Consider the following 72,089-nt stretch of genomic DNA (forward strand, 5'->3'; position numbering starts at 1 on the left):
ATAAAACGCAAATCAGGCAAAACAGGATCAATTTGTGATTTGGGTCACTTTCCTTTCAAAGTTGAAAAAATGGTGAGACTAGAGTTGATAAAAAATGATGAGAATTTACCAAAATTTTCTAAAAAACAAAGAATCTGTTGGGAACCATAATCACAAATAACCAGTGCAATAAATCCCAAATTCTCTATTGATATAATTTGGTACACCAGCCTGGATTAGGAAATATACCCCGACTTTTGATAAAAAATACAGAGTTTGACTCTCATTTTCTATATAGCTTATCATGGTGTAACTCTACACTTTTTACAATAGTGATATTGATGTATCATTATTTCAGTTTGTTAATTGATGATATCTCTCAAATGATGAGACCTATCACTTCTGTTTGTAAGTTACTATATTTAGTAATTCTGTTTGTAAGTTCTGTGAGTTATAGTCAAGGGTTATGAAAGCCACAAAAGGCAAGAAGATGTGGGTGTATACATTTGTATTTGTGTAACAGTATGATCCATGGTGGGAGTAGAACACTACTGTCGATTGGATATCTACTGTGTTCTAGGCACTGTTCATTCTTTTATTCTCTGGATGCTTCTCATTAATTACATTTGAAAGGTTAATCTATCCAAATACATCAATATTATGTCACACACACACACACACACACACACACACAAAACCACTCTGTTTTGGTCCACTTAGTGGTTTCAAAAGCAATTCACATTTCATCTTTTGACAATGCCTTTAGTTTTTTTTTTTTTTTTTTTAATTTTTTTTTCAACGTTTTTTATTTATTTTTGGGACAGAGAGAGACAGAGCATGAACGGGGGAGGGGCAGAGAGAGAGGGAGACACAGAATCGGAAACAGGCTCCAGGCTCCGAGCCATCGGCCCAGAGCCTGACGCGGGGCTCGAACTCACGGACCGCGAGATCGTGACCTGGCTGAAGTCGGACGCTTAACCGACTGCGCCACCCAGGCGCCCCTGCCTTTAGTTTTTGAAGTCAGTATAAGTAAGTATAAATGCTGCTTAACTAGAAACGAATCTTTTAAGTCCCAGAGGGAGACTGAAATTAGCGTATCCAGTAAACAGCCTTAGTAAAAACAAACAAACAAACAATTCTTTGTTTTAGGTTTCTAAATTAAAATGTGACTGTGTATACATGTATTATCACAGAATGTTAAAATTGGTACCTAGTAGGATTTCGAATGTAGTGTGCAGAGGTGTGCTAGTCTGCTGCCATAACAAAATATTATAGCCTGGGAGATTAAACAACAGAAATTTATTTTCTTACAGTTCTGGAAGTCTAGATAAAGGTACCAGCTGACTCCGTTTCTAGTGAGGGCTCTCTGTCTGGTTTGCAAAAGCTGCTTCTTGGCTCTGTCCTCATATGGCTTTGCCACTTTGTGCATGTGGAGAAAAAGATCTCTTGGGAATCTCTTCCTCTTCTTACAAGGACCAACACTACTAGATTAGGCCCCCACCCCTATGACCTCGTTTTACTTTGTTGAGCTCCTGAAGACCCTGTCTTTAAATACAATCACATGTTAGTGCTTTAAGAGCTGTAGAACTCTCAGCACATAACATCTCTTCCCAAACCTCTGCACTAAGACACTTGACCAAACTCTAGCATGGCTGCTAGTGACATAAGCCATGTCCCTAGCATAATCCCAGGGCCCCTCTTAAAAAAAGTCTGCCTGAGAAAACTCGGTGCTGCCTGGAGAATTCACTGTTTGTAGCAGCCAACACTGGAGGATAGGACCCAAACTTCTTAGAGCATTTACTAAACAGGGCTTACCAGTGTGAATAGGTATCTCTTACCACATGTGATTTCCTCAAAGACCTGAGAGCTACGCCTTTGAAATGAGTCATCTGGAAGGATAGGACCAATGTCTTCCAGTGTTTGTAAGGAGGATAGAATCCTGTCAGCTTGCAAACACAGCTGACGGAATCACATTCACACTGGCCAATGGTTTGTGATTTTTCACTTCTCTGACTCTACTAAGCCTCTGCTTTCCTTCCTGTTTCCTTCCTTTGAAGAACCCAATCACGAATCTGCGCAAATCAGAATGGAACTCTCAGTTCTTTCTTTCACCGTCAGTACCTACTGGGTAAAATCTGTTTTCACTGCTTTAACGATTGTTAATCATGTTTATCTTTGATGGCTTCAACATATGAATTTGGTGGGGAGGGGACACAGTTCAGTCCATTACAAGGGGGTAACATTAGAGTTACCAATAAGTGAGACCAGGTCTATCAAACGTGAATACAAGACACTTTGTGCTATAAGGAAAGAAAATTGTCAATTATTTCCTGCCCCCATATCCTTGCTTAGAGTGAATTTCTGCCAGTGTTTGCAACCCTTCAGCTCAACATTCTACTTACCTTCTTGAGGGATAACTTCCCTTCATTTAGTGTAGGCCAAATAGTCTAGGTAACTAGGTGTTACAGAAGCATCTAATTGCTTAGAAACCAAAAGAGCAAAACCCTTTTCTCACTATCCCAGGTCACCTGATTGTGGCCATGCCGCTTGGGTGCTGGAGGAAGCTGACTGTGAAGAGTATGATTGCCATGCAGGAGGTTGAGTAGGGAATATTCTTGGAAGGAAAGGAAAGCAAGCAGGTTTGGACAGAAGGAGAAATTGGGCTACAACATAGTCTCAGTGCAGAGGTCAGCTAATACCACAGCAAGTTCTGAGCAACAATGACCCTTTGGCGTTGTGCTGAGTTGGGACCAGGGGAAAGCCCCATGCCCATTGTTGTATCCAGACCACCCCAGTTAGGGAGAGTGCAGTTTTCTTTAATCAGCACCCTCCATGGGGGTGTTGGCTAGGGCTTTCAATCACAGTATTCTAAGCAACTGGGACGAGAAGTCCTTCATTTCTGAAGGGTCATGTCCGTGGCACATTACACATCCACCACCTTGCCAAGTAAAAGGTTTCTCTGTGGGAAATTAAATATTGAGCTAATAACACAAGAGAAGACAGAATGGTTAAAATTCATTCATCCTAGTGACAAATGGCTAGACCTAGCTCACAAACATTATTTTCAGCAAAAGAAGTCAGACACAACAGAGTACACATTTATAATTCCATCTTCCTGATATTCAAATGCAACTGGCAAAATTAATGTATGGGTGTTAGAAGTCAAAATGATGTTTACGTTGGATGTGTTTTTATTTTTTAATTTGGTAGAGATTTTATCATTAAGTTGTCAATTCTTGTTATTTATAATTACAAATAGCTTTAAGCACAACAACTGTATGCATAATTTTATGTGGGTGCATTTAATGAACAAAATAAATGTAAAATTATAGTTTATATTTATATATAATCTTTAATATTTATATTTTTATAAAGTTAGCCAAAATTAGGGCTCTATAAGAATTTTTATTTAAGGAGAGTCCATCAGTTTTTCCAACTTTTAAAATGCTCTTTCATAGAATTCAGTTGGGTGGGAGCCAATGTTTGGGCAGACAGGTATAAGCAGCCAGGAAACTAGAAGCTAGATTACTTTGATTGAAGGCAAAATGTGGAATCAGACCCAAGACAAACACTGGCAAAGACAAAATTAAATACTAGACACTGGAACTTAAAGACACAGAGGTGTCACGTGAGATTTGGGGATGATTTTTCACAGAATAATAAAAAAATAACTACCATATACTGAGCACTTCCATGGTTCAGACATCCTGGCCCATGCATTTGAAAATGCATGTTAAAGTATTATATAAAATGTTCAGAATAAAGAATCTGATATTTTCATCTGAAGTTTTACTGAAGCAGGCACTGAGGCTCAAAGTGGTTAAAGTCACAGAAAAAAGTGTTCCAGCCAGGATTCGACCCAAGCCTGTTCCAAAGAAAGTTTTTCCTCTTTATATTATCTAATAATAAACTGAAACTATTTGAGATTCACACACACACACATGCATTATATGTATATGCGACAATAACAAAGGTTTTTAGCCACAACAGCTGGGACACAAGCCATAAGGAATAGACAGCCTCAAATCAGAGATAGTCTAAGAGAAGCCATTCAATTCTGAGGCATTCTGCTCAGGCATTGTACGTACTTTGGCTTCGTTTTTCCTCATTTCAATCAGCAGAGGAATTTACTTGGAAGCAAAAACCTTGGTTTCTTAACTCTTATTACCCACCTGAAGTCATCGTTTCTGTTTATTACATCATAATCATCTCTACTTGCCACCAATTGTACATTCCCAAAGAGGAAATTAGGATTTCAAGAGAAGACAATGGAGTAGGAACAGATGTGCTACTAAAAGAGAGACATCCTATTATCCTGAAAATGTACTTCATAATGAAAAACAAGGGAAAAGAGATCAGAAGGTATTGTCATATTTCAAAATAGAGTCTGTTTTAGCAGCAGGATTACATTTAAATAGAAAGATCTGCTGAAGTTTCTATGTACCATTCATAGCACTTTAAGTTTGACACTTCATATACTAGAGAAAGTGCAAAAATTTTTGAAAAAAATATCCCTCTGCTGCATTGTTGGTAAATCTTTTACTGTACGCTTTGCAACATTTTCCTCGATTCTGATTTTCTCTAGTCACAGCAAGTTGACCCTACTTTCAAGTGTGACACTTTCATGTGGCTCCCCTTCCACGATTCCCAAAACTTCTCTTAGATTACACCATCTGCTTTAGAGTGCTTCATAAAATATATGTCTTCTTGACCCTAGGGAAGCAGCTACGGACAGAATGGGAAACCATGTAATGATTCACAGTTTTTAAAAATGTATGTTTGGTCATACCAATTCATTCATAAAGCAGATCTTGTTCACTTAATACGTGTCAGACATTTGACAGGCTAAGGGTACAGAGGTTAAATACTTGTTACATAAGCTTAAAGCAGCTATAGCAGAGTGAAAGAGATCAGCTAATGGATAATCACAAAATTGTGATCAATGCTATGACAGAGGTATTCACTATATCCAATGAAAGTTCCTTGTAAATGCAGAGCCGCCAATGGAAGGAGACCAAAACTGAGCAAAAACAGTGTTTGCAAAGGTACAGCAGTTAAACCAAGCGTGGTGCATTAGGGACAGGGACAGGGACAGGTACTAATACCTATGTGTTGAGAGGAGTGTTGGTATGGAGGAGACAGGTGATGATGGCAAGGTGGGCCAGGCAGAACCAAATGAACTCTTTAATTAGTATTCGTGTGTGCAGAATTTTGTCTTATCTGAGAATCATTTTGACAAAATTCCTAAACTAAACCTGCTGCTGATGATTCCAAAGCTCAGTGGGAGCCCAGTGAAGACCAATCTGTTTTCTTCTCCAAGAGCTGCCCTTTTATCATCCTGGGTTTGGAATACTTTTTGCTTGCTCTTTCTGTGGCAATAGAAACATTTTTTTTCCCTGTCATTTCCTTTCCATTTCTCTTTGTTCCTCTACTCCTTTCTCACAGGCCTAGTGAGTTTGTTTTTTTTTTTAATTAACTTTGATTAACTGGATGTCAACTGATTAGTAACATCATCATACCTACAAAAATCCCTGAACTGATACACCATCATATCAACATATTCTGCCCACGTTCGGGAAGAAGAATTACATGAGGCATGTACACAGGAAGCAGGAATTTCCAGGACCATCTTAGAATTCTGCCCACCCCATGGGCCATCCAACAGAACCCTATCACAGTTTTTTACATTGTAGATACTCAATATGTAGTTGTTCATTGACTGAAGATTAAAAAATACCTTTGTAACAAAACTGTATAAATGATATCTAAAGATTTAATGATGGTGTCTCTCCTACCCTGACAAAAGCTTATTCGGTCCTTTAGTTCTCTGTGGGTCTGTCTCCCTTTAACCTTTATAAATTATAATGGCTAGGACTATTTAGCTTTTTCAGCACTGTCTCCGGCTTCCGTCAAATGTGGAATTTTTAATAGTTTGAACAGTCTTGGGTCTTGGAGGTGATGCAGCACAAGCTTGCTTAGGTGTGTGATTTCTTTCATACTTCCTTCAGAACCTGCAGCTGACCTGTTAGGAATTTAGAATGTGACTGTTCTAACAAAATATTCTAAAAGATTCCAATTTCTTTAATCCTCATGGGGAAGAAATTAAGGACTTTAATGATTTCTAGTTGCAAACATTTCTTGTTTGAGTCTGGACACTAATAGACAAGTGTTTTCCTTTTTCTTCTTCTTCTTCTTCTTCTTCTTCTTCTTCTTCTTCTTCTTCTTCTTCTTCTTCTTCCTCCTCCTCCTCCTCCTCCTCCTCCTCCTCCTCTTCCTCCTCCCCTTCCTCCTCCCCTTCCTCCTCCCCTTCCTCCTCCCCTTCCTCCTCCTCTTCCTCTCGTTCTCATTCTCCTTCTTCTTTTTGTAGAAACAGACATGTGGAAAAAGCAAGCTTATGTGAATTCTAAACAAAGTGTGTGCTGACTCTTCATGTTCAGTTTTCTTATTGGAAACATGCAACATACAAACCTGCAAAGCTTGTCTTTTTTACTTGCAACCGTGAAATAAACGGCATAAACTGTTTATTATCCACACTGCTTTATATAAGAAAAATATATTGATACTTCATAGTCTTGGAGAGTTTCAGATACTATGTGGGGATTTTTCCCTAATGGTCTCTCATAATAAACGTATATAATTAAAACAGAAACAGATTTAAAAAGCTTATATTTTATTAAAATCCATGCAAAGGGACATAGGAAAAGACTACAAAGTTTACTGTGCATCTGTTATGTATATCTGTAGAAATGTGAATATAAATGGAAAACCCTAGTTATTTTAACACTCGTTTCCCCTGATTTGGAATCCAGAGCAGTTCCATATGTCCACCTGGTTCAGAGAGGGATACTCATGTAAAAGGACAGAGACAAGGTGTAAATGCACAGTTCTAGCTAACTATTTGAATATCTCAAAATGAAATAAATGATGTTGACTGTTCCATGTCCAGTAATGTATATTTCTTGAAATTGACAAATCTAAGTTGCTTGGAATAAAAAATTCAAGGTTTGCTAACTTATTTTTAACTATTAAACATTAGAAAAAATTCTAACACTGAAAATACTAAAGAAATCCTCCATATATCTACCTCATAAAGAGTCATGAATGAAGAGATGCTAAAATTATTAAGAATAAAGAAACCAAACCTATTTAATTGCTTCTGTTGATGAAATTAACACATAATGGGGGGAAGGAATATGTTAAAAATTTTGAATTTGGTTCCTACAAAATTTATTAATACGGGATTGAAGACATTTTCACTTAAAAGAATTGACGCAAAATGGGCTAAAACTTTTTCTCATGGTTTCACTTGGGCAAACAGCTCAACACTAAGATTCCTTCATGAGACAAATGGGATTGTATTTAACAAGGGTGGCGTTCTATTGGCAATGATTGGCAATGACCTGGAAGGGAGAGTAAAGGAGATACCCACAGAATGATAATATATTGAAAACTGCTATATAGTAGAGATAAAAACAAACCAGAAGCACGACCAAGGACAAGGATATTGTATTCAGGTCAGAGAGGACATGTTATTAATGACAGTGGGAAATTAGTTAGAAGCAAGTATTCAAGTCTCTGAGAAGCAGTGCTCAAAAAATGATCACAAATACCACTCTTTCTCCTTTTGGTTGCCTAGTTTGACCTTGTCTCCCACAATTCCCTCTTTGCCTACAAGACTCTCACTTTGTTTTCCATTGATTTCTGCAGAGAACTATTAAACACTAAGTACACCCCAAATTAGGTTGTTCTTTTTAAATAAAAATACTGATACTTAAACATAGTATAACACTTCTTGCTAATATTATTTTCTTCCGATTAACTAGAGTTCTGGGATACTATATGATTCATCTACATTCACAAGCATGCACATACACACAATACACACACACACACACACACACACACACACACACAAACACAGAAACATACACATAATCCAAAACATGCTTTTACCCTGAAAATTGAAAAAGTCATGTATTTTTCTTTTCTTTTTTTCTTTTTTTTTTCATGGCAGTATTTTTTTTCCATTCCTGTTAAAATTGTTGTAATTTTTCTGTCATGTAGGTAGACATCAGACACTATTTCTTGTACCAAACTCCAATAAGTTAGAAGAAACAGAGAAGGCAATATTTTGGTGATGTTCTTGGGCTTTTCCTGCTAACATAATACATCATGGGAGGGAGTCACAGAAGTCTGATATATAAAGAAATGCTTGTATTGCTGGATTTGCATAGTATAATATGATTTAACTATGAAGCTATAATATGATGAACTATTAAGCTACGTGTGGAAAGCATACAAAAAGAGGCAATAAACAAATCTTGAGAGGAAGGAATCTCTTTCTTAGCAACAAAGCAAGGAATTATACACTGGTGTTAAAAAATTTACTCTGAAAATAACAGAAATTGATCTGACCACAATGATAACTTGTCAAGGGAAGAAACTGCAAATTATTTCAATAGTTTTATCCCTAGTGGATTTTTAAACCAGAGTAGATAAGAGACAGCAAAGTATATTAATATGGGCAACAATAAGCTGGCAGAAAGATAGAGTGAGAGACCTCTTAGGTCATTTTCATTATTATTCATCAGTTTTTAAAAATGCATTTGATATCTTAAAAGGTTTTGGAGTTTATGAACACATTTTTCCCCAGTGTTATAAGCCAAAAAAAATAATAAAATGAAAAAGATTTAAAAAAAAACATGCTGTATCTTGAAAGCAATTTCAGCCATTTGCCCAGCAAGCTGAACATTTAGAAATGTCTTATGGTGCAAATTAATAGAGTATCCTAAGATTTATGTAGTAGTGAGAAATTACAGATTCCAAAAACATAGGTCTTAGACTTAACGCTTAAGGCCCTTAAAGACCTAATTTCCAAATTACATTCTGTGAGAGCATTTTAACCCCCACCGCTTCCTGTAGTCTACACATTTACCAAATAGCAACATCACCCCTATGCTCCCCCCTTGCTTATATACCACATGTTCGCTGGGCTCCATGCCTTTCTTGGCTCATGTAATTTTCAGCCTGTACGCATCTAGCCACACCCCACTCATATGCCAAACATTCTCCAGCACCCTATTGATTACTTTCCTAGGTAAATTCCCAAGACCTCTGTTCAAATCTCTTTTCTAGTGTGTTCAGTTTTGCGTTTTAATTATTTGCACACTTAATTTACTTCCATCATAACGGTGGTTCCCCAGACCTAAACCTTCAGCCCCTTGGAAGGAATGGAATTCTTAAAGGGGACCCATACATTTATACATGTTTGTATATTTTTTCAATCAATAGACTCGTGCAACTATAGCTGTTATTACATGAAGAAATGTAAAATATTGAGTCTAACAGGAGACAGCAAATTACAGCTTGTGGGCCAAATTCGGCCAAGTTCCTGTATTTATAATACAATTTTCTTAGAATAGAGCCACACCCGTTCGCTTACATGTTGTTTACATGCGTTTTCATGCAATAACATTGGAAATGAGTGGTTGCAATAGACAACAAATGGCTTTCAAAGCCTCACATATTTACTGTCTGATCATTTACAGGATAATTTTGCCTACCTCTGGTCCAGAATATAATCATCTTGAGGACAGTGGTAGTATCATAGATATATTTGCATCATTCCCTGTAGACATCTTAGAGAAAGTGTTCAAATGTTGGAGATTTAAACCAGAAATTATTTCATTTTCTCAAAAACATGTTCTTCTTCCTTTTTTATTACCACTCCCGCTTACAGTTATCAACAAATACTTACTTGAGTTTACAAAATACTGGTCTTACTGACTCCTCTGTCTTCACTGTTCATATCTATTAATCATGTCGTATTCATTTTTATGTTAATTTGACCAAATCATCTGGGTAGCCTCTCCTCAATCTCAGTCCCCCTCCCTCTTCCAGTTGTAATGCTTGATTGAATGTGCATCCTTTCTGTACGTGATTTCATGTTATAACGTATATTTTTGCATATATATGCATCCTTAATATAGAGTACTGTTTTAAGAATTTACATATATGGTATCATATTGCACCTACATTTCAGAGAGCGAATCTTTTTTTCTCTTCACCAAACTGAAATCTTTTTCTGCTTCTGACCCTTCACTTCTGTCTCCCTCTTAAAAGGACCCTTGTGATTATGTTGGGCCCACCCAGATAATCCAGGATTAGCCCCCCACCTCAAGATCTTTAACTTAATCACATTGCAAAGTCCCTTTATTACACAAAATGACACGTTTCAGAGATTAGGAGGTGGATATCTTTGAGAGGACATTATTCAGCCTACCACAAGGATACAAATCATCAGTTATTAGATGCTATCAATTTCCTTTCCAAAGCCATTGTAGCAATTCAAATACCGCCTCCACCAGCTCATGGTGTTTCCATGTCTTTATGAACTACTGGCACTGGAAACTGTAAAATCTAAACCTACTGGTATTGCTTATACCTTTAAATTTTGTTGTAATTTCAAATATGCAGAAAAGTCACATGAACACTTAAAGGAACTTGTATACCATTTACTTGCATTCACCTATTCTCTGTATTTGCTCCATTTGAGACTAAGCTAGACATGTATATCCCTTTATCTCTAAACATTTCAGTGTGAATTTCCTAAGAATAAGGATATTCTCTTATTTAGCCACAGTACAGTTATGGAAAGCAGGAAATTTAAAATTGATTTAGTACTTTCACATAATTCTCAATCACTATTTAAATTCCATCAGTTGCCCCAACAATATCCTTTATGCTATTTTCCCTTGTTTCAGGATCCAATTTAAGGTCATAAATTACATTTATTTGTCATTTTTTATTAGATTATTCTATCTGGAAAATTTCTTCAGTGTGATATTTTGACATAGCACAGGTCAGTTATTGTACAGAATGTGCTTTAGTTTAGGTTTGTCTAATATTTCTTCACAGTTTTATTCAAGTTATACACATTTGTGGCAGGAATATCCCAGAAATGTTATATTCTTCCTAGCATATCCTGGCAACATGGTGTTGATTTACCTCAAAACTAGTGATAACCTTGGCTGTCTGTTCAAATGGTTTCTTTCGTATTTCTCCACTGTGATGCTATTATTTTTTTCCCTTTGTAGTTAATAGTAATCTGTAGGGTAATACTTTGATACTATACATACCTTGTTCCTCCTCAACCTTTCATTCACTAATATTAGTATCCATGGATGACTGACTCCATCATCTATTCTGTATTTATTAGTTGATGTTTTTGTTTTTAAGAAAGAGATTTCCTTTCTCCTTCCACTTATTTATTTATATCTTTTTGAATTCATGTATTTTTATTTTCTTCAATGGATTATATAAACCATTAATATAATTTATTTTTATGTTCCAGTTGTCTCAGATTTGACTACTTGGAGCCCTTTGAAATGGCTCAAGAGAATTTTTAACATATTTCCATCATTCACTGAGTGATCTCTTATTTTATGGCACAAAAATCTGTTTCAGGCTTACCTTGTGCCTATGTTTGTTTATTTTCTGTTTCCTTATGTTATAGCTATGATGAAATAAGATTAGTGAGGTGCTTGATGTTTGGTCTAGGGGAAAGGAATATCAATACTAAAATGTGATTATGTAATGAGTTCTCTTTACAATGGAGCTAGAAGAGAATGACAGTAATGGTGAGAAGGAAACACTGCTAAGAAAATACTAATATCAAGAGGGTGTTGTGCCTTATCAGTGTTATTGTACTTAGAAAAGACTGTACTTCCTTTATTTCTGTTCTCAGCGATGTCACCTAGGCTCTCATGTAATTCTAAAAACCGGAAGGGTTTTACATAGCAGTAATTGACAAAAACTTGTGATAATAGTTGATCAGAAGGTCTTTCAGCACCTTTTCCTTAACATATGTTACGTAAAATTTTGTGTTCCTAAACCAAAGCAAACTAAGATACATTCTGTGGAATAGTACATATCATTCTATATGTGTGTAAAATAATGAATATAATTTTAATGAAATAATTTTACATTAAATCTCTTTGATACATATTTGGCCTTTATATGCTCATATCTATGTGTGTTTTACTTGTAGATTTCTGTGCCCTTAACTTGTGGTGTCATTGGGGCATCTGGGTGGCTCAGTTGGTTAAGCATCTGACTGTTGATCTTACCTCAGGTCATGATCTCATTAATTGTGAGACTGAGGCCCACATTGGGCTCTGTGCTGATAGCGCAGAGCCTGCTTGGGGTGTTCTCTGTCCCTCTCTCTCTCTGCCCTTCCCTTGCTCATGGTCCTTCTGTCTCTCTCTCTCAAAATAAATAAACTTTAACTAACTAACTAACTAAATAAATAAATAAATAGTGGTGTCATTATATTCCAGTTGATTGTATATCACTTCACTAATTTATAAAATACACATGCACACACATACACACATATTTATTTGTTGCTGTGCTACAGTCACTATGCTAGACAGTAAGTGACAGAGTAGTAGGAAAAAAAAGTCCTGAGCAGCAATATTAGTTTCTTATGGCTGGTATAACAAATTGTCATAAACTTAGTGGCTTAGAGTAACACAAAAATATTATACATCTCTGGAAGTCAGAAGTCCAAGATAGGTCCTGCTGGGCTAAAATCAAGTGTCAGCTGTCTGTGTTACTGCTTGGGGCTCTAGGGGAGGACCTTCTTTCTTACTATTTCCAGCTTCTAAAAGCCACCTACATTCCTTGGTTTGTGGACTCATACTTTGATTTTCAAAGCCAGCAATGCTGAGCGGTCTTTATACTTCCATTAGCTCTGTTGTTCTATCTGAAATCCTGGATAATCAATAATTTCCCTATCTTAATGTCAGCCGATGAGCAAGCTTAATTCAATCAGCTACCTTAATTCCCCTTCACCATGTCATATAATATGAACTTGGACATCACTGAGGGAACATTATTCTGTCTACCACAGTAGCCAAGACTGGTTAAGATCTCTGCCCTGGTGGACATTGTATGTTAATGAGGGGAGAGATTAACAAATATAGAAACATGTCATACATTTTTAAGAATAGATAAATACTTGAATAGAGCAGGGTTAGTGGAAAGAGATTAATGGGGATTGAGAGTTATAAAAAGTAAACTATCTTATCTCCATTTTATAAACGATAAGCTAAGACCAAGAAGTGAGGCACTTTTCCCAGTGTTCGTGTGGCATTCACATCCCAGTCCCCAAATCTCATTGCTCTTTCCATGATTCAGCTCTTTCTCCACATTTACCCACCTATCAGATTAGGATGGAGGGGAATCTACCCGTGTTACTCCCAATTCCGCCTGCAGTACCTGACATAGTGTCTGGGATATAACAAAACCTCACTACTTACATGTTATTGGTATTGATATTCTTCTTAGGCATTCTCATCGCCTGTTTTTCATTGCTTCACTGAACCAATAAGACAATTATTCTGCAGGGAATACTCAGAAGTTTCCTTTGAAAAAAATTTCTGTGAGAGATAAAGCACTACAAAGATCCATAACCTATAATATTCCCCTCATTTATCTATGGATTTTTTAATGCTTTCTACAGGTGGGTCAGAATCATGGATGAAATATCAGCAAGCAAAGGATGTGCCCTCAAAGAAAACAAACAAGGCAAGTTACTCAAAAGTTGTGACCAAAAAGGGGAGCCTGTGTGGCTCAGTTGGTTATGCATCCAACTTCGACTTGGGTCATGATCTTGGGGTGAGTGTGAGCCCCACGTCAGGCAATCAGCACAGAGCTTGCTTGGGATCTTCTGCCTCTCCCCTGCTTTCTCTCTCTCTCCCTCAAAAATAAATAAACATTAAATTTTTTAAAAAATTTAAAAAGTTGTGACCAAATGGCCGATAGAATCATTAGGTCATTTTTAATAGCAGGGCATTTCTTTGAAGGAGACGATAGTGCTCAAGAACCGGATTGCCTAATTGAGGGAATCATAATTTTCTTCACTTTCTTAATATTGTTTCTAAGTCATACCACTGCTTTGAAGAAACATCCACTGATTCCTTGTTACCTAAAACAATCCAAAACCCCTGTCATCCCATTAAAATCCCTTCACAATCTGGATCCAATCTGTCATTCCAGTTTCATTTTCTGCCACCCTGTATTCTATTGTAGACTACCATTTTGCGTCACAAGTGTTTCCAATTTTTAGGGAGTTCCTTGCATTCCATACTTCCCTAGAGTGTATGTTTCATAAAAGCAAGGACAATGACATGTATTTTTATAGTGTTGGTGCTTACACAGATTTAGGCATATAATAGGAATCAATAAATGAACTATAACTAATAAGCTAAATAAATAAATATTTATTTATAGTAAATAAAATAGTAAATAAATGAATTAATATAATTTTGACTGTTCAGTAATTCTGTTCTTCTTAGATCTATAATTGCATTTATGTCTAGTAAAAATACGGAGCACTTCCTTTATTTTTAGTGCTGAATTAGCTCAGGCATTTCCTAGTTTTTAGATTCCAGGCATTAGCTTGACTGGGTCTCATGGTGGATGACTCTAAGGAAACTTTGGTGTTGTATGTGCCCATCTCCTGATCAGCCATTTGCTTTGGTACATTAGGACTTTAATAGAAACTGCCTAATGTGCAGGTAAAGTCAGCAAGAAATGAAATATAGGTCATTACTCAGTGGTATCAATTGAGCAGAGCAGCAAAATGTAAATCACCGAGAAATGGGGATGGTTCGTGCCATTTTGCACTTTGGAGTATGTCTGAGGACTTCCTGTGGCTGAGAGGTCCCAGGGTCCACTTTAGAAAGCTAAGGAGCAAATCTCTTCCCTGTAAGGGTCAACCTAATACCAGCAACTCCATACTCTAAAAAAGGGAAGTGTGAAGACATTGTATTTTTTTCCCTTATTCGCTGCAGTTGTCTAGCCCTATCCTTTATGTACATACATTACAGTATGTGACCTTAAGCTTGCCACTCACGTCTCCACACCTCAGCTATTTAATTTATACAATGAAAATGACATCTGTCCTCCCTACTTGGGCATGATTCTTTTAGAGCCTTAAATAAAATACACAAAAGGACTTGGGTAGCAGACCTTATCATTGCCTCACCCATAACTCTAGCATCTTTCAGTGTCTCTAGCCAATAACAAACTTCCCATATCTGAAACTCTGAAAACACTGGCTTCTTTTTTTTCCCCCTGAAACCATGGAAAACCTCACTATCTATGTGCTCATGTGTGTGCATACACAGAACAGGGAGAATACTGAGGAACTAACAGCTCCACGAGCAGCTCTCAACCGTTGGCTCTCTAGAATTAGTATATAAATACTCTAGTTGCCTTATACTTCAGATTGCCTAATTATGACGTCTGTGTTTTGTATCTGTTTCCAGAGTCCAAGTAGGATTTAGCTCAACTTGTATGCTACGTCAGCTGGCTTAATAGCACACCTTCCACTGGCTGCTTTCCATGCCTTTTATCATGTCTCCACCTGTGTTATCTGAACTGCTCAAGCAATACTACTGACAAATGAATCCTGGTCTCGGGATCGCTAATGAGGAGAACCCAAATGACAGCCTACCCATTGCAAAGAGCCACCTGAGTGGGGAATGATGATGTTATTATTTTGATAAATTAGAAACATAAAGCTGAAGAACTTTTAGTGTTTGGGGCTTTCCGGGGCGCAGAAGGAATGGATAAGTGAAGGGATCTGGGTGATAGCCTGAGGCAGGGTTAGAAATAGAGCAAGGCAGTGTCTGGCTGAGCCCAAGGATTAGCCTACGGGCAGACCATCAGACTTCAGTGCAGAAAAAACACTTTTGAAACCCAGTAATGGTCTCTAGGCTCATAAATATATTTCCAGCAAAGGAAGGCGTGGTAGCAAATTGTACCTCAGACACATTCCAATATGTGGGAACATCCAGAGCATAGAACTTTAGCCCTAAAAGGGATCTTACCAGCTCATACCAATTCACCTTTATAACCTGTTTTTCTGACACTTCCAACAGATTGATTTATAAAATGTCCCCGGAAAAAAATAAATAAATAATGATAGTACTAGATTATTACCCATACATTAAAATAAGAAGCCACGAGTTCATACTGATTAAAAAATTGAAAGAATGAATAAATGGTAGGTAATGTATGGTTCTGCTGAAAGCAGAATTCCGACTAATAAATTTAGAATATACAAAATACAATAGTCGCTTCAGTAAGGAATCATTTATGGATGCTAGGCAAAAGCGTGATGAGAAATAAAATATTTACATAATTCCAAAGCATCTCCCCACATGATACTAAATACAAAAAGAAAAATAATAATTTACCGTGTAGAAATCTGGCAGATATCACCTTAGCTTCACCAGTAATAAGACCTATGGGCATCATGAGTGTGAGATAAGCATGATGTCACAAGAAGGCACAGCAGAATTTTTGAGGCATTCTTAGCACAAATACATAGTCCTGAGAAAACATCAGACTAAAGCAAGAAGTACTTTACAAATTAACACTCCAGTACTCTGGAGAAATATCAAGGTTATGAAAGACAAAGATCAATGAAAGAACCTTTCCAGATTAAAGGAAAATAGGAATCCATGACAACAAAATGAATCCTCATCTTACATTAGATCCTGGGTCAGTACAAGAACATTGGTGGGTCAGTTGGCAAAACCAGTCTGTAGATCTAAATATTAATATTATTATCAAGATTAATTTCCTGACTTTAATTATTAATTCTAGTTATATTTTGAAGAATCTAGGTAAAGGGTATAAGGGATTCTTTGTACTAGTTTTACAATTTTTTTTAAATGTGTGTTTATTTTGAGAGAGAGAGAGCATGTGTGTATGCACGTGCAAGCTGGGGGAGGGGCAGAGAGAGAGAGAGAGAGAGAGAAGAGAGTGAATCCCAACCAGGCTCTGTCAGCACAGAGCCGGATTCAGGGCTTGAACTCACGAACTGTGAGATCATGACCTGAGCTGAAATCAGGAGTTGAATGCTTAACTGACTGAGCCACCCAGGTGCCCTCAATTCTCTTAAAGTCTAAAATTATTTCAAAATTACAAAAAAAACCCCAAAAACTTCTAAAATACCACAGGCATATTCACTCAAGGTAATTCATACATTCATTAATCAGAAACATGTCAGCTCCAAATCTCAAAACTAAGGACCAAAGTTTAGAAATCATATATTATATAAATTAAACTTTGATATTAAATCAGAAACTGTTTCATAAAAATATTGTTGTCATTTGCTTTTTAAAAAATGCTTGTTTTATAGGAACACATTGGTGATGAGGACTCACAAAACCAATGTTTCTGTCTCTACCACTTGGGTATATATCATTGGATGTGTCTGTGTCCATTTCTTTCTCTGAAAAAAATAGAGATAATAATCATCTGCCCTCAGAGATCTTGCAAGCAATCATAACAAAGAAAATCAAAGCAATTATAATGAAAACACTCTAAAGCAGCCCTTGCTATCCTCTCTATACTCAGGTTCAATATTCCATTCTGAATTGAATATGTAAAAAAAAAAAGTATTTTCCTCTAAAACTGAATTATTTTGAAATATGATTACATTTTTCAACAGGTTTCTTTTTATTGAAATTGATTTTTTTAAACCCCAAACCTTTTCAGTTCTCAAGAGGCTGCCTTTTAATTATATCATCCCCTGATCTGGAGTCTTTCTTATTATTTGTTTAAATGTTATTGTTTGGACTTGAATTGATCGCTTCTGTTCAATTTCAGGGTGAGCATTTGCTGCAACACAGGGTGAATTTTTACTTCTATTGCCTTGAGGACATTCATTGGAAACATCATGTTGCACTTGATGGAGACTCTCCTGATGAAAAGGTTCACAAAAAAGAACAAATTAATTTTTGGTAACAATCAGTGGTACCATCCAATGCATTTTCCCATTTCCTTTACTTTTCATTCTCTTTCTTATTGTGCTCTAGCTTCCTGATTCTCTTCATGGAGAAAATACACTGTAATTTATTTCAAAAGAACTCCTATGGCTGCCTCCTGGTCTTAATTAAAACAGGGACCATAGTTTATCTGGACTCCTAATCTAGCTATGAATGCTCAACAAAGAGTCTCAGAACCAGAGCTCAAACCACAGAAAAAAAATCAATCAAGAGGACTCTATCTGTCCTGTTGCTAAAGAGAAATGGGACCCTCTGACTCTGAGGAGACAATCCGCTATTCCAGTCAACTGCCTTTTCCTTTTTCTTTTTCTTCTCCAATTTTCTTTTCTTGGCTTTTAAATTATATATTTACATGTAATATATAATTTTAATTTTATATACACACACACTAATTTGAGATTTGTTTTCTTTGTTGTGTTGTGTCATTACGACACAAAAGGTGTATTATAAATCCACTTGGAATGGCTAAATTATTTGTGAGTTTATTGTACAACAACTTTTCACTGCTCTTAGTCTTATTTAGCACCTAGGGGACTTCCTTTAGAGTGCATGGAGATTGTAGAAATAAAATGCAGTGTTGTTATGACATTGTTCAGCATTGAATACATCAAGAACAGCCAAGCTGACCTGAAATGGCCAATTTGTCCGGCTCAGTTTGTCAGAGTGTTTTTGCAGGTTGCAAATTATCCGTTCAACTCAGAAAGAGTGTTTTCTCTCACAAATACGTGTTTGGTATCCCTATGCATTATTAACTATATGCCAAGTATTATTCTCCCTAAATTTTAGCTGCAAGACAATCAAATGACCTATGTTTTTGAAGAGTTTTCGATAAAAGGAAGCGACTATGAATTAAGAATATAAAGTCTAGCCTCTTTTTTTAGTGAGTATAATTTATTGTCAGATTGGATTACATACAACATCCAGTGCTCATCCCAACAAGGGCCCTCCTCAATGCCCATTACCCATTTTCCCTCTCCCCCAGGCCCCATCCACCCTCAGTTTGTCCTCTGTATTTCATAGTCTCTTGTGGTTTTCCTCCCTCCATCTCTGTTTGTATCTATTTTTCCCCTTCCCTTCCCGCATGGTTTTCTGTTCAGTTTCTCAGGATCCACATATGAGTGGAAACATAGAATGTCTGTCCTTCTCTGACTGACTTCTTTCATTCAGCATAATACCTTCCAGTTCTCTACATGTTGCTTAAAATGGCAGGATTTCATTCTTCCTCTCTGCCAAATAGTATTCCATTGAATATATAAACCACATCTTTATCCATTCATCAGTTGATGGACATTTAGACTCTTTCCATAATTTGGCTATTGTTGAAAGCACTGCTATAAACATTGGGGTACATGTGCCCCTGTGCATCAGCACTCCTGTATCCCTTGGGTAAATTCCTAGTATTGCTATTGCTGGGTCACAGGGTAGGTCTATTTTTAATTTTTTGAGGAACCTCCACACTGTTTTCCAGAATGGCTGCAACAGTCTGCATTCCCACCAGCAGTGCAAGAGGGTTTCCGTTTCTCCACATCCTTGCCAGCATCTGTAGTTTCCTAATTTGTTCCTTTTAGCCACTCTGACTGGTGTGATAGCCTCTTACTATAACAAAGGGAGCACGTTATCATCTCCAGTGCACCCAAGCAGCTCTTAAATTATAATCCTCAAGAGAAACGATCACTATTCCACATACACTACCCAGTGTCTACATAAAAGAATGTCTCTGACTAAATGACACAGTAGAAATAGCGCTGGTTGCCTGGAAATTCAGCTTATAATTAAAGACTTGTCTTTATTTTGTTTTCCCTGAAGAGCTAAAACCATCTTCAAAATACAGTAAGGGCCATTCTAAAATGCATATTGCGGGGCGCCTGGGTGGCGCAGTCGGTTAAGCGTCCGACTTCAGCCAGGTCACGATCTCGCGGTCCGTGAGTTCGAGCCCCGCGTCGGGCTCTGGGCTGATGGCTCGGAGCCAGTTTCCGATTCTGTGTCTCCCTCTCTCTCTGCCCCTCCCCCGTTCATGCTCTGTCTCTCTCTGTCCCAAAAATAAAAAAAAATTTAAAAAAACGTTGAAAAAAAAATTTAAAATAAATAAATAAAATGCATATTGCTGGGGAACGTTTATGTATCTGAATGAACACTGTCGTGAAAACACCCCAGGTGAGGTAGGAGAAATGGTGAAGAAGAATCACAAGAAAAGGAGGAGACGAACATGGAGATTCCAAAAATATGTCCATGTAAAGCTATCAGTGGCTTCTCAAGTTTCCCTCAGGCCAAAGTTCCTTCATTTCTCAAATGGAGAAATGGAATAGTTTCTCTTTGACTTATAAATATTCTGAGGATGCAGGTTATCTGTGTAATGGCTCCCATTAAGATTCTTTCAATATTTCTTTCTGCTTGATTTTCATATCAGTGTGCCAACAGTACTACAGAAAGCTTCACAAAATTAAAATATTGTTACAGCTAGATGTTACAGGTATTACATTATAATTCATGATAAAAGGTTATTCATTAGTTCAAGTTTCTGTTAGCATAATCTTTCTGCCTTCATGACTAAGAAGTAACAATGTTTTTTGCTTTTCTAATAGTGAGTTAATTGTTCGTTTTCCTAATAGTAGCCCTTAAAAAAATGTAAAGAGTAGAGTGACAATATTGCTGCCTCCCTAGTTAAATAGAATAAGGACAGGGGCGCCTGGGTGGCTCAGTCGGTTGAGCGTCCGACTTTTGCTCAGGTCATGATCTCGCCATTTGTGGGTTTGAGCCCCCCATCAGGCTCTGTGCTGACAGCTCGGAGGCTGGAGCCTGCTTTGAATTCTGTGTCTCCCTCTCTCTCTGCACCTGCCCCCCCTCACACTCTGTCTCTGTCTCCTTCCAAAATAAATAAATGTTAAAAAAATTTTTAGTAGAATAAGGACAGAATGGTGTGCTTAGTAGAATAAGGACAGAAATTTTAGTAGAATAAGGACAGAATGGCTACAAAGTTAGGGAAACTGGCTTCCAGATCCATCTTCTGTGTGCATATATGTTATTAATAAAGCAATTTCTTCTTACTGAACTTGTTTCTTAGCTGTAAGGTGGCGAAAATAATAATTAAACCTATCTCTAAGGATGTTGTGAAACTCAAATAGGATAGTATATGTGATCATACGTGTATACATTATTTAAGTGCAGGTTTTATCACCATAATCATCTTCAAATTTTTAAGACTTTGCCTATGAGGATATATGACCAGTACCCACCCATCCACTCCAAAAATACCAAAGGCTCTGAGGTTTTCTATTATTCTTCAGATATTTGCTTGCAATCCATGATACCAGTATAGATCTTTAAATATCCACGTATTATATTAACATTAAAAGCCATTAAAAAGAAGGAAAATACTATAATGTAGAGATGTCATTGGATATTGAAAGTTTAGGAAACCAAAGGTAACACTTTAATGGAACCTGATGATTTCTGTCTCCTCCTTCTCCTCCGGCATCTTTATGGTAAAATAATCTGGCATATAAGTAAATCCCACCGGCTCACAACTTTGTAAGGTGCTGAAGAGGATGAAGCTCCTTATCCCTGGAAGACCAGTGTGTTTTTTTACGGAATGTCTAAAGGTGTGGACCTGGGGAAAATTTAAAAGGGCTGTGGGAGAAGATGGGACTGAGTGGGCTCTGGGGTCTAGAGAGAGAAAGTTATATAGGACACTCGTTTCAACAGCTAAGTCTGGAAGAGCTTCTGCATAATCTAAGGGAGCAAGTAATTTAGATTGAACTTCCACATAATCTCCACACTGTACTTTTCTGAGATTTCCCTAACCATCCAATGGAGGTTCTTCTGTAACTGGTCTGAGAAGGACAGAGGTCCAGGGAGGCCTGGAGAAGAGACAGACCTTACCTGTCTCTAATTTTCTCCAGAAAAGCAGTAACCACAAATGTGTCCACCCACACTCCTTGTGAGTTTCACTAGACAGAAGCACCACCAACCACGTGTGATCTGCCCCCCTCATATTTTAAACTTGATCTTGAACCGTTCTCCTCTTGACCTACTGCGTTCTAGACATACCAATCTCCTGTTCCTTCTTGAAAAAACGAGATCCTTCCCATCTCGGAACTTCTATGTTTTCTGTTTTCTCAGTCCCAAACACTCTCTTTCACTATTCTTTACATAGTCTGTTTCTCCTCATTCATGAATTCTAAACAGATACATAGGCAGACTAGAGTGAGATCAATAGTAGCCCCATGATTAACACCACGTGGTATAAAATAAAGTTGGCATTAACACTGACAAGAAAGGATGGACCTGTAAATAAGTGGTAGTAGGATATTTAGCCATAGAATTTGGAGAAAAATATTAGTTTCTAAAAATAAGTTCAGATGAATTAATACCAATATCCGAAATACACGCATTAGAGAACGGAAAAATATATTTTTAAACTTAGAATCTTCTGAAACCAATACAAATCCTAAAATCCTTAATTACTCTATAAAAATTAAAATCCTTTTACAAAAAAAGCATATAAGTTAAAATGTCAGTGGCAGACCTGGAGAAAATATTTGTAATATAGAATTCAACAACCTTTCTTAATGTTCCCCTCAGCTTCTTCCTGATTCTAGGCCCTGACCTACTTGTTTTAGAGCATTTTCTTTAGAAAGCTTGTAAGTGCTTTCTGTGCCCCTTTGAGATATATGTAAATATTTTTTTTCCAGTATTTTTTTATGGTGGTAAAATACACATAACATCAAATTTGCCATCTTTACTATTTTAAGTGTACGATGAAGTGCTATTAAATATATTCATGATGTTGTGCAACCATCATCACCATCATATCCAACCCTTTTAATCTTGTGAAGATGAAACTCTGCACCCCAGACACTGACAACCACCATTCTACTTTCTTCTCTAGGATTTTGACTACGCTGAGTACCTCACATAAGTGGGAACGTCCAGAATTTGTCTTTTTGTGACTCACTTGTACTTAGCATAATGTCATCAGGTTTTATCCATGTTACAACATATGTCAGAGTGTCCTTACTTTTTAAAGCTGAATAAAATTCCATTGTATGTATGTACACATTTTGCTTATCCTTTCAACTCTTGATGGACACTTGGGCTGCTTCCACACTTTCGCCATTGTGAATAATGCTGCTGTGAACATGAGTGTGCAAATATCTCTTTGAGAACCTGATTTCAATTCTTTTGGGTATATACCCAGAAGTGGGATTTTGAACCAGATGTAATTCTATTTTTAACTTTTTGAGGCACCACCATACTGCCTCTCCCTGAGAATACATGGTCACTTTCTCACTTTCCCCATATATGCAACTGGTTTTGAATGTTCCAGTCTTTAATGTCTGGCTCCCCAAATGGGGGACAGGTAAAGATGATGAGGAAGAAGGGCACTGGCCCTTTAAATCTCCCAGAAGTTCAGTTGGGGTGGGGCGGGGGTGGGGGAGCGGGTCATAATGATGGCTGAAATGCAACAATGGCCGCAGCTTTTTTTTGTCTGTACCTTTGTAACTGGAAGCCGCAGCCCACAATTAAAGGATAGATCCAACTATTTGGAGAATAGGGTGCATTTTGTACATTCTGGTTCCCACAAGCTGTGTGTATGGAGTGGGTGCATAGCTGTGTGCCATGAGTAGGGCTAGGGCTAGGTAGCTGCTGCAGTGATAAGAGATGGGATTAAGCAAAATAAACCTTGATTTACCAATCATATCTTCCCGTAGAAGTGTCAAGCAATCAGTAGGCTCTAAATTTCTGAAGTAGTTACACAGATAGATTGTGCCAGTGCAGTTATTGTCTAGCTGGTGAGATAGATGCCTGGTGCTTCCTACTCTGCCATCTTCCTATAATCTTCTCTGTAAAAATTTTAAAACATCTCTTGACAGCTTTATGACCCAAGAATACCTTTCTCAAGGACCCAGGAGCTACTTCTTGGAAATGCAATCTTCAAATGAGACAGAACCCCACGTGTATCTCCAGTTTCTTTGGGAAGGTATGAGTCTCCCTCCTGTCAGAGCTCTATGAGAAAGTTTACTTTCTCCTGGGTAAAGCTAGTTTGTAAACACAGATGACCTGCGTTCTCTGTCTCACCCCCATACTTAGAACTTCCCTGCCCTTCAATTCCAGAGTTGAGTTCATTCGGAGTTCTGGCCTCTACCGTATTGAAATGGCCTTGAATAAAGTCTTCCTTGTGTGTTTATTTTTTCTGGTGCAATTTTTGCTTTGACACCAGAAAATGTAAAGAGCTAGCACAGGTCAGGGGAAAAAGAAAAAAAGATAGCCAAGTTTTCAGTGGTGAAATAAATAATATATTCACATAAGAAAAATCTAAAATGGTCAATAAACATATGAAATAATTCTTTAACCAATTTTTATATATAAAAAACAAATATAACAATAATAAAATGTCAAATTTTAGCCAGTATCCAGGCTTGGCAAGGGCATAAACAGAGGGAAATTCTCATAAATTACTTGTAGGAGTAGATTCTTAGTGTATATGTGTGTGTTTTAGCATCCAACAGCATGATAAATGGTTCTCCACCCCTTCACTTTCAATCTTCAGGTATCCTCAGGTCTAAAATGAGTCTCTTGTAGATAGCATGTAGATAGATCTTGTTTTTTGTTTTTGTTTTTAATCTATTCTGATACCCTGTCTTTTGATTGGGCCATTTAGTTCATTTACATTCAGAGTGATTATTGAAAGATACAAACTTAGGGGCGCCTGGGTGGCGCAGTCGGTTAAGCGTCCGACTTCAGCCAGGTCACGATCTCGCGGTCCGTGAGTTCGAGCCCCGCGTCGGGCTCTGGGCTGATGGCTCGGAGCCTGGAGCCTGTTTCCGATTCTGTGTCTCCCTCTCTCTCTGCCCCTCCCCCGTTCATGCTCTGTCTGTCTCTCTCTGTCCCAAAAATAAATAAAAAACGTTGAAAAAAAAATTAAAAAAAAAAAAAGAAAGATACAAACTTAGTTTCGCTGTGTTATCTGTAGGTTTTGTGTTTGTGGCAATGTCTCTGGTCCTTTGTAGTCTTTGCTGCTTTCCACTCACAGAGCAGAAGGAAGCAGAGGATCTCCTGCAGGGCTGGTTTAGTGGTCATGAACTCCTTTAGCTTCAGTTTGTCTGGGAAAGACTTTATCTCTCCTTCTATTCTGAATGACACCCTTGTGGGGTAAAGGACTCTTGGCTACATATTTTTCCTATTCAGCACATTGAATATTTCCTGTCAGTCTCTTCTGGCCTGTAAAGTTTCAGTGGACAGGTCTGCTACTACCCTTATGTGTCCACCCTTGTAAGTCAAGACCTGTTTGTCCCTAGCTGCTCTCAGAATTCTCTCTTGATCTTTGTATTTTGCCAGTTTCACTATGATATGTCATGGTGTTTACCTGTTTTTGTTGATTTTGAAAGGAGTTCTGTATGCCTCTTGGACTTGGATGTCTCTTTCCTTCCCCAGATTAGGAAAGCTCTCAGCTATAATTTGTTCAAATAAACCTTCTGGCTCATTCTCTCTTCTTTTTCTGGAATGCCTATGATATGGATATTATTTCATTTCATTGAATCACTTAGGTCTCTAATTCTCCCCTCAAGATCTAGTAATTTCCTTTCCCTCTTTTTTTCTTTTTCAGCTTCATCATTTTCCATAATTTTATCTTCTATTTCACCTATTCTCTCCTCTGCTTATTCCATCCTTGCTGTCGCTGCACCTAGTTTATTTTACACCTATTTACAACATTTCTTAATTCATCGTGACTATTTCTTAGGTCTTTGATCTCCACAGCAATAGAGTCTCTGCTGTCTTCTATACTTTTTTCAAATCCAGCTATTAGTCTTAAGATTGTTATTCTAAATTGTTCAGATATATTGTTTGTATCTGTTTTGAGCAATTCTCTGGCTGTCATTTCTTCCTGGAATTTGTTTTGAAGAGAATTCTTCCATTTTGTCATTTTGGCCCGGTTTGTGTCTTTTATGTGTTTTAATAGCTTGCTATGTATCCTGCACCTGTGAGAACTACTATATTAAAAAGGGGTCATACACTGTCCAGGACCTGGCACTTCAGGAAGTGTTTTTGGAGTGTGTTGCATGCACTCTGTTTTTGCGTATTTGGCTGCTCTCTCCCACTGGTCAGTCCTCTGCAAAGCTCCTCCTTACTCGTAGTGGTGGATTGTTTGTACCTTCCACCAGGTGTGATTTGATTTGTTCATTGAAATAACCACAGAAAAAAAGAAAGGGGGGAGGGAACATTATCCCATACAAAGAGAAAGATGAAAGGGGTGAAAAAAAAAGACCATACAGAGAATCAAAGAAACTATAAGGCTTAAGCCAGAGAGAGAGAGAGAGAGAGAGAGAGAGAAATAAAGAAGAAAGATACAGAAAAGGTGTTAAAAGAATAAAAATCCCTGATTAAACAAACAACCAGAACAGAGAAAGAAAAAAAATATATATGACATATATATATATAAATTTATATATAGATAAATAGATATAGCCTTATATGTAGATATCTATATAAACTTATATATTGATATATAGATATAGATATAGATATATTTTTATATATATTTATATATATATATATATATATACAGTGTGTGTGTATATAGATATAGATATATAGATACAGATATAGAAATACAATAAGAATTGATCAAAAATCAAATCAGAAACTATGAGCCTGATTCCAAAGGTTGCGGGGGAAGAGGAGGGTAGAAAGAAACAGAAGGGAAAAGGGAACAGAAGGGAAGAAAATAAAAAGCAAAACCAAATAATATAAACATACAAAACCTCAGACAGTTGTCTGTTGGTGCCTGGGACCAGTGGCTGTGCTGGTCTGGAGGAGGCGAGGCCATCTGGCTTGCTCAGTGTAAATTACCAGGAACAGACGGGCAGGGTTTGGTGTAAGTGGGTCCCACCTCCACTGGGGGCCGCTGTTCTGTTCTCTGAAACCCCACCGTGTTGGTGTTGGGGAGAAAAATGGTGACACTCCAATTTCTCTTCCCCAGACTTGGTGTTTCAAACCAGCTGCTCAGGCAGTCCTCACAGAGTAGTGCAGGTGGTCAGCTTGCCCTGCTCCACTGTCTCCCTCACCACCTAGGCCCTTGGCTGGGATGCAAAATGCACCATATAAAGGATCCCACACCACACAAACCCAGTTCTGGGGTAGCACCACTCCACCCAGTTGCCAAGGGGCCTTTGGCTGGCACCTGCAGGGTCTTTTGTCCTTGGGGGCAATATACCCTCTTCACACAGTACTCAAGGGAGGGGGTCTATTCTCTCCCTATGCACCTCCAAGATAACTACCCAGCCCTGGAGCTGGTGCACATACTTGGCCAACTTTGGTCTGGACAAAGTCTCACAACCCTGAAAACAATCCTTAGCTATTGAGGCTGTTTGCAAAGTAGCGACTGGCTCCCTCTGTATTTCTCATCCCCAGTCTGTGGTCCAAAGAGGTTTTTCTCTTGTCCAAATACATCTGAAGGTATCCTCATGTCTAAAATGAGTCTCTTGTACATCGCAAATAGATGGAAAACCCAATAGACTCCACCAAAAGTCTGCTAGAACTGATACATAAATTCAGCAAAGTCACAGGATACAAAATTAGTGTACAGAAATCAGTTGCATTCTTATACACTGATAATGAAGCAACAGAAAGACAAATAAACAAACTGATCCCATTCATAATTGCACCAAGAATCGCAAAATACCTAGGAATAAACCTAACCAAAGATGTACAAGATCTGTATGCTGAAAACTATAGAAAGCTTATGAAGGAAATTGAAGAAGATACAAAGAATTGGAAAAACATTCCGTGCCCATGGATTGGAAGAATAAATATTGTTGAAATGTCAATACTACCCAAAGCAATCTACACATTCCATGACATCCTAATCAAAATTGCACCAGCATTATTCTCAAAGCTAGAACAAGCAATCCTAAAATTTGTATGGAACCACAAAAGGCCCCGAATGGCCAAAGTAACTTTGAAGAAGAAGACCAAAGCAGGAGGCATCACAGTCCCAGACTTTAGCCTCTACTACAAAGCTGTAATTATCAAGACAGCATGGTTTTGGCACAAAAACAGACACATAGACCAATGGAATAGAATAGAGACTCCAGAATTGGACCCACAAATGTATGGCCAACTAATCTTTGACAAAGCAGGAAAGAATATCCAATGGAAAAAATACAGTCTCTTTAACAAATGGTGCTGGGAGAACTGGACAGCAATATGCAGAAGAATGAAACTAGACCACTTTCTTACACCATTCACAAAGATAAACTCAAAATGGATAAAGGACCTGAATGTGAGACAGGAAACCCCCAAAACCCTAGAGGAGAGAGTAGGAAAAAAAACCCTCTGACCTCAGCGGCAGCAATTTCTTACTGGACACATCTCCAAAGGCAAGGGAATTAAAAGCAAAAAATGAACTATTGGGACCTCATGAAGATAAAAAGCTTCTGCACTACAAAGGAAACAATCAACAAAACTAAAAGGCAACCGATGGAATGGGAAAAGATATTTGCAAATGACATATCGGACAAAGGGCTGGTATAAAATCTGTAAATCTATAAAGAGCTCACCAAACTCCACACCCGAAAAACAAATAATCCAGTGAAGAAATGGGCAGAAGACATGAATAGACACTTCTCTAAAGAAGACATCCAGATGGCCAACAGGCACATGAGAAGATGCTCAACATCACTCCTCATCAGGGAAATACAAATCAAAACGACACTCAGATATCACCTCACGCCAGTCAGAGTGGCCAAAAGGAACAAATCAGGAGACTATAGATGCTGGGGAGGATGTGGAGAAACGGGAACCCTCTTGCACTGTTGGTGGGAATGCAAACTGGTGCAGCCACTCTGGAAAACAGTGTGGAGGTTCCTCAAAAAATTAAAAATAGATCTACCTTATGACCCAGCAATAGCACTGCTAGGAATTTACCCAAGGGATACAGGAGTGCTGATTCATAGGGGCACTTGTACCCCAATGTTTATAGCAGCACTTTCAACAATAGCCAAATTATGGAAAGAGCCTAAATGTCCATCAACTGACGAATGGATAAAGAAGATGTGGATTATATATATAATGGAATACTACTTGGCAATGAGAAAGAATGAAATTTGGCCATTTGTAGCAACATGGATGGAACTGGAGAGTGTTATGCTAGGTGAAATAAATCAGACAGAGAAAGACAGATACCATATGTTTTCACTTATATGTAGGTCCTGAGAAACTCAACAGAAGACCAGAGGGGAGGATAAGGGGGGGGGGAGTTACAGAGAGGGAAGCAGGCAAACCATAAGAGACCTTTAAATCCTGAGAATAAACTGAGGGTTGATGGGGGGTGGGAGGGAGGGGAGGGTGGGTGATGGGTATTGAGGAGGGCACCTGTTGGGATGAGCACTGGGTGTTGTATGGAAACTAATTTGACTATAAATTACATTAAAAAAAAACAACAAATACAGTACCACACTTCCACAGCTTCTCTTTTTCCTCCTTTTGTCTCTGTACCACAGGGGTTCCTCCCCGTTGCCACCCCTCCCCATGTCTATACCGCCCATTTTCTCTCCCAATTCGCATATATGCACCCAGCTGTCCCACCAAGCTGTCTCTTTCCACCTGCGGAGATTTTTCTGGCACTCTGCAGCCTGTATTCTTGGTATTCCAAGTGTTCTGACCTCAATATAGCTGTGTTTGAGGGACAAGGGAAATTCTAGTCCCCCTAATTCTCTTCTGTCTTTACTTCTTTTGTTATATGTGTGTTTTTAAAGACTGGTTAGTATCCATTGAAATTTAAAATGGGCATGGCTTTTTGTCCCAGGAAATAGAATTTCTAGTTATTTATCATAAAGCATTTCTTGCTAATTAACTATTTAAAAGAATAATAAAAATAATTAAATTTTTAATGAGAAGTTACTTAGATTTTAATGATGAAAATTAAGTTTCAGAAGGAAAGTCTTTCCTAAATGGAGAAATGCCTAAACAGAAATGCAGTACACAAAATGTTAAACGTGGTAGATTTAAGGAATTAATTTTTATTATATTCTTTGTATATATTTTTATTTTTTCCTTAATTTCTCCTACAGTCAAAAACATTAATAAATCAAGCAAAAGTATACCATTAAAAATTGCTGATAGTATTGTCTTATATCAAAATGTAAACCCTCACCTTGGTACAGACCGTTTACCATTACTCTACAGTAACCTCCCAGAAATGAATGGTTTCTCTGAGTGATTTAACATCTTAAATGTGACACTTGAAACACAAGATGTCCCATCCACTTTCTTTACCTCACGTCTGGGGCAACAAAGAGACAAAGAGGAAGAACATACCTTCAAAATAGTGTTCAACCTTATTTTTGCATCAGGATCATTGCTTAAAAAGATTCCCCAATCTCACCTTTGCTTCTTCTCCTTTTGAAGGCCTGTTGTTGCTGGCTGGGAAGCTGCCCACCAGCATGTACAAGCTCAGCATTCAGAAATAAGTAGCATCTTTCTAAATATTGCAGGTACATCTGATGAAGGGTGGGTGTTTGTTTCATCTTTGACTTTAATCTGCTTCTCTCTCCTGAGGCGTAGGGATGCCTGCAGCCTGGAAAGCACAAGGCACATGGTGGACACCCTGATAAATATTAAATGATGATGATGGTAATGACAGAGCAGCACCCCGTCTTTGCAGCTGTGTAATTCCTCCCTTACATTGTGTGCCTCCTCAGACAGCTGTCACATCCTTGCTTTCAGAGGCAGAGATTCCTTGCCAAATTAAAGCTTGAGAGGAACACATTACATCCTCATGTCATTGTGGAAGTGTGAGATGTGAATGCCTATAGCCATCCACGTCACTCAGAGACACATCTATTTGATAAATACTGTCTCAAGAGCCAATTCAGATCGACTAGCTGGCCAATTCAATCAATCGTACAGATATCTGATCCAGAGAGTTTATATGATGCCCAAACCGCTGGCCAATCCCAGGGGGGGGGAAAGCCCAGCCGATCTGAGACTTTTCAGGACATTTTAGTTACTAGTATTAATTTAATAATCATGCATTTTTAGCTAAACTTTTTTAGACCTGCTACTTAATGAATTTATTTAGCAAGGGCCTGAGTATATATTATTGTCAATACCAGCATTGATTTTTAAGGAATTAAGGAATACTGCTGAGACCTACAATTTGCTTGATATCATATTAAGTACTTTTCGTGTATTTTCTTGTTTAATAAGCAAAACACCCCAGAGGTAGATACCAATACTGTACTTTTGTACACTTGCAAAAACTGGGGCCAAGAAAATGTTAAGTGGTTTGCCTTGGGTCACATGTAAGTAGGAGCAGTCCAGTCCAGTTCAGTTCCCCATGATTCCGTAGTCTTCATAAGTTTTGGGGGAATACTTTTAGATGGAGAGAACACCTTCACGATAATATCCATTTGCTTATATGTTTTTAAATTGTGTACGAAGTATCTTTTGTTCAAAGTCTAATAAGAAATAAGCATAGCCAAAGAAAAATTTCAAGTTCATGTGCTTCAAGCTAGCAATTCTGCCTCTTCCAACCATTTTTAAAGTGGCAATTCTATTCAAATTACAGTAAAACTACAGATAAGAAAATGCCCATGTGCAATAATAAAGGGATGGTTTAAAATTACTGAATGGGATATTCTTCAACTATTAAAATTGAGTATTATAAAGACTAATAGACTCAAAATGCTGACTATACAACAGAAAATAAGAAAAAGAACATTGCTGTATAAGCTGGCTGACAGCATAATAAAAAAAATGAATAGGGAGTAAAACTAAAAATCTATAACGAAATGTGTATTAAGATTATGGGTGTGTTAAGATTATGGGTATATTTCCTTTTTGTTTCAGTAGTTTCTAAAAATGTGTTATGTTAATTTTGTAATGGAAAACATTTAAAAAAGAGATCCACTATCAAATCAGATTCTTTATTCTAAATGGTGGTCATTTTAAATTATAATGAGTGTTTTAGTTAATCATGTATATATTTTTTCTTTCTCAAATAGTTAATTCAGCAAAAAGAACAGTTCTGATGTATCAAAAGATTTTTTAAAAAAACATACTTTGCTAAATCACTGACCAGATTCGTTTGTATAACATATTTTATTTGATCACACATTTCCAAATATGCTTACTACAAAATTATTTTTTTAAAGGAATAAAATTTTAGGAATTTTTATTATGATTTATGCAATTTCTGATTTACGTGGTTTACCGGTGCTTTATGTTTTAATTAACTCACCATCACTAGCACATTGAAATTATATTTTAGACCACTAATTGAAAAAAGTTGTCAATTTCTGCACTTAGTCATGCAGCTATAAATTTCATTGTCTCCTTCATGAGATTAAGGAGTGTCCAATTATGACAATGATTTTAATCCATGAATTCATGAGGCATTTCCTAAGCTTTCCTTAGTTTCTACTAAATTGCATAATAAACTAGAATGTAATGGCAAGCCACATCATGAAGAAAAATAATTATCGCCTTGTCTTGAGAATGGAAACATTTTCGTATAAAAGCTCCTTATGATGGGAAGTGGGGAGGGCCTGCTGTGAATCCTTGGCCTGCAAAGTCAGGCCCCCAGATAAGTGCCCTGAAAGTTAATAGGGCAGGCAACAGAGAACAGACAGGTCTTTGTGAAGAAAAGGGGCTGTCAAAATTCCATCTTTGTCGTAAATAATTTTTTTAAGAATGTTTAATTCTATCTTTAAATGCTTGCAACTTCTGATATTAATTCCTGTCTAAAACAACACCTACACGAAAGCCTTTAAGCTAGAGTTACTTATTTAAATTAAGCACTTAGACTATGCAAGAAACTATTTTATTATTCAAACTGGAAAAATAAATTCTATTCTTGACTTCCCAGGATTAGATGAGCTCTTTCTATTTGTCCATCTATCTATCTATCTATCTATCTATCCATCTGTCTAGTTGCTATTTTACTTCTGAGTGTTCTCTTACTTTCCCCATTTATATATTGGGGGAAAAAAGCATATTCCTTCTTTAAATACCAAAAAGACATAATATTTTGTGTAATGGGAATTATTTATCTTCAACCCTCAAGCTACTAATTTCTTTAAAAAAAGAACTGAAAAAAATGTTTACATTAAGTCATTTGCTCAGCTGCAAATGCCAAAACAAGGATTCAAATGTATTTCAATTGTTTCATCTCATAGTCCTTACAATACTCATAGAAAGAGGTGCTGTCTTTTGAGAATGGTTTTGTGGGAAAAACAATCTTGCTTTGCCATTCTGAGGTTTGACTATTAGCATAAATATTGCTATGAAAAAAATTAATAGAAGCTGAATGCTTTATAAACATAGTGGATGGATTTATCATTCTATTCAGCGATGATTGTTTATACTACCCCACTGCTGATTTAAAATGCAATGGTTGAGATGTAGGCAAAGACAAAATTGAGTTATATCAAGGTGCTGTGTGTCACTGTGCTGGCCAGGGTATCTAATGTAATTTGTCTGTTACAGTGTTTGTGAAATGTTCCATCTGGCACAATATGCCTCTAAGACAGAAGGTGTTGGCATATTAAGGATGCAAGCATCTCACATATGACTATTTACCCATTTATTATTTCAGCAGAAAGGAAGACAACCTTTAGAAAACAGTGAAGAGATTAGCAAACACAGACATTTGATTCAGATACCAATTTGAGGACTGCTGCATTCACAATACATCAAGATATTTCAAAGGGGATTTTGTTTTGAAGCTAAAAACAAATAAATCCCAGAGATTTTTGTTCTTTTTGTGCACGGAAATTATACTTTTTACTTTGCTTGGCTGGTTTGCATTTTAAGAGAAAGGGATTTTTAATTTTTTTTTAAATCTTTATTTTTGAGAGAGAGAGAGACAGAGTGTGAGCAGGGGAGGAAAGGAGAGAGGAAGGCACAGATCAGGCTCCAGGCTCTGGGTTGTCAGCACAAGAGCCCGACACGGAGCTCCAACTCATGAACCGCAAGTTCATGACCTGAGCCAAAGTCAGAAGCTTAACCAACAGAGCCACCCAGGTGCCCCAGAGAGAAAGGGATTTTTTCAAAGAAAACTTGTAATGTCACAACAAGGCATGATATGTTAACAGGGCAAATTTTCAGGCAAAGGCGAAGAAAGAAAAACACTCCATTACACATCTAGCTCTTTCATTAAAAACGAAAGAATCACTTGATGGCCGTTGATTACATTTCATGGATCTTTTAACAAATTGCAGTGAATGCTATCTTACCATGCATCACTGCTGCCAATTAACTTGGCACTTTTTAAAAATAATAAGTTTCAGAATGGGAATATATACAACTGAAAGGAGGGGACGCCGACATTCGATTGAAGGAGAGAAGAATGGGGTGTGCTATTTCACATACTGGGAATAACAGACGTGTTGAAACTAAAAGGACATTCACATCCTCTATCATATTGACTTGTAACGATCAATATTTGAGAGAAAATTATGTAGGAGATACCCAACCTGGCACTTCACACCCATCACCTCATTTAATCCTCAACACAAGTCTTATGAAGATGCTGTTATTATCCCATTTTGTCTATGAGGAAATCGAAGTTAAAATAAGTTAAGCAATTACTCAAGCTTGGCTTTACCCCAAGGACGATCTGACTCCAAATCCTGTGTCCTTTCCATGGAGATTCCCTGACCTGGAATATTCCAGAGAGAAGTCCCCCTATGGGAGTATTGTGATAATGCACAATTAAAATTACGCTAAATCCCATTAGAAGCTCTATGGTTGCCTTTCACGGTTTATTCCATTTTCCTTCCCTTAGGTGAGATTTGGAGAATTCATCAAACACAAATCTGGCTGAAATGCAGCCCAGCAGACCTACACTTCCTGCACTTCTTTTCTGTCTGAACCTCAATGCCTCTGCACCTGGAGGTTGCACTTCTGTGTCTTTTTATAACATAAAACAAAACATTTTCCATATTGACTTCCTTTTCCTCTCTGCCAAAGTGCTATTCCTTTTAAACATTTCCATTGTTGACAAAACCCCCTTCTGACAAGAAAGTTGGCCTTCTCCCTCCTTTTGGATGTTTCATGTCTTTTTTACTATCAACTCCTGCCATTTCTGACCCAGTGCATTTCACAGAAAAGTAGCTGCTTTTTCAGACCTACACTAAAAGGGAAACACTTTTAATTTCAGATATTTTTGTTAAGTGCCTTCTTTTCCTTGTAGGTCCTTCCTTGACATCAATCATCCTCCTGTCTGTAACACACCAGGTCTCACTCTATAAGAACAGTAAGAAAAATACCTTACACAATCAGAACCATACTCCTTACCTTACCATACTATTGGTAAGAACCATACTATTGCCTTAATCTACTTCTCTGAAATAATAGTTTCAACTGCCTCTCAAATCAAACGAAAATTCCATGACATGGCCTTTCAATTTCTTCACAAATTGATAAATTAACCCCACCATTCTATATTGGCTATATTAATATCTCCACGTATAAATTGTTTGATCTTCTGCAAGATAAACCCTACCTGCCTTTTCCTGAACAATATGTATATATTGATGTATACATACACATATACCTATGTACCATGGTATATAGATGCGTGTATATGTTTTACATTATTATGTAATAATCTTTCTAATGTAGGTATTCATGGTGTGGAAATCCTTATTACTGTCAACCTCAGTGTTAATATTAGCTAAAAATTATTAGTTTTACCTTCTACTGAATTTTATGTAGGTTGAGTCAGAATGTACAGTGTTTTATATCTGACTTCTTTCTCTTAATGCTTTTGAGATACACTCATTACATACATCATTTGTTCATTTCATTTATGGCTGAGGAGTGGTCCATTGTGTGAATATAGCACAATTTCTTTATTCATTCATCTGTTGATGGATATTTGGATTTTTCCAGTTATTTTAGATTATTAAAAACCTTTGTGGACATAGGTTTTTCTCACTGAATTAAAAAAAATGACTGGAAAAGTTACTTTGCTCTTTGACTTTCTTCCCACCAGGAACTCAGGTTTAACCTCTCCTTATTAAGCTATCTTCTGCTACATTTCAATTACCATGAGGAAAAGGATTATATCCTTTTATCCAGCACATGACACATGTGATATCTTCCAGTAAGTGTTAGATGAATTAAACATTGTCAGACTGCTGTTTAAGATAGTTTCTCCAAGAATCCTGTTTTGATACACAAAACCAACCTCTTAGCACTCATGAACATCCTTCTATATTCTGTCCTTTCTGTGACTTTTGTCTGAGGTTCTCTGGGTTTGTATGTTTCTCTTGACCTTCTTAGATATCCTGGTTTGTATTTCTTTTGTGACTCTCAGGGACAGCCACACGGCCATTGCCCTCTAAATATGGGTGGCTGGTTCATCAGCCTAATCCCGAAATGTAACACACACACACACACACACACACACACACACCAGAAACTCTAGGCTGAAGACTCACCTCAGGGAAGAAATCTGGAATAACTGTTCATCCAGATTCATCTCTTTGTGAAATTATCTCCCTAAAGGAAAAGGATAAAATATGAGGGAGCAGGGAAAAGTTCAAGCAGGATCTGCATTGCCAGTGCAAAGTCAACGTAGGGCCCGAACCCACAAACCATGAGGTCGTGACCTCAGACAAAATCAAGAATTGGACACTTAACTGACTGAGCCACCAGGCACCCCAGAACACACAAATAGTTCTTAAATTTTAGTGTGCAAAAGTACCTGGAGATGTGTGGGAAATTCATATTCCCAAGGCTTACATTCAAGTATTCTAAGTAGGGACAGTAATCACATTTTAAATAAGTGTACCAGGTGACTCAGAGACAGATGTGTAAACTTTTGCTGCCCAAAGTGCAGTCCTTGGACCAGCAGCATCAGCATCATCTGCAAGCCTTATTAGAAATGTAGTATCTTGGGGTCCTCCCTAAACCTTCATCATCAGAATGGACATTGTAAGAAAATACCCAGATGATTCCAGTGCTTCAGGTACACAGCACACTGTGAGAAATGCTGGCTCTACAAACCAAGTAGGGATGGTGGTCCCTCTGACTGTTGGTTATTTTTCCCTAGAAGATTCTAATTATATGGTAGCAAAATATAATAACAGAAACAGACAACATTTAGCGTTTGTTAAGCACTCACCGTGTGCCAACCCCACTCTATATGGTTCCCGTGATGCTTTTATTTCACAGTTCTGATAACTGGGAAGTTTTGCAGGCTATAAGAGAGAGCACACCCTTGGGGGACTAGACAGTCCTGGGTTTGAATGTCGATGTTTTTTTTTACCTGCTAAGAACATAACCTTGGCATGCTTTGTAATGTTTCTAATTATCAGCATGGCTCCTTTAGAAATAATGCTCCACTGCAGGTTTTGGTGAGAAGTAAAAGACCCCCGAGTGACGCAGAGCATGTTAAGTAGTTGGTTCTCTCATTTCTGGACCTAAATAAATGTACGTACACTCCCCATTTCCCTGACCTCCATGCAGTGCCGATCTGTCATAATTCTATTTGTTCTTTTAATAATTCACTTCAAATTTAAATATGTTTATTTTCATCACAGTGCATTTTTTCACATGTTCGGGGTGCGCATTTTTTCTCTCATTCAGTCAAAGAACATTCGACCATTCTGTCCTGCCTTTAGAGTATTAACAAGAATGAGAGATAACTTGACAAAATAATTCTGAGATCACAATTCCACAGTGACTGACCTGTAATAATATTATATAGCACTAACTCAGCCATTGTTCCAAATATATATTGTGTACCTTCCAAACTAGACGGAGGCAGATACAGAGTCTCTTTTCATTGGTCAACTTGCTGCAACAAGTCATAAGTGTGAAAGATAGCAACAGGACTGTACTCATATCTTTAGGATATGAAAGTTATTAAGAACTTGAATCTGAATCAATGCATAAAGAACCATGTAAATAATTAAATTATTTGCTAATATGACTCTGAAATTTCCATGACCACCTGCCCTCCTTCTTGTAGGAAACCAAGTTATATTTCTTACAATCTGGGGCTCTGTTCCTACATCTGTTGTTGAAACTATTTATCTCACTTAAGACAGAGACCGTAACTTACGTATTTTTCTGCAGCAAGTAACACTCTACCTGGTCTAGAAAAAGTCCTCAAGAGGTATTTGTTGAACTGAACTAACCACAGGAAGACAAGATATAGGAATTGAGATTTCCTGACTCAAAAAAGAAAAATGCAGTATTGAAATATATGATTCCTCTCTATCACAGCTTTATGACATATAGAAGTAGTTTATTAATATTGAAGGATTATTCTTCATTTCTACTAAGGATAAAATGGTTTTACCGTTACCCATAGAAGAATTTTCATGAATTAAATAAGCACCTTCTGACCAAAACATGTGAGACAATAGAACACATCCACTAGAGAGATCAGAGAACCTTGTTTCAGAGTTAAAACAAAAATAAAAACACATATATACATATGTGTGTACACACACATATATAAAGGTAGTTTAGGCAGAGTGTAATATTTTCTGGAGAACGATGAAATGAGTGATTTCTCTTAAAATGATACTAAAATACATATTGAAATAATTTGGAAAATTAAATATATAAAATTATTTGTGCCCCCCTACACCCCAATCATAGACCACCAGAGACAGCCACTGGACCAAGTTCTGTCTTCATAGTGTTTAATTACACACTGTGAAATCTCAAATTCTATTCATGGCCCAATCCCTTCTTCTCTTTATTACTATCTTGTCTTACTCATGATATGATCCCTGCCATTATCTGCGATATATGGTATTGGTTTGTTGTAAATTTGAAACTCAAAAATGTCATTTACAATGACATAAGAAAAATGAAAGCTTGTAAGAGTGAACGTAACAAAATATATGTGAGACCATTAGCTAAAATTTGCATAATTTTCCTGAGATATTTAAAAGTAATGTTTTACAGTAGACAAACCCAATATAGTAAAATTGTCAATTTTTTTTCAAATTGATCTATAGATTTGATAAAATTGCAAAGCAAACTCTCACTAGTATATTTCAAAGAATTTGACAAACTTATTCTAGATTTATGGGATAGAAAAGAACTAAGAAAAGTCAAGACACTGATGAAGAAGAATCATCAGGTAAGATTTTTAAAAGTAATTAAAACAGTGTGGTATTGGCACAGAATTGATCAAAGGGACAGAGAGGAACCAGAAACAGACTCAAACATGGAAACCTATTTTATGATGTGGCTAGTAATGAAAATCAGTGAGAAAATGTTAAAATATTCAAAGCATAGTGCTGGAACAATTTTTTTTTTTTTAGTTGAAGTGTAGTTGACATAGAATATTGTATTAGTTTCAGGCATACAACAAAGTGATTCAACGTTTATACACACAACAAAGTGGTCACCACAATAAATCTAGCTACAATCGAACACCATACAAAATGGTTTGACTATTATTAACCATAGTCTCTATGCTGTACATTGCATCCATGTCTTACTTATTTTATAACTGGAATTTTACACCTTTTAACCCCCTTACCCTATTTCGCCTCCCTCTCCTGGCAACTACCAGATTGCTGTCTATTATCTATGCATCTGTTTCTGTTTTGTTTTTTCTTTTGCCTTTTAAATTCTACATATAAGTGAAATTGTATGGTATTATTAATAACAAATTTGTTACAAAATTGTTATAAATTAAAAGCACTGTATTACTTGTATGGAAGAAAAATTAAAATATATTCCTAATACTATATGCAAAAAATAATTTCAGCTTAATCAAAGACAAACTTAAAAAGGCAAATTTTTTAAACCTTTAGAATAAAATATAGGATAATTGTTGTTCAACTCTGAATGTTATAGGACTTACTAAACAATATATGAAAAGGCATAGAGGACACAAAGAGAAATATTGAGAAAATTGATGATAAAATTATGAATGTCTGCTCATTAGAGTACAGTATTTAAAGAATATAAAGAAAACCCATTTAATGGGAGAAGACATTTGCAACATATTAACTGACAAAATTTACAATCACTACAAATCAGTAGGAACGTGTAGAAATAATTTCTTTCAATGTGCATAAGACTTGAACAAGCTCTTTAGAAAAGAACAAATACAAGTTACCATTAAATATCTGGAAAGATGTGTGACCTCATTGGTAATTAGAACAATACAGGAAAATCCACAATAAATGACCATGTCACAGACGCAAAATTAGCAAAAGCTAAAAATTCTGGAATAATTAGTGTCGGCAAGCCTGTAGAGCAATGGGAAGTCCTATATCTTATCGATTGAAAATTTGCTCAATTTCTAGTCCAGCATCTGTCAAAAAGAAGCTATTCCACAGAGACACCAGGAGATATGTATAAGAATCTGTAACATTGCTGCTCATAACAAGAGGAAGAAAAAACACCTAGAAATCATTCCACAGTAAAATGGATATAGAAAGCATGGGATAGTCACAAAGAGAATACCATAATGAAACTCAATCATAGACAGCTACTTTATCAGCAAAAAAATAAAAAACAGTAGTTATAGAGGATAATGCCATTATTCTATTTATGTAAAGTTTAAAAAAATGCAACTAGGGAATTTATTCAAAGATGCATATATGTGCAGAAAACTATTAAGAGTGAATCATTAGCACAACACTCAGAAAACGGAACCCTGTTGATGGGAGAGGTAGAGGGCAAGACTGGGAAATGACTCAGATTTTCACTGGCGTTGGTAATGGTCTAATGCATGGAGGATACTTTGATGTCTATTCTTGGTAGTATATCCATTGTATACACTCTCGTGAGACATACTGCACATTTTTAAAATTCCTTTTTAAAAATGCACAGAAGTCAGATGCTGTTTGGATGCAAAAATCCCCTGGCAACTATTGGAGTCGTTTAGGGAAGAGATGGTGTCCTGTCTCGGTAGAGACAGAAAAGAATCATTGACTAGAGAGATTTGTAAAGTGTATTCCTTTCAATTAACAGTATTTGTTGGGTCCACAATTTAACATTGTGATCGAATGAAACAAGTTTTCAAACTTGATTCCTAGTTTGGGGCGCCTGGGTGGCTCAGTTGTTTGAGTGACCCACGTCAGCTCAGACCATGATCTCACGGTTCATGGGTTCGAGCTCCATGATTCAGATCCTCTGACCCCTTCTCTCTCTTTCCCCTATCCCGCTCATGCGTGCTGTCTCTCAAAAATAAATAGACATTTAAAAAAAAAAAAGAATTATTGCTAGTTTATTCCTTGTCCAACTTAGTGGATGTCGGAACCATTTGTAGAAAAAGGAAACAGTAAAGTTGGTTTAGGAAAGGGTTTTTTACTCTTATAGCTCAGATAACTTGGACTAAATATATATTTCGCTCAGTGAAAGTTTGCTAAAGAAATGAGATTAAAGTTTTGGAGGCAATGTGATCTCATCTAGCTGGAACTTCCAATCTTAATAATTTTATTATCTTGAAATACTTTTGTATGCAGTCCACAGGGTGTGCTTGTTTGCCTGTGCGCCCAGACATATGCTCGATGGTTGTGCCACTTACCGCTGTATTTCCTCTCAGTAACAAATCCACTCTTTGTTGCCCTGCTTTGTGATACTATAGCTGGACCCTGGAAACATTTCTTCTTTGCACCTGGAACAAGATTAAGCTTTGTAAGTTGATGGCACTGGAGGAACACTACAGGAGGAAGTGACTTCTTTTCTTCTAGTGTACTTTCCCCTGCTCTTGCAGCCCTTGGCGGACATGCAAAACACTCGTTTACACTCCCCTGCAAATGAATTTCAGTGGTTGCCCAGAGGGTAGTTTCCCAGAGTATTGTAGTGGTGCCCCTAGAAGCAGCTTTTCAGTGGTTCTCACCAGAACGGTACTTGGTACTTTCCTGCCTTCCAGCCCTACCTGGCAGCATCCCAGCAAATTTCTCTGCCATTAGGGCCGCTAAAGCTACCTTTTTACAACGAAGTCTGAATCGCAACCTTTGTAGGGGATAGGGAACATCTTCTAATGTGTTCCTTCTTTAGGTACTCTGTCTTATCCCTAGAGGTAGTGGCTGCTTCTAAAATGCCCTATTCTGGAATTCTTTAGCATCCTCTTTATTCCTTTGCTGTTAATCTGTTGTTATTTAATAATTCTTTCTATTAAACTAACCCTATTCAATTTATTGTATGATCTCTATTTCCTGGCTGAAGCCTGACTGATAGAAAGATCAAGCCTCTTCTGCTGATGAGTGCCCTACAAAATTTTTCAGGAACTACCTGACCTATCTCCACTTCTGTATTCTAATCTCCCCTAGTCAAAGGCTACCCTAGAATTCTGTTTGAACAGTATCTGTTTTCTTTTACCTTTACGTGAACAGGTTTTGCACCTGTTACACAAAGACTGTAACTCTTTGTTCTGACCTTTGGTGGCAGGGAAATTACCTTTGAAGAGTCACTCAGAAGGCAGAATAATCCACAGTTTTCACTGAATATGCTTTTAGATCAGAAAGCTACATGTTCTCTTTGAACAGTGAAAATAAATAGAAAAAGATAAATTTTAAAAAGCCAATATGTTTCGACAAATGATATATTCGTGTGCCATGGAGAATAAATGACTTCAATAATCATAAAAGAATGCTGCTGGAATCACAATATTATTTTTCCAAATCAGACTTTATTCTATGAGATAAGTAAACTATGCATCATCCATTGACTTTTGCCTTCATTAGCCTCTGAGTTTCTGCTCACTGAAAATGAAAGCCCCCCCCCACCCCCACTCTCTTTTACCTACATGATTAATGACACTTGCTAATCACCTGTCTCTTTCTGCATAGTTCACTGCAAGTGTGAGAAATATTGTCAGAAACTAAATGAACCTTTTGGAGTTGACTGATTTCTCCCAATTTTTATGATTTTACCCAGCATCTGAATGGCAATTTATTTTAAAGTAAAAGAAGAAAACTCTCTCCAAGATTCTGATTTCAGATCCCTACTAAAGCAGAAAATGCACAACCTAAATAAAGTTGTTTCCAGAATTTACCTGATAAAACTTTTGCCTTTGTAAGGCCTTGTCAAAATACATTTAAAAGGCAATTTAATTGTTTCTTTTATTCTTATTGTTCCATGTGCTGATTGAGCCGAATGTGAATAAGCTGTATTTTATCCAACTGACTCCCCTTCCAGACTTATTGTACCATTCAAACCACAGATGGAATTTGTGGACAGATATACAATTTTATTTATTTTTTTAAATGTTTGTTTATTTTGGAGAGGGAGAGGGACAAAGAGCACGCAAGTAGGGAAGGAGCAGAGAGAGATGGAGAATCCAAAGCAGGCTCTAGGCTCTGAGTTGTCAGCACAGAGCCCGACGTAGGGCTCAAACTCGCAAACCATGAGATCATGACCTGAGCCGAAGTTGGACACTTAACTGACTTAGCCACCCAGGCGCCTCAACAAATATAAAATTTTAAATCTGACACATGTTATTTGTAAACAGAATGAGATTCAGGGTATCATTCAACTTTGTGAGTATGTCTAATCTGGAAGGTTAAACATAGTTTAAAAACATGAAAAGAACATGAACCTCCTTTCCACTTGCTGGATGGGATGCTGTCTGATTCATGAACACTTTAATAAAGCCAATTAGATATGTAAAAAATTTAGCAGAACGCATGCTTATTAACTGATAATTATGGGTATTTCATTTATATTTTACACTTATGTGCATAAATAGTACTTGTAAAAAGAGAAGCACATATGAAGTATATTTTTATTAAGGATTCTTAACACAGTAAAAAAAAAAAAAGGCAAATCATTGGAATTCACATATGTCGAACATTGGAGTTGAAAGTAAATTGAAATCTCAGACCCGTGGTGGTTTTGGAGTCTAATTTCTGATGAATTGTGGGTTTTTTCTTTGTTTTGATTTGTTTTCTTTTGTTCTGTTTTATCCAAGACAGAGAGTTCCTTTTCATTAGAGGAGAACTGGTTTCATGGCAGCATGGTATTTAGAAAAGTCTGGGTGTTCAAGACTAGAGAATCTGAGTTCAAATCTTGTGCTTGCCCTACAACTTTGGACCAGTTAGGTTAGCCCGTTGGGCCTCAGTGTCTCTCTCCATCTATAAAAGAGAGAATAATATTCAACGTAGAATTATTGGAAGGACTGAATTAGGTGATGCAACTAAACTACAGAGTACAACTCCAAACACAAAATATGTAACTTGCCTTCTCTACTATGGCCCCAGCATTCACAGAACTACGATCTGAAAACTCCAAAACATCATAGAAAGGTCTGGAGGCCTAGGCCAAGTCCATCTAGGGAAGGTTCACCACTGTGAGATTTTAACCATACCCAACTGTCTATCAGTAGTTAGTAGTGAATTCTTGATCTCCATGTATCTATGAGCTCTGACATACTCAGAAGGTATTGATGAAATGGATGAAAACATAGATCACTTTTAAATCTCACATATTTCCCTAGTACTATTGAAATACAGTAAACACGGGAAGAACCACAGGTTGATGAATTTTCAAACACTGAGCACACTCGTATAACCATCACAAGGATCAGGGACAAATATTGTGAAAATTCCAGAAGGCCCCATTTGTGTCCCTTCCAGTCACCACCTCTTACCCTCATTCCACGGACAACCCTTATCCTGGGTTTTAATGTCAAACATTAGTGTGGAGAATATGTTGAGTTTTAAGTCACTTTTCTACTGTTTAATCATTGATAATCTTTTTTTATTATTTTTTAATGTGTATTTATTTTTAAGAGACAGAGCACAAGTGGTGGGGGAGGGGCAGAAAGAGAGGGAGACACAAAATCTAAAGCAGGCTCCAGGCTCTGAGCTGTCAGCACAGAGCCCAATGTGGGACTCGAACTCCCAAACCATGAGATCATGACCTGAGCCAAAGTCGGATGCTTAACCGACTGGGCACCCCAGGTGCCCCTCATTGATAATCTTTATTCAACAAATGTCTGTTCAGTAGCTCTTAATGGCCCACGAATTATACTGCCAATATATGATAGTGAATGAAATAAAACTTACTTCCTGCCCTCATGGAGCTTATTATCTAGTAAGAACTAGGAAAAAAAAACTCTAATAATACGCACTTGGTGAGCCAAAATCCAAATTTATTCCCTAGGAGAAACATACCTGCAAATTACTAGTGATTTACAATTCCAGCAGTTAATCAGGTTTCGCACAAATGACTTGGCATTAAGGAATCATCTCTCTAAATTCTATTCAGGATTCTATACTGAACTTAAAGCCTTCATGAACAATCAATAAGGGATTTTATTTTTTATTTATTTATTTTTAATTTTAAAAATGCTTATTTATTTTGAGAGAGAGAGAGAGAGAGAGAGAGAGCACCCATGTGCTTGAGTGGGGGAAGGGCAGAGAAAGAGCAAGAGAGAATCCCAAGCAAGCTCCATGCTGTCAAAGCAGAGTCTGATGTAGGGCTGGGTCTTATGAGCTGTGAAATCATGACCTGAGCTGAAATCAGGAGTCACATGCTTAACCAACTGAGCCACCCAAGTGCCCCAAGAAGGGATTTTAGTAAAACTATAAATGTGTCAAGAGAAGGGAGGGAAATGTAGGATTAACTCATGTTTCTCTAGCTCATGATATCCAGTTACGGTCTGTAGAGTATTAGCTCCATCAGAAATTGATCAGCTTTGAAAATGGCCGGTTACACAAAGGTGTTTTATTTTAGATAAATATGATATGTCTTTAGCCTTTAATATGTTAATGTTATTTCTGATCATCCAAGATTGTATAATACGTAACATTTTCCAAACATACTGCATCACAGAACAACTTTTCTTAATAAACCATCTTCTTGAACAAGTTGCTAGGAGGAAGATGTTGTAGCATAATGGTTAGTAAAGGGTATTCGTGTCTGACAGTTCTTCATTCAAATATCTCATATGGGGCCAAGGACTTGACATATCTGAGCTATTGTGATCTCATCTGTAAGATATAATTAATTGTATATACTACATAGAATGGTTAACAAAATCAAATTAAGCATCATATATAATGTATTTTGTATGTTCCTCATTGCAAAGGACACACATTTGTGTGTGTGCGTGTGTGTGCATGTGTGTGTGTGTGTGTGTGTTTGTGTGTGTATAAAAATAAACAGCCAACACATAGCTATGAAGATAGAACCTCCATTATATATAAAGGAACTGTATTAACCCAGAAATCAGCAAAACTGCTTGAATGGCATAATTTGAGAAACACAGGACCAGGCCGTACATTTCCCTCCTCTATTTTATTTATTTTATTTCACACCTCTTCTCTCCCTTGGTTTTCATATCCTTGCCCCAAGATGTGTCGTCTGTGACTCTATTCCTCTCTCTAGACAGCTACCAAAAAGGCCCTGTTCTTTCATTCTTAACTAGAAATTAAGGTGCTCATTTATCAATAAAATATTTACTGAGACTTTCTTAAAGAATGACTCTAACTCAAGGATATATTTAATTGAAAAGACAATACTTGAAGATAAAAAGAATCTTAAAGATCCAACATAATGAATCTCTAATGAGGAGAAGATAGGATGTCATTTGGGGGACTGAGAGGTCTTTTTATCTTCCGCATAGACCTATTGGCTAAGATTATAAATGTAGGCTTCCGCAAATGTGCAATTCTTATATACCTTTTTAAGCGAAATCCCTGGCACAGTTCAAGAATGTGGTTTTGAGCAAAATCCCACTTTGTCCCCGACACGTATTTTCACTAGTAGGCACATCAATTTTTACCATCCTTGCTCTTACCCCCTCATACACGATTCAAATCCCAGTACTCTCAAGAGAGTGACTATATCCACTTTTAGCACAGCATCTCTGACAGGTGGGTACCACCTAATCTAAACATTAACTTTCTATTCTCTTTTGAGCAGGGTATTTATTTAAAATGTCACACCCTCATAAAAATGTCTAATTTTTATGAGAAACAATGTTTATTCCAAAATGACAGCATATACTTGAATAGGCTCAAATTATACCAGTCTTGTAGACTTTATGAATTTTAAATTACATGATATGATACAATACAATGTATAGACGTTTCCCTGTGTTTGGTTTTCTTTTTTTTCTAGTTTAATATTCTTTTATTATGATTGCATGATAACATCAAATGTTGAAGTGTTACTTATTGGAAATGGCAGATAATCATAAGGGAAGCTGTGGGAGTTGTTAAAATTCCTGAATATGAATAATAATGCTTCCTATTTATAAAGGACCTTTCTTCTCAGAAACCTAAATTGCTTTAATGGTGTTATTCTACGATATATATGTCTCTCTCTGCAGTAAGTAGGGGGCAATACTACCTATTCATTTGTTGAATTAGGCTATAGAAGGGAGACCGATTCAGTGCCCTGAAATTCAAGAGCGAGTAACACACATGATATTAGAATTCGGGCATCTGAATTGACTCTCACCCTTTTGCCGAGTTGAGTGTACTTTATTTCATTCATTGATGGTTAAACTTTAACTCTATTATTGCATCTAGAGATGGCATGTTCACCAAAAAAGGTGTTCTTATTTTTAATGCCACATATAATATTGTAATAACAGAATACAATTTTGCTTTTCTTTTTTTAATGCTGATTTATTGATTTTGAGAGAGAGAGAGAGAGAGAGAGAGAGAGAGAGACTGAGCATGAGGAGGGGAGAGGCAGAGAGAGAGAGAGGGAGAGAGAGAGAATCCTAAGCAGACTCCATGCTCAGTACAGAACTGGATGCGGGCTCAGTCTCACAACTATGAGATCATGACCTGAGCTGAAATTGAGAGTAAGAGCTTAACTGACTGAGCTACCTGGGCCCCAATTTTGCTTTTCAATGTAATTTTTTTCTTGAGTCTTCAGACTACAGAGACAATAAAACACTGATATAAAAATACCATGTGTTTCTTTTTTGAAAGAGCACTTGTATGACATTCTTGTGTGACAGATAAAGGAACGAAGTCTCTTTGGGTGGTAAAAATAAGTGAGTGACATTATTTCAGAGGAAACAATATGGAATCATTCTAAAGAAGTGCAATCTCAGTAAGGTTGAAAATGGAAGAATATTCAGAGGGTTTTATTCTATTCCATTGTGACACATTTAGTAGAGATGTTTTTCGTGGGGGCACTGGTACATGTTTAACAACAGTCTCTGGAGTGGAGAAAAAGTCGTGATTTGCAGCGTTTGTCAGTGTCTGTGTTGCAAAGATTCCCATCATGGCCAATTTCATGTTGCCAAGGAGTCACTGAACAAGAATTGAAGGAGATACACAGGCCAGCATGGCCTGACACTTGCACATTATTGGCTGTTGTATGCCATGCCATATATCTATTTCTATTTGTGGCAGCTACCACTATGCACTTAGAAGACCTTTGACTACAAGGATGGCGGTTAATCAGCAGCCATGCTCCAGAACCATCATATTTGAGCAGAGGACATACCTCTTAGGATGACACCCAGCCAGTGGCAAGATGGCAGGGATGCTAAGGCAAGCCTATTCCTGGAAGACTTGAAATGCCTCTAAGGACAGACTTTGACTCACATACTTCACCATGGCTTTGCCAAACCTTTTCTTAAGCCCCTTGGCCATATGAGTCACTTCTGCCTTATCCCTGAGTCCTGTCTCCCTCATTTAAGGACAGACCTGCATTGAGTTCTCATGGCTTTCCCAGTCTTTCCCATTTTCTTTCATAGGTATTTCCCCTAATAAAATCCCTGCATGCTTAATTCCATCTTCTTGTCTGCCTCTTGAGGGATCTGGACTAACATTCCATTTCAGGAGTACCACTATGTAACAAGAACTATTGTTATCTCATCCATATTACTTGGACCAATTTGAGGCTGTCTGCAACTGTAGTGAAAACTTCTCATGAGCACTTACAACTCCCTAATACAAGCACTCCTCCTATGCTCAAGCAACCCGGTAGAAGCTGGACATATAGGAGAGTTAATATCTCCCAAGTATGACTGTCAACCAATGAAAGCGTTAATGTAGTGGATAAATGCTCATTTTCTTGCCTCCCTGAGACATTCTAAATTATGTTTCAGAAGGTCACATATATTTCATGCAGAAAGTTGCCAATTTACCCTCTCTTTCTTGGCAATCTTCCCTTCCCTGCTCCCTCTCCAATATAGCTTCTTGGGCTCACCTTCCAAATAAACTACCTGTATGCAAATCCATGTCTCTGGTTTTGCATTTGTGGAAACTGAAGATAGGGCACATCATTAAAATCAAGTGAGATACATTTTAAATTGCTTTATTTATATATGGATTCATAAATTCTAAGTCTACTGCATTGAAAAAACAAATTGAGTGAATCTGGCCAGGTATAAGGAAACAGAGTAGAATGGAGACATGGTAAACTGAAGAGCACAGGCTTTATCTACAGGAGATGGTAGTTCCTCACTGTTCATTTGTTATGCAAAAATTTGGGTCTAGACAGCCAGGTATTGTGATTTTTACAGGGAAGCAATTAATTCAAATAATACATATAAGTAAATTTCAAGATTTTTATTTTTTATTTTTATTTTTTTTCAATATATGTTTATTGTCAAATTGGTTTCCATACAACACCCAGTGCTCATCCCAAAAAGTGCCCTCCTCAATACCCATCACCCACCCTCCCCTCCCTCCCACCCCCCATCAACCTTCAGTTTGTTCTCAGTTTTTAAGAGTCTTTTATGCTTTGGCTCTCTTCCACTCTAACCTCTTTTTTTTTCCTTCCTCTCCCCCATGGGTTTCTGTTAAGTTTCTCAGGATCCACATAAGAGTGAAACCATATGGTATCTGTTTTTCTCTGTATGGCTTATTTCACTTAGCATAACACTCTCCAGTTTCATCCATGTTGCTACAAAGGGCCATATTTCATTCTTTCTCATTGCCACGTAGTACTCCATTGTGTATATAAACCACAATTTCTTTATCCATTCATCAGTTGATGGACATTTAGACTCTTTCCATAATTTGGCTATTGTTGAGAGTGCTGCTATAAACATTGGGGTACAAGTGCCCCTATGCATCAGTACTCCTGTATCCCTTGGGTAAATTCCTAGCAGTGCTATTGCTGGGTCATAGGGTAGGTCTATTTTTAATTTTTTGAGGAACCTCCACACTGTTTTCCAGAGTGGCTGCACCAATTTGCATTCCCACCAACAGTGCAAGAGGGTTCCCATTTCTCCACATCCTCCCCAGCATCTATAGTCTCCTGATTTGTTCATTTTGGCCACTCTGACTGGCGTGAGGTGATATCTGAGTGTGGTTTTGATTTGTATTTCCCTGATGAGGAGCGACGTTGAGCATCTTTTCATGTGCCTGTTGGTCATCCGGATGTCTTCTTTAGAGAAGTGTCTATTCACGAATTTCAAGATTTTTAAAAAGCTATGTGGACAAAATAAATACACCTTGTGTATACAGAAGTGGCCCTTGAATTTGTGATCAGTGATTAGAGATTTTGGACAAAGATCCTAGTGGATTTAAACATGTAAAATGCAAAAATAAATGCCACTTCTTCGATGCCATCTACTTTCAACAATAGCTTCTTGATCTTTCCATGTCCTCTTTTTTATACCCTTAAGAGAATTCCAGAGCTTGTGGCCTATCAAATTCAATAAGGGAATAGGTGAGTGAGTCACCAGGGCATCAAGTGCCTCATATGGCTTATATATGTGAAGGAATTAAGAGAAAAAGAGGGTTTTATTCTCCTTTCTCAGACACGAAGCTTCTGATGTTTTAAGAACAGAGGCAAGTTGGGGGAATTCTTGTTCCAAAATAAAATGTTGCTAACTTACAAAGAAACTGCTGAAGACCAAATTTTCTTATGCTAACCTGAAATGCATTCAACTTTACCTTGCTTTCAAATTGCATTTGCTGTATCTGTTTTTTTGTTTGTTTGTTTGTTTGTTTGTTTTTTTTTTGGTACTATATTATTTTTTAAATGATTTCCTTGCTGGTAAATTGTAGCCCTTCTATGGTCACTTCAAATTGTTGCTGCAGCAAACTTTTCTCCAGTGTTCACTTATCCCTCTTTTCTTAACTCCTTATCCTTTATAAGACTTAGCTCGAATATGATCATCTCAGTGAAAATTTGCTTCCGTGAACATATAGGCAGAGTTAAGAATGCTAGGTATTTAAAGACACTTGCATAAATCATTATCCTTGACAATATTGACATTGTATGATTATTATTGGTTTCATTGTCTATCCCTCTATATGGGAATCCAGTGGAGGACTGGGCCACATGTACTTTTAATTCCACTGTCTAGCTTAGTGCCTGGGGTATCCTGAGGGACTAACACATATTTCATGAGTAGATGCAAGTTCCTGACCTAACCTCTCTTTCTTCTTTCCATTACATCTTCCCATCTTCTTCTGCTCCTCATGCCAGCAAGGCTTATGATGAAAAAATACAATTGGCATCACAAGACCTATACCTCATGGATCCTGGAATTTCCTTCTCCACTTCCTTCTTAAATCCTGAATGGAACTGTAAGAAGAATATAAGAAAGCAAAAAAAACACAGAGGAGGCATTGACTATGCAAATTTGCCAATAACTAGGGATTCGTACTCACTTATCATTGGAGGAGTGATATTATACCTCATTTTAGCCTCGCAGAAACCCTTAGAGGTAAGGAGGGTAAACACTATGATTGCAAATTAGAGAATGCTAATGAATGAGGATACTGAAGTATAGAATGAGTGTGACCTAGTATGTTCTATTCATTCCTTTCCCACCTTTAGGAAAATAAATAGGGGACTATTTTTTCCCCTCAAGTCCCCTTTGAATGACAGACTCTACACCGCCTTCTTGTTTGTTTTTGGGGTTTTGTTGTTGTTGCTTGGGTTTTGGTTTTTACTTTTTTTACTATTGTCTCTATTAGCTGGCTTCACTGAAAGTCAAATCCAGTGACAACTCAGCCAGAATAAATGAGTAACGTGCTAAGTAATGTTACGCAGATTCTTCTGTGAAAGGAATTCAAGACAGCCTTGACATCCATCTATCAAGCATGGTTAGTACTAATAAAATCAGGCCTCCCACAGTGCAGGTGGATGGGCTGGCTGACCTTGTATCTCAAATGATTCATGGTAATTTGTGGTTCCTCATGATAATTAGAAGTCCTGCAGGAGGAAAAAACTAAATAACTCCCTCCAACTGATGCACGTTGTCAAGAAACAGACCTTATATACCTGTATTTCTCTGTGCCCCTCTAATCAAGTGTCTTGAGCATCTCATTTTAGAAGATGGCAAAGTGCATAAGATAGAAGCTAGGAAGAAACTGGAGATGGCTTAAATTTCATATCTGCCCTTGAATCTTCATGTGGAAGCACCCACACTTGACCATCAGCAGAGTTGAGGCCAAGACATATAACCTCAAGGTACTTCTCTCCTTGCTGGGCTGCATGGGGAAGAGTAACAAAATTTGAAAAGATGCAATAAATATACTTTTCTCTATTCCTCCCACTAGGTACAACTAAAGATCTTGGATATTATATATATGAGAAACTAAGGTAGAAGAAAGTGGATTGGTTAGGGGTCTTGAGGCACAAAGATGGATAAGATATTGTGTTTTCTGAGTTTTCTTTTTGCTTAATATATTCCAGACTTGGAACTAAAGAAGATGACAACCCAGAAAAGCCAATGAATAAAATATCCCCAATAAAAGTTGGATTTTACTATCCAAAGAACCAGAAAAAGGACAATGTGGAAAGACAGAAACTTTAGACAATACCTCTCTACCTAATCCAAATACCACAGAAAAAGATTGTGACCCTCACCCCCAGCCACTTAAGATAAGACTGAGTGGGTAGTCTACACTTCCACCTTTGCCAGAATGATTTCAGAGAGGCAAAACTAAAAAGCCAAGAATTTCATCACCACTAGGTGATAATCTCCCCTTGTGGAGTTAAAGACCATGTAGAAAAACTTGGATTTCCAAATATATCTGGCAATAGTAAAGCACAACTTACAGCCCCAGCTTGGGTGGTGTCTGTAGAGGTCTAATGGAGAATCAGGATATTCACCACCAGTGATAACCAATTTTTTTCCATGATGTCAGAAGAGGCCTCATAGGGAAGAATAACAAGACGCTCCTACTTTTCCCAACCAGAAAGGTGTTAATGGAGACTTAGTAGGAGACATGAACACCCATTCAGTAATGACTAAACCTCTTGTCTACCTGAGTGTGGATGGAAGTTGAGTTGGGAAACTTAACATGAATTCTCATCTGGCAATGACAAGGTGGCACATTCCTTCCAACCCCTTCTATACTGTGTCAGAAGAAACAGGCTAAAATTGAAGCTTAACTTTCAAAATGTCCAGCTTTTAATAAACAAAAAATACCTCATCATACCAAGAACTAAGAATATCTCAAACTGATTGAGAAAATGACAGGTAATAGATGCCAGTTTCAAGATAACAGAAATGTTAAAATTAGTGCCAAAATTTTAATGTAGTCATTGTAAAAATTCTTAGTTGATAATTTTCAAACACTTGCAACAAATAAATAGAAAGCTTCAGCAAAGAAAGGGAAAATATAAAGAAGAACCAAATGGAAATTTTAAAACTGAAAAATACAAGAACCAAGATAAAAATATCAATGGATGACTAAATGGAGGAACAGAAAGAAAGAAGATTTATAACAACAGAAAAAAACCAACCTGAACAACAAAGACAAAATAAGGTAAAAACCAAAAATGAACAATCAGGGCACTGTGAGGCTATAACAAAAGTCTAACATTCATGTCATTAAAGTTTAGCAAGTAGAAGAGAAAGAGGAAAAAGTACTTGGAGAAATAAATGATGACTTCCTAAGTTTGGTAAAAGATATGAAACTACAGATTCAGGAATCTTAGTAAACTCCAAACAGTATCAACCCAAAGAATTCCACACACAAATAAATCATAGTCAAACTTAGGAGAACTAAAAACAAAAAATTCTTGAAAGCAGCAAGATAAAAAACACCTTACCTAGATGCAAAAAATTATTTGAATAAGAGTAGCTTTTTGTCAGAAATCATGAAGGCCAGAAGGAAGCAGCACAAGATTTTTCAAGTACTTGAATAAGGAAACTATTAATACAATCCCATATCCAGAGAAATTGCTCTTCAATAATGAAAAGGAAATCATAACATTTCAGACAAAGGAAAACGAAGAGAATTTATTGTTGGCAGGTCTACCTTAAAAGAATGGCTAGAAGATTGCTTCTTGGCCTTTTGGCCAAGAACAAGTGAAGAATGGCTAGAAGAATTTCCTAAACAGAGTTAAAAAAAAATAAGGAAACTTGCTTGGAACATAAAAAAGAATAAAGTATACACTAAGCAAAAATGTTGGTAATGCAACAGTTTTTCTTTCTCCCATTTTCTAATGATGTTCTCCTTTAAAGTAAAAAATAATAAAAGTATCCTTGCACGTAGTGATTCTAAATGTATATGGAAGAAATATTTAAGGAAAGTATATTGTAAATAGGGAAGGTAAGAGAACATAAAGGGAGGTAAAGTTTCTATACTTCATACAGATGGTGGAATGACAATACCCATAGACTGTAATAAATTATGTATCTATAATGTGATGCCAAGAACAACCACTAAAAAACTTTACTTGAAAGAGATACTTTCAAAAAGTATATAGACACTTCTCGGAAGATGACGGCGTAGGAAGACGCTGGGCTCACCTCATCCTGCTGCTCACTTAGATGCCACCCACACCTGCCTAAATAACCCAGAATACTTCCAGAAGACTAGCAGAACAGACTCTCCAGAGCCAAGCTTAGAGGAGAGGTCCATGGAAGAGGGTAGGAAGGGCGGAGAGGGGGTGTGTGCTAAGTGGACTGGCGGGAGGGAGCCAGGGCGGTGGAGGGGCAGCCAGCCCACCGGGCAAGGCAGAGCCCCCGAGTCTGGCTTGCAAAAGCAGAGGGGCCGGACGCGGTGAGTTCTGACAGCCAACGGACTTAACACCTGGAGTGTTAAAAGTGAACAGCTCTGCTCTCCGAGAGCTGGGAGGGCGAGAGGACACCGGGAGGGAGAGTTGTTCAGCCCTGGAAGACAGAAGTCAGCTCGGCGGGGAACAAAGGTGCTCGCCAGTGCCATCTCCCTCACCATCCCCCAGCTGAAATCCCAAAGGGAACCAGTTCCCATCAGGGAACTTGCTTGCACCAGGCAAATGCCCAACGCTGTGCTCCTGTAGATCCATCCCTCCGACTGGTTGGCCTCCCTCCCAGTGCTGCAGGGCCCCTCCCGCAGGAGACCACTGATGGCAAAACCAGCTGAGCCTGCCCCTCCTGCCCCTGTGCACCTTGCGGATCCACCCCGGCTAATACACCAGATCCCATCCAAGCAGCACCACAAGCATGGCAGTGTGCAAGTAGTCCAGACAGGGGCCATACCACTACAGTGAGTCCTGCCCCTGGGAGAGGGGAAGATAAGGTACAAACCAGTCTGACTGTGGCCCCAGCAGTGGGCTGGGGGCAGACATCGGGTCTGGCTGTGGCCCCGCCCACCAACACAAGTTACTCGGACAGTACAGGGGAAGTGCCCTGCAGTTGGGAGCCACCCCAGGGACTATCCAAAATGATGAAACAGAAGAATTCTCCTCAAAAGAAGCTCCAGGAAGTAGCGACAGGTAATGAATTCATCAAAAATGATTTAAGCAACATAATGGAATAAGAATATAGAATAATAGTCATAAAATTAATTACTGGGCTTGAAAAAAAGTATAGAGGACAGGAGAGAATCTATTGCTACAGAGATTAAGGGACTAAGAAACAGGAGGAGCTAAAAAATGCTATAAATGAGATGCAAAATAGAATGGAGGCGACCACAGCTTGGATTGAAGAGACAGAGGAGAGAATAGGTGAATTAGAAGATAAAATTATGGAAAAAGAGGAAGCTGAGGAAAAGAGAGATAAAAATATACAGGAGTATGAGGGAAGAAATAGAGAACTAAGTGATGCAATCAAACAGAACAATATCTGTATCATAGGAATTTCAGAAGAAGAGAAAGGGGCTGAAGGTGTACTTGAACAAATCATAGCTGAGAACTTCCCTGATCTGGGGAAGGAAAAAGGCATAGAAATCCAAGAGGCACAGAGAACTCCCTTTAGACATAACTTGAATTGATCTTCTGCACGACATATCATAGTGAAACTGGCAAAATACAAGGATAAAGAGAAAATTCTGAAAGCATCTAGGGATAAATAGGTCTAACCTACAAAGGGAGACCCATAAGACTAGTGGCAGACCTAGCTACTGAAACTTGGCAGGCCAGAAAGCAATGGCAGGAAATCTTCAATGTGATCAACAGAAAAAATATGCAGTCGAGAATCCTTTACCCAGCAAGTCAGAATAGAAGGAGAGATAAAGGTCTTCCCAAAGAAACAAAAACTGAAGGAATTCATCACCACTAAACCAGCCCTACAGGAGATCCCAAGGGGGATTCTGTGAGTGAAATGCTGCAAGGACCACAAAGTACCAGAGATATCACTACAAGCATGAAACCTACAGACATCACAATGACTCTAAACACGTATCTTTCAATAATAACACTGAATGTAAATGGACTAAATGCTCCAACCAAAAGACATAGGGTATCAGAATGGATAAAAAATACAAGACCCATCTATTTGCTGTCTACAAGAGACTCATATTAGACCTGAGGACACCTTCAGATTTAAAGTGACAGGATGGAGAACTATCTATCATACTAATGGAAGTCAAAAGAAAGCTGGAGTAGCTGTACTTATGTCAGACAAACTAGACTTTAAGTTAAAGGCTGTAACAAGAGATGAAGAAAGGCATTATATAATAATTACGGGGACTATCCATCAGGAAGAGCTAACCATTATAAATGTCTATGTGCAGAATACAGGAGCCCCAAATTTATAAAATAATTACTCACAAACATAAGCAACCTTATTGATAAGAATGTGGTAATTGCAGGGGACTTTAATACTCCACTTACAACAATGGATAGATCATCTAGACACAAGATCAATAAAGAAACAAGGTCCCTGAATGATACATTGGATCAGATGGACTTGACAGATATATTTAGAACTCTGCATCCCAGAGCAACAGAATATACTTTCTTCTCGAGTGCATATGGAACATTCTCCAAGATAGATCATATACTGGGTCACAAAACAGGCCTTCATAAGTATAAAAGAATTGAGATCATACCATGCATACTTTCGGACCACAATCCTATGAAGCTTGAAATCAACCACAGGAAAAAGTCTGGAAAACCTCCAAAAGCATGGAGGTTAAAGAACACCCTACTAAAGAATGAATGGGTCCACCAGGCAATTAGAGAAGAAATTAAACAATATATGGAAACAAACGAAAATGAAAATACAACAATCCAAACACTTTGGGATGCAGCGAAGGCAGTCCTGAGAGGAAAATACATTGCAATCCAGGCCTATATTAAGAAACAAGAAAAATCCCAAATACAAAATCTAACAGCAAACCTAAAGGAAATCGATGCAGAACAGCAAAGACACCCCAAACCCAGCAGAAGAAGAGAAATAATAAAGATCAGAGCAGAAATAAACAATATAATCTTAAAAAACTGTAGAGCAGATCAATGAAACCAATAGTTGGTTTTTTGAAAAAAATAAACAAAATTGATAAACCTCTAGCCAGGCTTCTCAAAAAGAAAAGGGAGAGGATCCAGATAGATAACATTATGAGTGAAAATGGAGTTATTACAACCAATCCCTCAGAAATACAAGCAATTATCAGGGAATACTATGAAAAATTATATGCCAACAAACTGGACAACCTACAAGAAATGGACGAATTCCTAAGCACCCACACACTTCCAAAACTCAAACAGGAAGAAATAGAAAAGTTGAACAGACCCATAACCAGCAAAGAAATTGAATCAGTTATCAAAAATCTCCCAACAAATAAGAGTCCAGGACCAGATAGCTTCTCTGGGGAATTCTACCAGACTCCCCAGAATTTAAAGCAGAGATAATACCTATCCTTCTCAAGTTGTTCCAAAAAATAGAAAGGGAAGGAAAACGTCCAGACTCATTCTATGTAACCAGCATTACTTTGACTCCCAAACCAGACAGAGACCCAGCAAAAAAAGAAAAGAACTACAGGCCAATATCCCTGATGAATATGGATGCAAAAATTCTCAACAAGATACTAGCAAATCGAATTCAACAGCATATAAAAAGAATTATACACCATGATCAAGTGGGATTCATTCCTGGGCTGCAGGGCTGGTTCAGTATTCACAAATCAATCAATGTGATACATCACATTAGTAAAATAAAAGGAAAGAACCATATGATCCTGTCAATCAATGCAGAAAAAGCATTTGACAAAATTCAACATCTTTTCTTCATAAAAACCCTCAAGAAAGTTGGGATAGAAGGAACATACTTAAACATCATAAAAGCCATTTATGTAAAGCCCACAGCTAATATCATCCTCAAAAATGCTTGACCTTCAAGCTCAAAAACTGAGCTTTCCCCCTGAGATCACGATCAAAACAGGGATGTCCACTCTCACTGCTGTTGTTTAACATAGTGTTGGAAGTGCTAGCATCAGCAATCAGACAACAAAAGGAAATAAAAGGCATCAAAATTGGCAAAGATGAAATCCAGCTTTCACTTTTTGCAGATGACATGATACTATACATGGAAAACTCAACAGACTCCACCAAAAGTCTGCTGGAACTGATACATGAATTCAGCAAAGTCGCAGGATACAAAATCAATGTACAGAAATCAGTTGCATTCTTATACACTGATAATGAAGCTACAGAAAGACAAATAAACAAACTGATCCCATTCATAATTGCACCAAGAATCATAAAATACCTAGGAATAAACCTAACCAAAGATGTACAAGATCTGTATGCTGAAAACTATAGAAAGCTTATGAAGGAAATTGAAGAAGATATAAAGAAATGGAAAAACATTCCATGCCCATGGATTGGAAGAATATTGTTAAAATGTCAATATTACCCAAAGCTATCTACACATTCAATGCAATCCCAATCAAAATTGCACCAGCATTCTTCTCGAGGCTAGAAGAAGCAATCCTAAAATTTGTGTGGAACCACAAAAGACCCCAAATAGCCAAAGTAATATTGAAGAAGAAGACCAAAGCAGGAGGCATCACAATCCCAGACTTTAGCCTCTACTACAAAACTGTAATCATCAAGACAGCATGGTATTGGCACAAAAACAGACACATAGACCAATGAAATAGAATAGAGACTCCAGAATTGGACCCACAAATGTATGGCCAAGTAATTATTGACAAAGCTGGAAAGAATATCCAATGGAAAAAAGACAGTCTCTTTAACAAATGGTGCTGGGAGAACTGGACAGCAACATGCAGAAGAATGAAATTAGACCACTTTCTTACAGCATTCACAAAGATAAACTCAAAATGGATAAAGGACCTGAATGTGAGACAGGAAACCATCAAAACCCTAGAGGAGAAAGCAGGAAAAAACCCCTCTGACCTCAGCGGCAGCAATTTCTTACTTGACCCATCTCCAAAGGCAAGGGAATTAAAAGCAAAATGAAGTATTGGCACCTAATGAAGATAAAAAGCTTCTGCACTGCAAACGAAACAATCAACAAAACTAAAAGGCAACCAACGGAATGGGAAAAGATATTTGCAAATGGCATATCAGACAAAGGGCTCATATCCAAAATCTATAAAGAACTCACCAAACTCTACACCCGAAAAATAAATAATCCAGTGAAGAAATGGGAAGAAAACATGAATAGACACTTCTCTAAAGAAGACATCCAGATGGCCAACAGGCACATGAAAAGATGCTCAACGTTGCTCCTCATCAGGGAAATACAAATCAAAACCACACCCAGATATCACCTCATGCCAGTCAGAGTGGCTAAAATGAACAACTCAGGGGACTATAGATGCTGGAGAGGATGTGGAGAAACCGGAACCCTCTTGCACTGTTGGTGGGAATGCAAACTGGTGTAGCCACTCTGGAAAATAGTGTGGAGGTTCCTCAAAAAATTAAAAATAGATCTACCCTATGACCCAGTAATAGCACTGCTAGGAATTTACCCAAGGGATACAGGAGTGCTGATGCATAGGGGCACGTGTACCCCAATGTTTATAGCAGCACTCTCAACAATAGCCAAATTATGGAAAGAGCCTAAATGTCCATCAACTGATGAATGGATAAAGAAATTGTGGTTTATATACACAATGGAATACTACGTAACAATGAGAAGGAATGAAATCTGGCCATTTGTAGCAACATGGATGGAATTGGAGAGTGTTATGCTAGGTGGAATAAGTCAGACAGAGAAAGATACTATATGTTTTCACTTATATGTGGATCCTGAGAAACTAAACAGAAGATCAAGGGAGAGGATAAGGGGGGAAAAAGTTACAGAGAGGGAAGGAGGCCAACCATAAGAGACTCTTAAATCCTGATAATAACTGAGGGTTGATGGGGGGTGGGAAGGAGGGGAGGGTGGGTGATGGGTATTGAGGAGGGCACCTGTTGGGATGAGCACTGGGTGTTGTATGGAAACTAATTTGACAATAAATTATGTTTAAACAACAACAACAAAACAAGAACAACAACAACAAAAAGTATATAGACAAATCAAAATGTTATTCAAGGGCCTCCTGGGTAGTTCGGTTAAGCATCCAACTTCAGCTCTCAGGTCATGATCTCACAATTCATGGGTTTGAGCCCCACGACAGCCTCTGTGTTGGCAGCTTGGAACCTGAAGCCTGCTTCAGATTCTGTGTCTCCCTCTCTCTCTGCCCCTCCCCTGCTTGCAATCTGTCTTTGTCTCTGTCTCTCTCTCTCTCAAAAATAAATACACATTTTAAAAAATTAAGAAAATTTTATTCTAAACATGATTACAAATAATCTGTAGAAAACAGGAAAATGGAAAAACAAAAGAACAAACAGAAAACAAAAAAAACCACATTGATAGAATGAACACCTAACGTGTGAATACTTACATTAAATATAAAAGGTCTAAATATACAAATTATAACAGTGGTAGAGTGGGTTAAAAATGTGGTACAAGAAACTTACATTGATGTAGGCAGGTAAAATGTAAAAGGATAAAGGTATGTAATGCAAAAATTAATAGAAAGCAGCAGTAACTATAGTAATATTAGATAAGGTGGATTTCAGAGCAAAGAACAGTATCAGAGACAGAGAATGAATTATCCATGGCAAAGGGTTAATCTACCAAGACTGTACATATACAAGAGAGCTACCAAGTATGTGAAACAAGAACTGAGAGTTAAAAGGAGAATAATTAACAATTATAGAGACTTCAGTGCCCTATCTAAACAATCGATAGAACAACAAGAGAAAAAAATCAGAAAGTATATATGATTCAACAGTATCATCGATCAACAGAATCGAATGGACAGTTAAAGAAAACTCTACCTAAAAAGAGCAGAATATGGGGCGCCTGGGTGGCTCAGTTGGTTAAGCGGCCGACTTCAGCTCAGGTCACGATCTCGCGGTCAGTGAGTTCGAGCCCCGCGTCGGGCTCTGGGCTGATGGCTCAGAGCCTGGAGCCTGCTTCCGATTCTGTGTCTCCCTCTCTCTCTGCCCCTCCCCCGTTCATGCTCTGTCTCTCTCTGTCTCAAAAATAAATAAAAACGTTAAAAAAAAAATTAAAAAAAAAAGAGCAGAATATGCATTCTTTTAAAGTTCCCATGGAAAATGTATACTAAGACCATATCCTTGTCCATAAAACAATCCTTAAAATTTTTAAATTGAAATAATTTACAATATGTTTTTAGAGAAAAATAGAATTAAGATAGAAACAATAACAGAAATATAACAGAATTTCTCAACACTAGGAAACTAAGAAACACACTTCTTTTAAAAAAATATTTATTGAGAGAGAGGTAGAGAGAGAATCCCAAGCAGGGATGTGGGGCTCGATCCCACAGACCTTGAGATCATGAGTTGAGCCAGAATCAAGAGTTGGATGCTTAACCCACTTAGCCACCCAGATGCCCCAAGAAACTTCCAAATGACACATGGCCAAAGAGCAAGACCCAAGAAAAAAAAAATGTTAAGTTACATTGAACTTGATACAAATGAAAACAAAACCTATCAAAATCTGTGGGATGTAGCAAAGCAGTGCTAAGAGGAAAATTTATAGTACTAAATATATACATTATATAAGGGGAAAGTCTCAAACCCAAAATCTAAGCTCCCACTTCAAAAACCTAGCAAAAAAAAAAAAAATCAAAATGAACTCAAAACAAGCAGAAATAAGGAAATAATAAAGTAGAAATAAGTGGATTTTTTTTCTAGCAAAACACTAGAGAAAATGATACAACTAGTTGGTTCTTTTAAAACAGAAATAAAATTGCAAACTTCTAGTAATAATGACCAAAAAAAAATGCATTATCAATACTAAAAATAAGATATAACTGGAGACACTATGGACATCAAATGATGATGATGTTGATGATGGTGATGATGATGGAATACTACAGACAACTCTACATTGGCGGAGTTAATAACTGAGACAAAATGGATCACTTCCTTGAAAAATACCCCTAGCAAACACACCCAGTATGAAATAGATAACCTGAATAGGCCTATAACTATTAACGAAATTGAATTCATCATTTAAAAACTCCAAAAGAAAAATCTCCAAGCCCAGATGGTCTCACTGGAGAATTCTACCAACCTTTTAAAGAATTAGCATCAATTCTAGGGGCGCCTGGGTGGCTCAGTCAGTTAAGTGTACAACTCTTGATCTTGGCTCAGGTCATGACTCACAATTTGTGGGATCAAGTCCCAAGCAGGTTCCATGAGTCCCATGTCAGGCTCCATACTGACAGCATGGAGCCTGCTTGGGATTTTCTTTCTCTCTCTTTCTTTCTCTCCCCTTTCCCCACTTGTTCTCTCTCTTAAAATAAGTAAATAAACTATATATTTAAAAAAGAATTAGTATCAACTCTAAACAAAATTTGTTTGGAAAATAGAAATGGAGGGAACATTTCTCTATGCATAGTATTAAATTAGTATTACCATTATTCCAAAACCAGACAAAGACAACACAAAATGGAAAACTAAAACACCTCAAAAACAAAGAGTCAGGGGTGCCTGGGTGGCTCAGTCAATTAAGCTCTGAGTCTTCATCTTAGGGACATGGGTTCAAACCCCTTGTTAGTCTCCACACTGGACTTGGAGCCTATTAAAAAACAAACAAGCAAAAACAAAGATGCAAAATCCTTTTAAAAAGTTAGGATATAGAATTCAGAAATATATTAAAATAATTATACACTATGACCAAGTGGGGCTTAATCCACTGATGCAAGATCTAAATCTCACACTTTGTACACAGTTAAATTAACCAAGATGAATCATGTACATAAAGTGTAAAATAGAAATCTACCTATAGAACAATGGAAAGTATAATAAATATTTTTAATTGCATTTTTAGTCTTAGATTATAGGGGTATAATAAGTATTTTTAATTGCATCTTTAGTCTTGGATTATAGGGGTTTGCAATGCTTATCCAAAGGTAAGAACTACATAAAGAATGTTTAAGGGGTGCCTGGGTGGCTCAGTGGGTTAAGTGTCCGACTTTGGCTCAGGTCACAATCTCATATTTCGTGAGTTTGAGCCCTGTGTCTGTCTCTGCATTGACAGCTCAGAGGCTGGAGCCTGCTTCAGATTCTATGTCTCTCTCTCTCTCTCTCTCTCTGTCTCTCAAAAATAAATAAATAAACAATGTTTTCTAAAAAGAATATTTAATTCAGGTAGTAAATATCATACAACAAATAAAAAATTACAATAATATAGGTAAGCTATACAATGGTATACAATACTGATTTAAGGTTTATTTAGAATTTGGGAATTAATGATTTGGACAATTGAGAATTTTCTTTTGGATTCTGCATGGCAGTAAATATTTTGACAGTGTGGTCTCTGCCCAGGTACAGAAACTAGGAGTGAACAATATTTTGGAGGGAAGTTTTTTTTTTAATGTCAGTGACCAATAAGTTAAACTACAACAAAATTAATTTTTTTCTAAGTCTGAAGCTGAAGGCTATAGTTAGAATTTAAGTGCTCATATGAACGCATTATCTCTGACATGTGGAAATTTGTTTCATTATTGTTAGGAATTACCTGCTTTAAAAAGGGGAGTTAGGAATATACATCCTTAAAAATATATCCTACATTTTCTCATTGCATTCGACTCTCAACCAACTGAGCCACCCAGGCGCCCCTTAAGCAAGCTTTTAAAAGGGACATAGGATAAAAGAAAATATTTAAAATATTATCCTTATTTTATTACCTTAGAGAAGAAATGTCCAGTAGAAATATAATGTGACCCATAAATATAACCAATGTGTGTAATTTTAAATTTTCCAGTAGCTATATTAAAAAAAACTAAAATAGATTAAATATTAATAATACATTTTATTTAGCCTAATACATTTAATGATTTATTGTTTTAACATAGAATATTAGATATTTTACATTTTTTTCCTGTACTAAGTCTTTGAAATCTGGTATATATTTTACATTTGCAATGCATTCACTTCAGACTAGCCCCATTTCAACTGCTCACTAGCCATTGCCTAGTGGCTCTCCTATTGGACTGTGCAGCTTACAGAATAAATAGCAAACGTTTTCTTTATTCAAAAAGATTTCATGTAGTGATTACAGCCACCCTATTTCCTTGGCATGCCTAAAATCTTCATATATTTATGCTGCTAGATTAATCTGTAGATTAGAATGGACTTTTTAATAGTAATATACAATTGCATATTCAAGGTTGGTTTATTTATTCATCAGGTCTTTATTCCTTTTTGTGAACTAAAATTTGTCTGTAATTGTGTGGAAAATCAAGAACAAACTGCAACATTTTGCAATAGTTCTGTAGTAGTGATATAATAATAGATCACATTAATCAAGAAGAAAAGGGTATGCTCTTGAATATTTTTTGCACTTGCTTTTTTTCTTCAATTGAAATATAGTTGACACAATGTTATATTAGTTTCAGGTGTATAATATAGTGATTTGACAAGTTTATATGTTATGCTATGCTTAACCACAATGTAGCGACCATCTGTTACCATACAACACTATTACAATATCATTGACTGTATTCCTTATGGAGTACTTTCCATTCCCATGACTTATTCATTCCATAACTGGAAGATTGTGCCTCCCACTCCCCTAACCCATTTTGCCCATCATTCTAACACTTTCCTCTCTAGTAACCACCAGTTTGTTTTCTGTATGATGGGTCTGTTTCTGCTCTTTGTTTATTCATTTGTTTTATTTTTTAGATTCCATATATAAATGAAATAACAGGGTATCTGTCTTTCTCTGTTTGACTTACTTCACTTAGTATAATACCCTCTAGGTCCATCCATGTTGTTGCAGATGGCAAGATCTCATTCTTTTACATGGATGAGCAGTATTCCGTTTTATATATATGTACATACATACACACCAATTCTTATCCATTCTCTGTTTATGAACACCTTGGTTGCTTCCATATCTTGGCTATTGCGAATAATGCCTTAATAATAAATATGAGGTTGCATATATCTTTTCAAATTAGTGTTTTTGTTTTTTGGGGTACATACCCAGTCGTGGAATTACTGGATCATATGGTATTTCTATTTATAATTTTTTTTAGAAACGTCTATACTGTGTTCCACACTGGCAACATCAGTTTACATTACGTTTCCACCAACAGTGTATACGGGTTCTTTTTTTCTCCTTATCCTTGCCAGCACTTGTTATTTCTTGTCTTTTTGATACTAATCATTCTGATAGATGTAAGGTGATATGTCATTGCTGTTTTGATTGGCATTTCCCTGATGATTAGTGATGTTAAGCATCCTTGAATGTGTCTGCGGCTGTCTGTAGGCCTTCTTTGGAAAAATATATTCAGGCCATTTTCCCAATTTTAAATCAGATTTATTTGGTGTTAAATTGGATACGTTCTTTGTATATTTTGAATGTTGACCACTTGTCAGATATATCATTTGCAAATATCTTCTCCCATTCAACAGATTGCCTTTTAATTTTGTTTATAGTTTCCTTTGTTATGCAAGAGATTTTTGGTTTGATGTAGTCCCAGTAGCTTTTTTTTTTTTTTTTTTTTTTTTTTGTTAGTGTCTTTGATTTTTGTATCAGGGTAATGCTGGCCTTGTAAAATATAATTGGAAACTTTTCTTCCTTCTCTCTTTTTTGGAATACTTTGAGAATAGGTATTAACTCTTGTTTAAATATTGGGTAGAATTCATTTGTGAATCCATCTGGGCCTAAAATGTTATTTGTTTATAGCTTATTTGATTACCAATTCAATTTCATTACTAGTAATAAGTTTGTTCATATTTTTTAATTCTTCCTAATTCAGTTTTGGAAGATTATGTATTACTAGGGATTTATCCTTTTCTTCTAGGTTGATAAATTTGTTGGCACATAATTTTTTGTAGTATTCTATTATAATCCTTTGTATTTCTGTGTTGTCATATATTACTTCTCTTTCATTTCTCATTTTGTTTGGATTCTTCCTCTTTTTTACTGGTGAGTCTGGCTAAAGGTTTATCACATTTGCTTATATTTTTGAAGAACCAGCTTTTGGGTTATTTGATCTATTGTTTTTTATTTATATTTTTCTTTTTTCTTTTTTTAAAAAAAATTTAATGTTTATTGAGAGAGAGAGAGAGACAGAGAGAGAGACAGAGAGAGAGACAGAGCACAAGTGGGGAAGAGGCAGAGAGGGAGACACAGAATCTGAAGGATCCAGGCTCTGAGCTGTCAGCACAGAGACCAAGGTGGGACTCAAACTCAGAAACCATGAGATCATGACATGAACCAAAGTTGGATGCTAAACCAACTGAGCCACCCAGGCGTCCCAATCTATTGTTTTTTAAAGTCTCTATTTAAAAAAATGAAAATGAAAATAAATAAAAAAAAATAAAGTCTCTATTTTACTTATTTCTACTTTAGCTTATTAATTCTTACCTTCTACTAACCTTGGGCTTTGTTTTTTCTCTTTCTATTTCTTTTAGGTAAGGTTAAGATTGTTTATGTGAGATTTTTCTTGTTTCTTGAAGTAGGCCTATATTGCTATAAATTTCCATCTTTGAACGCTTTTGCTGCATCCCCCAAATTTTGGACTGTTGTTTTTTTCAGTTTTACTTTTCTCCATGCATTTTTTTTTTAAATTTCATCTTTGTTTTCTTCATTGACTCTTTGGTTTTTTAGTAGCATATTGTTTAGCCTCCATATGTATCTGGAGTTTTCTCCTGTCTTTTTCTTGTAATTAATTCTAGCTGAATACCAGTATAGTTGGAAAAGATGCATGATATTTGTTTCAATCATCTTTTTTAATTATTTTTTTTTTTTTGAGAGAGAGAGAGAGAGAGAGAGTGAGAGAGTGAGTCAGAGCCAGGGCATGAGCAGGGGAGGGACAGAGAGAGGGGGAGACACAGAATCTGAAGCAGACTCCAGGCTCTGATCTGTCAGCACAGAGCCCTATGTGGGGCTCTAACTCACAAATCGCCAGATCATCACCTGAGCCAAAGTCAGACACTCAACTGACTGAACCACCCAGGGGCCCCAGTTTCAATCTTCTTAAATTTATTGAAACTTGTTCTGTGGCCTAACATCTCATCTATCCTAGGGAATGTTTTATATACACTTGAAAAAATGTGCATTCTTTTGTTTTGGATGGAACATTCTATGTATGTGTTATGTCCATCTGGTCTAATGTGTCATTTAGAGACATTGTTTTCTTATTGATTTTCTGTTTGAAGGATCTATTCATTAATGTAAATGTGGTGTTAAAATTCCCTAGTATTATTATATTACTGTCAGTTTCTATCTTTATGTCTGTTAATATTTCCCTTATGTATTTAGGCACTCCTCTGTTGAGTGCAGAGATTACAATGTTGAGATTGTCTTTGGATTGATGCCTTTATCAAGATGTAATACTCTTCTTTGTCTCTTGTTACAGTCTTTGTTTTAAAGTCTATTTTGTCTGATATAAGCATTGCTACCTGGCTTTTTCTTCTTCTTCCATTTGCCTGGAGTATCTTTTTCCATCCCTTCACTTTCAATCTGTACGTGCCCTTAGGTCTAAACTGAGTCTCATATAGGCAGCATATAGATGGGTCTTGTTTTCTTTTCTTTTGTTTGTTTTGCTTTGTTTCATCTCATCCATTCTGTCATCCTGTGCCTTTAGTTGGAACATTTGGACCATTTATGTTTAAAGTTTATTTATAAGTATGTACTTATTGCCATTTTGTTCATTGTTTTCTCATTGTTTTTGTAGTTCCTGGTTCCTTTCTTCTCTAGCTCTCTTTCCTTGTGATGGATGACTTTAGTGTTGTGCTTGGCTTCCATTCTCTTTATTCTTTGGGTATCTATTATAGTTTTTTGTTTTGTGGTTACCATGTGAAACCATAAAGCTCATATATACCATTTGAGCTCATATATACCATCAGTTGATGGTCACTTAAGTTTGAACACATTCTGAAAGAACTTCATTTTTACTTACCCCCCTAAAGGTTTTATGTATATGTTGTCATATTTTACATATTTTTATTTTGTGAATTCCCCTTAACTATTTTTTAGATATAACTGATTTTACTACTTTTGTCTTTTAACCTTCATACTACCTTTATAAGTGATTGCTCTACTGTCTTTATTATCTGTCTGCTTTTAGTCATGATTTTTTTTCTTTTTTTCTTTTATAATTTTCTTTTAATTATGGCTTTTAATTTTCTATTTTCAAAAGTTCCTTTAAGGGGCACCTGGGTGGCTCAGTCAGTTAGGTGTCTGACTTTGGCTCAGGCCATGATCTCACGGCTCATGAGTTCGAGCCCCATGTCGGGCTCTGTGCTGACAGCTCAGAGCCTGGAGCCTGCTTCAGATTCTGTGCCTCCCTGTCTCTCTGCCCGCCCCCTGCTCACACTTTGTGTCTCTGCCTCTCAAAAGTAAATAAACACTATTTTTTAAACATCTCTTTAAGATTTCTTATAAGTTTAGTGGTGACAAACTCCTTTAACATTAGTCTGGGAAACTCTTTAGCTCTCTTTCAATTTCTCAGCCATAATAAGGTCAGGTAAAGTATTCTTGGTTGTAATTTTTTTCCTTCTGCTGTTTGAATATATCATGCCACTCCCTCTGACGTGCAAAGTTTTTAATTTTTTTATGTTTATTATTTATTTTTCAGATAAAAAGAGTTGGGGAGGGGCAGAGGGATAGAGGGAGACACAGAATCTGAAACAGGCTCCAGGCTCTGAGCTGTCAGCACAGAGCCCAACACAGGGCTCTAACCCATGAACAGTAAGATCATGACCTGAGTCAAACTCAGACGCTTAACTGACTGAGCCACCAAGGTTCCCTTGGCCTACAAAGTTTTTGCTGAAAAATTAGCTGATAGCCTGATGGGCTTTTCTTTTTGTATGACTAGTTGCTTTTCTCTTACTGCTTTCAAAATTCTCTGTATCTTTAATCTTTGACATTTTAATTATTATGTGTTTTAGTTGGGCTTCCTTGGGTTCATCTTATTTGGGACTTACTGTTTTACCTGAACCTGGATGTGTGTTCCCTTCCCTAGGTTAGGGAAGTTTTACACTATTTCTTCAGATTAATTTTCTGTTCTTTTCTCTTGCTCTTTCACTTCTTGGACCCTAATGATACTAATGTTTGTTCACTTGATGTTGTCCAAGAGATTCCTTAACTTACCCTATTTTTTTAAATTGTTTTTCCTTTTGCTATTTATCATGGATGTTTTCCATTAGCCTGGCTCCCAGATCACTGATCCATTCTTTTGCAGCCTCTAATCTTTTTTTTTTTTTTAATTTTTTAATATTTATTTATTTTTGAGAGACAGAGAGAGAGAGTGAGCAGGGGAGGGACAGAGAGAGAGGGAGACATGAATCCAAAACAGGCTCAGGCTCTGAGCTGCCAGAGCAGAGCAGAGCCCACCATGGGGCTGGAACTCACAGACCCCCAGATCATGACCTGAACTGAAGTGGGACACTTAACCAACTGAGCCACCCAGGCGCCCCCTGCAGACTGTAATCTACTGTTGATTGCCTCTAGTATATTCTTCACTTTAGTTACTGAAGTCTTCATCTCTGATTTTTTAAAATATATTCTCTTTGTTGAAGTTCTTACTGAATTCATCACTCTTGTCTCCAGTCTGGTGAGCATCTTTATGATCCTTACTTTAAACTCTTTACCATGTAGATTGCTTATTTTTGTTTCCTTTAGTTCTTTTTCTAGGGTTTTGTCTTGTTCTTTCCTTTAGAAACTATTCCTCTGTTCTTCACTTTGCTTGATTTTCTGTATTTGTATTGTGAATTAGGTGGAATAGCTATTTCACCTACACTTGAAGTGATGATGTTGTGTTTGGTCATCACCTGTGTGGTCTGTATGTACCTGGTAACTTTGGCTAACTGGCTGGCTGGTGCTGTGGCTGTCACAAATTGGGGGTCCCAAGGTACGCTGTGTTGGGGACATCCTGGTAGGATGGCTAGAGATGAAGTGGGTGCAGGCCAGGGCAGTCCTAGATGTCTCTGCACAGAGGGCACCCTGGCTATATAGTTAAAGCTGAATTGGTACAAGTGAGAAAGGCATCAGGCTCTCCACATAGAAGTCATCCTGGGAGGACAGTTAAACCTGAAGTGGGTACAAGCCAAAGTGTCCTGGGATACCCTTCACAGGAAGCACCCTAGGGTGTGGCTAAAACCAACGCAGGGATGAGACAGTAGTTCCCAGGGTGCTCTGTGCAGAGGGCATCCTGCAAGTGTGGCTAGAGCCAAAGCAGTGTGGGCTTACACTGCCCTGTGATTTGCACTTGTTACCTTGGTGAGATGGCTGGACCCGCAGTGAGTGCTAACCAGGGTTGTCCCAGTGTGTGCCACACTGAGGCTGCCTTGATGGGATGGTTGGGGCTGGTATGATCAAGGGACCCCAGGTTCACTGAGGTGGTAGGCTGGAGCCTGTTCCTGTCTATGCCATCAAGGTGGGGGGGCGGTGTAAACCATGGCTTTGTCAGCTCCTCTGACCCAGAGAGAGTTTTAGCAGTTCTCCTGACATTTGGTGAAATTCTACATTTGGATACTTTATATTCTAGTTGCTCTTTTAAATTAAGGCTTTTTTTTTCTGTGCTCTAGGACATCTGGGGCCCAGGACTCACTGAGGTGGCAGGCTAGCTATGGCACCTGAACACTTCCCAACTGCAAGGTAGAGACATAACAGAAACTATGGCTCTTGCCAAGCCCTCCAACTCGGAGATAGTTCCAGCAGCTCCCCCATCCCCTACTTAGCAGGGTTCTAATGTTGGTTCCTTTATATTCTAGTTGTCCTTTGAAACCACAGCTTTTCTCTGTCCCTCCAAGGCAGACAAATCTGCTCATAGTTCTTCAGTACTATCCCTCCCTTCTTCACTTTGAGTCTGGTGGGGAATTGCCTTCATTACTATGTCTCTATCCCTCTTGCCATTCTCTATGTTGTCTTTCTATCTTTTATTGTATAGAATCTGTTCAGTTAACCACATTTCTTCTTCAGAAGGAATTGCTTTATAAATAGGTACAGATTTGGTGTGTCTGTGGAGAAGGTGAGTTCAGGGTCTTCCTACATCACCACCTTGGAATGGAACTTTGCATTTTTTTTATAATTTCATTTCTGTTAAGACAATGATGAAAGGGGCAAAGTCTGTAACTGAAATAAAAAATCATAATTTATCATTCAATCAGGACATAAACTGTTTAACTACTTTTGGGTGGGGATTCCAGGGCAATGGAATTATGTGTTGGAGTTCCTCAAGTGTCCAGATAATGCAAATAATGAATAGAACAAATGGCTAAATAAAACACCATATGGAACTTGCCCTTTGGACTTTCTTTTCTTCATTTTACCCGAATCTTAGTCATCTCTGGACTTACTGCATTGACAGACACAGAACACAACCATTACTTCCCATCTCCATGACTGCTATCTTCTTCTGAGCACCGTCTCTTTGTCTGTGGGTTACTTTAACGGCCCCAGAATCCTCTGCTTCCTTCTGCCTGTGCTGCTCTACGTTCTATCCTGAACAGAGCAACCAGAGGAAATGTGTCAGATTATGTAATTTCTCTAAGTAAACTTGGCAATTCATTCCTTTTTCCTTAGAGCAAACACAACAGTGTCCCCTGAGCCATGCACACCTTGGCCTCCATTGTCTCTCAGACTTTAGCTCCTACTGTTCTTCCCAATTCTTACTCCATCCCAAACACTCTGACCTCATTGAT

The 72,089-nt window shown here is 37.4% G+C and overlaps 1 long non-coding RNA gene across 3 annotated transcripts; it reads left to right on the top strand.

The window, feature by feature from the left end:
• Positions 1-21,322: 21,322 nt before the first annotated feature.
• LOC125921356 (uncharacterized) lies at positions 21,323-52,179 on the top strand. 3 transcript variants are annotated; one of them, XR_007457389.1, is made up of 4 exons: positions 21,323-21,445; positions 23,720-23,826; positions 51,202-51,438; positions 51,692-52,179. It is a non-coding gene; the product is annotated as an uncharacterized LOC125921356 (long non-coding RNA). The 3 variants fall into 3 exon arrangements; XR_007457390.1 differs by lacking the exons at positions 51,202-51,438; positions 51,692-52,179 and adding an exon at positions 23,961-24,033; XR_007457388.1 differs by lacking the exons at positions 51,202-51,438; positions 51,692-52,179 and having other exon boundaries at positions 23,720-24,033.
• Positions 52,180-72,089: the final 19,910 nt, after the last annotated feature.

This window comes from Panthera uncia, chromosome C2, assembly GCF_023721935.1.
Source record: "Panthera uncia isolate 11264 chromosome C2, Puncia_PCG_1.0, whole genome shotgun sequence".
Classification (NCBI taxonomy): Eukaryota; Metazoa; Chordata; class Mammalia; order Carnivora; family Felidae; genus Panthera; species Panthera uncia.